The sequence below is a fragment of the Phyllobates terribilis genome, unplaced genomic scaffold (assembly GCF_046119375.1).
Source record: "Phyllobates terribilis strain yellow unplaced genomic scaffold, ASM4611937v1 Scaffold_3__8_contigs__length_932513732, whole genome shotgun sequence".
Taxonomy (NCBI): Eukaryota; Metazoa; Chordata; class Amphibia; order Anura; family Dendrobatidae; genus Phyllobates; species Phyllobates terribilis.
In genome coordinates this window covers 842159225-842231313 of record NW_027362763.1, presented here as the reverse complement: position 1 = coordinate 842231313, position 72089 = coordinate 842159225, and positions in this window count along the sequence as shown.

The following is a 72089-nucleotide window of genomic DNA, read 5'->3' as shown; positions in this document are numbered from 1 at the left end:
GACCAGAATGGGAGACCACAGAATCCACTGACAATTCTGAACCCATTTCAGATCCAGCAGATGCCTAACAGGACATGATGCTGCTTCAGCCAAGTTCCAAGTAGAAATGAGTATAACTGGCAACACCCACCTTGACACACCAGGTATATATACACTCAGACTAAAGGGAGGTAGTCGCTGGGTCCTAAACACAGCCTCCTATCTAGGCAGCCGTCTGTATTGACAAATGTGGAGACCTCCTGAAAACCACTGCACGGCGACTGTCTGTCACCTCTGACACACCCGTGACATAGCTAGAAGACATGACTGAGCTTTCAGCTGGCATGGTGTTTTTTTTCAGTGGGCACTATACCATGTTAAATAAAAATTAACAACATAAATCACTTCCTAACAGTTCTATAATTGGATATTCACAATGCAATTTCAAGGCTGAAAGGGTTATCCAGGACTACAATATTGATTACCACAGTCATGTACACTGTGTAGTGACTGTTCTCAAGTATTACAGCTACCATTGAAGTGATTGGGAATTGAGAAGTAGAGAATGGCTGTAGAGTTGTGATGTTCCGGCTCTGTACATTGTATACTTTCCATTGGTGGGATAGGTTCTTGGAGATGGGAATACCCCTTTAAAGATATGGAAAATGGGGAAAAGGGGAGAAGAGAGCCAGCTCACCAAATCTGGCAGCACTTGGAGTAACAATAGGAAACCACCGCATGGACACAACCAGATCGGGGCTGCAAGCCAACATGCAGAAAAAGAAAAATCCTCCAATGATGAAAAAACAGATATAAAACTTCACATTTATTAGTTCCTTTTAAAAAAAAATGGTGATAACAACAAACAACATGGAGTTTTGAATTCCATGTGGTTTGCCATTTAAACCATTTTTTAAAAGGAACTAATAAATGTGAAGTTTTCTATCTGTTTTTTCATCATAGGAGGATTTTGCTTTTTCTATTTTAAGGATAGGTCTTTGATTTAATAGTCCTGGACAGCACTGTTCACTTGAACAGGTAAAGTCTTAAAGAACCAGACAACTACTATAGATATTAGAGTTAAGCAAAAAATTTGCAGGACCCTGGATCAGTGGCCATGTCGGTAGTCCATAGCCACCAGACCAGAGGCCTGCGAAACTCCTCCCTACCTGTTGGCATCCCTGGATCCTGGAACTCATTAGTAGGCCCGGCACAATATCAATGCTGTAGTGCAATACACACATGACGTTATGCCGGGCCTACTAATGCATATGTGATGAAAGAGTTTGAGGCTTTAAGAAAATCTTACACTTAGATTTGATGAAAAACCTTTGCTACTAAAAACAACACAAAGAAGTTGATACATCAAAGTGTTTGCGGCAGAAAACTGGCGTAAAACACTTCAAATAGCTCCAAACTTTTTGTGCAATGTGGAGTTGCGCATTTTCATGTCAGTTTCAAGAAGCTCTGCCAAAATGGCATCAAATTGATGGAAAGTGGTGACATTTCTTACACCAGAAATGTTAGTCTAGACCGTGACTTGAGTAACAGTTCTGGTGAGGTGCACAGGGGCGCACACCTCTTATCAGATGCACCGAATTCATTAAGTGGGTGCTCCTTATTCCTGCGTGCCTCGTAAGAAATACCAGTCTTAATGAATCGCACTAAGAACAGGAAACATGATGTCAGAAGCATCTGAACATAAAACAAGTCTTGTACATTCAGCGTGGATTTTATTTGTGGATGCTGCCAAGAACCTGGAAAGCTGGAGTCATTCTTTGTATATTAGCACTGGATGGATACATTATTCATTTCACAATGCCTGCCAGGATTTTTTTTTTTTTTTTACAGTAAATCATTCTGTTTGCTTAGCTTTGTTTTCTATGTTGCTGCAACCGGTTTATTTTGGAAATGCCCCATGAACATGCAAACATTGCTTCCCTGCTGCCATCCATTCTCTGCACATCCTGTTTGCATTGGTCTTCTCAGCAGCAGAAGTAAACTGTACTGGAGAGCAGCTGGTAGAGCTGCTGACGTGTGCAGGTATAAGCTCAGCTCTACACAACATTGTTTTAAAGTTCTGCACACTACAATTGCATCCAGAATTAACATGCTGTGATTTGAGGGTATGTTCACATTTATAAAATATACTGAAGATTTTTCTGCAGCATATTTGCAGCAAAATCTGCTTTTGTTACATTCATTTTTTCCTGAAGATTTGCAGCAGATGTCACTCTTTCAATTTTTATTGTTGAGGATTTGTCGAGATCTCATCCATATTAGCTTCTTCTGTATTTTCCTGTTGATTCTCCATAGGCAAATCCAAAAATAAAATCTGAAGCAAATGTGCAACGCTTGAAAATATCCCAAAGTAAGTTCAAATATTGTGTATTTGGTGCTGATATTTCTGCATCATATCTACAGTTTATCTACAGAAAAAATCCTCATGTGTTATTTTTGGATTTTGTTGCAGATTTGATACAGATTTTACCTTTTTCATTGGAAAAAGTTAAATACATGCTGAATTCTACACAAAAAATCAGCACAATGCAAATTTTGAAATCTACACCTCCGGCCAATTTGTTTGCAGAACTTTTCAGCAACAAAATGATGAAATTTGTTGACATCTTATCTAGTTAGTTGGCATTATATTATGCTTTAAAAATCCTGCATTAAAATCTGCATAGAAAATCCACACCAAATACACAACATGGTTACATATCTTAGAGGGGTCATCCAGCCTTTTGTAGTGGGGGTCCCACTACTTCCACACGCTTCTATATTTACAGGCTGATTCATACTTGCTGCATTATATATTTTTTGGGCTGAAAAACCTTGAATAGCCAGTAAGAAAATAAGAACCAACCGAAGAGGCTGCGGCGCTTGCATGAGCACTTCAGCTTTCCTCTTCAAACAGCTGATCGGTGGGTGTGCTTGTAGGGATGTGGACTGTCTTATCCTGTTCCTGCCCCTGAAGACAACAATGGCGCTATGTGTATAGTGTCATGTGGTTTTACATGTAATGTGAATAGTGATGTGTGTCTTATATAATGTGCTATGGTAATGTAAAGTGTTAATGTATAATGTATATTGCATAGTGAGGGTAAGCACAGGATTAGATTAGGGATAAGGTAAATACTGTTTATATAGTGAGTGGTTTGGCAAATGTATAGGACATATGTTAAGGACAATAGGTTTAGTCTATAGGCAAGGACACAGTTAATAATAGTACTAGCCAAGTGGGTGGGCACTAGTGTTAATAAAAGGTGGGCATTTTCTGGTAGTGACAGGAAATAGAGAAGTGCAGTGTTAAGGTCAAGTTCGGGTGCTGTGGGCTGCTAGGGGCAGCATGTTACAATCATTCGAGGCAGTGGGAGGCCGTACTGACATCCCTTATGGACAGTCCTGTAATGTCTGGAACCTAGTGCTTAATCCAGGTAGCAAGGAGAGGGCCTGGTCTTCTGACATCTTGAGGTCAGTGGACTAGGAGCAGGTGTCTGGTCCCGAGTGCACTGCTGAAGTGAACAGAAAATCCCTGAGGCTGACGTAGTCAGTGGACTTGAGGATAGTCCAGGACGAATGAGTGGTTGGGCTGAAGAGGTACTGTACTATGGAAGGAAGAAACATAAAATGCTGTACCGTATCCCACATATCACCACCTGATGAACTTGAACTCACCAGTAAACGCTTGCCTGTTGTAAAGAAGTTGGTGTCCCTTGAATTGTGTGCGCGACTCCTGAGGATGGAAGCCCAGAGGCCTGGGCCTACAAGTGGGTGTGATGCACCCCAAACCTGAAAGCACACTGAGACTGGGACACCGTTTGTCTGTAAAGTTCCAGAGCGCAACCGGACAGCAAGTCGGTGATGATTACCGCTCTCGCGCACTTTTCATGCTTATAGTCGGACCCCCACGAAAACTAATATTGATGGCTTACACTAATTACTTATTTTAAAGTCTGGATATCTCCTTTAAAATCTTCACTGCAGATCAATTTCCGCTGCAGATTTTCTCCACTGCATGTGAATAGGATTAGGTCAAATCTCTTCCATTTTGCTGCTTCTGTAATTTTCCATCTTTAAGTTAAGGCAGAAAATCCACAGCGTATGTACTTTATGTGAATTTACTCTAAATCTTTAAAGTTATTTTGCCCTGGCCATTCTGAATGATAAACCAAACTTGTCAAAGTGGTCTGAATTACCGACCGAGTAGACACTTTCCGTTTCCCATAGCAGTTTCACCCATGTTTCTACTATTTAATGACAGCTTTCATTGTGAAGAAGACGATCCCAGGAATTTATAGATGTCTCAAATCTCAGTATTCATTGCAGTTGTAGCATATAAACATATGGTTCTCATTTTGGAGAGGGGGATGGCGAGTGATATAAATTCTATTCACATCTTGAAATACACCCAAATTACATTATTCCATTCAATGTATGTGAAGGACTAATAACTCCCAGATCTGTCTTGGAAAGAAACTATATTGTTGTGAAAGAATAAATAGCTTAAGAGATCAAGCCGCTCATATGAATGATCACATACATTATTTAACACATTTTAGTTAAAAGGTATTCACAATCACACCATGTGATAATATATCACTAAAATATAAGTAACTGTAAAGTACAAAAAAGTGAAAATTAAAATACATAATTCAAGAAAAGAACAACAATTCTTTACAAAGTCCTGAATGTCCATTAAAGTTAACATATATAAAGTGTAACGGGTCTGGGAGGCGGAACCTCTGAGCAACTTATACAAGGGGGCGGTCCTTGTAAGGAAGCGGGTGGCGACCAGGGAAGACAGGCAGGTAGTCACAGCAGGTGACCGGGACAGTCTCTGGGTAAACGGGCAGGAGGTCACGGCAAGTGACCGGGACAGTCTCTGGGTAAACGGGCAGGAGGTCACGGCAAGTGACCGGGACAGTCTCTGGGTAAAGGGTAGGTACGACCTGTGACGGCTGAGCCTCCAGGTAGGCTAGCAGGCAGATGGCAGATGTGTGCTCCCAGGTGAGCAGGCGAGAGTCTCTGGATAAGCAGGTGGTCACAACACGTGACGGCGGAGCCTCCAGGTAGGCTAACAGGCAGGTAGCAGATGAGCGCTCCCAGGTGAGCGGGCAAGAGTCTCTGGACTGGCAGGTGGTCACAGCACGTGACGGCGGAGCCTCCAGGTAGGCTAACAGGCAGGTAGCAGATGAGCGCTCCCAGGTGAGCGGGCAAGAGTCTCTGGACTGGCAGGTGGTCACAGCACGTGACGGCGGAGCCTCCAGGTAGGCTAACAGGCAGGTAGCAGATGAGCGCTCCCAGGTGAGCGGGCAAGAGTCTCTGGACTGGCAGGTGGTCACAGCACGTGACGGCGGAGCCTCCAGGTAGGCTAGCAGACAGGTAGCAGGTGAGCGCTCCCAGGTGAGCGGGCAAGCTGGTCCATAGACAGACTGACAGATGTCGGAAGGCAGACCGTCGGACCTCAGGCTAGCAAGCAGGTAAGCGGATAACAGGCAGGAATCAGACAGCAAACTGGCAGGAAACTGGCAGGTAACTGGCAGGTAACTGGAAACGGGACCTGAGGGCTGAAGCAGAGTAGTGAACAGTGCAACAACATTGCTCGGGCACCTCCATTTTGGAGGAGGTGCCTTATATATGGTGAAGTCCTCCGGCCATTGGCCGGGGACTCCTTAGGACGGCGCACGCGGCCCCTTTAAGAGGGGGGGAGCGCGCGCGCGCCCTAAGCACCGTGGCCGGTAAGGAGTGCGTGCTGCCAGTAGAGCGGGAGGAAGACGCCGGGCTCGGAGCGAAGAGGTGAGGGGAACAGCGTCCCTGCCTAGCAGGAGGCTGGGACGCCAACGCTACAGTACCCCCCCCTTTAGGCCCCCCCTTTTTTAGGCCAGACAGAAATTTAGCAAGGATGAGAGGGGCATGGATGTTCTCCCGGGGCTCCCACGTTCTCTCCTCAGGACCAAACCCCTTCCAATCTACAAGAAAAAAGGTCTTTCCTCTTACCCTTTTGGTGGCCAGAATGTTCTCTACCTCAAACTTGTTTTCAGCGGAAACCGGAGCAGGAGGCGTACCTGTAGACTTGGAAAAAGAGTTAAGTACCACGAGTTTGAGGAGAGATACATGGAAGGAGTTAGGGATCCGCAAGTTGGCCGGGAGTTTCAATTTATAGGCCACCGGGTTGATCTGACTGATGACCTCCAGAGGACCGATGAACCGAGGCCCTAACTTATAGGAAGGAATCTTGAGCCGGACATACTTGGACGAGAGCCAGACTTTATCCCCAGGACGGAATTGAGGAGGATCCAGACGTTTTTTGTCAGCGTGTCTTTTCATACGCTCGGACGACTGAAGGAGTGCGGACCAGGTACTCTCCCACATGGAGGAAAATTTGTTAACAAGAGATTCCGCAGCCGGATTATCCACCGAGGTGGAGACGGGAAATGGGATCCGAGGATGCTGACCGAAGACTACAAAAAACGGGGATTTGGAGGAAGATTCGCTCTCGTGATTGTTGTAAGAGAATTCGGCCCATGGCAGGAGATCCACCCAGTCAGAATGGTGGACATTAACAAAGTGCCGGAGGTAACTGGTCAGGATCTGATTGATCCGCTCCACTTGACCATTAGACTGAGGGTGGTAAGCGGAGGAGAAGTCCAGGGTGACGTCTAGCAGTTTACAAGTGGCTCTCCAGAAGCGTGAGGTGAACTGTAGTGTTGAGCCACCCCCGTAGTGTTCGAGTTCGGTTCGGTTCGTCGAACACCCGTGTGTTCGCCGAACTGTTCGTCGAACTGTTCGTCGAACACCGTTAAAACCAATGGCAGGCAAACAAAAACACATAGAAACACATAGAAAACACCGAGTCGCCACCGCACGCCCGAATCCACCTGCGTGGAGGGGTCAGGCCAAAGGGGGAGACCGGTCCCCGAACTAGTGGAGGCAGGAAACGACCCTCAGCTAGAAACCGGAGGCTCTGACATTTTATGTGGCGCAGCCCCTTGCTCCACCCGCTAGGAAGGCACCACATAGGGTCAGGGAAACTGGCGCCAAGTTTACCAAGAGGAGGCCCGAGGCAGCCGGACAGAAGTGTTGGTAAGAAAGGCCAGACAAAGGACACACAAAGGGGGTCCTGTGAAGCGCTCCAAAGTTATCTGGGAGTTGTCTGAGCCCCTCACCTGGTGAGCACAGTACGACGTGGGCAGCCGTTACCTGCAGACGTGGTCTGGATAATAAGAACTGTGAGTAAAGGCCCTGAACTGCATCACTGACTCCGTGTCGTTACTGCTGCTGCCCTGCACCATCACCCCCATCCTCCGCATACACTGCCCTGAGGCTATACTCCTCCCGTGGGGAGTTATGCTACGCTCTGCTGCACCCACAACACCAGCCTTAGCGGTCTGCCCTGTAGCGGCGGTTCACTCTGACCGCAATCCACGGGTGGCGTAGTCGGACATTTAAACATCAAAACCACATAAATAGTTCCGCCACTGGTTTGACCGCCCTGATCCCCTCTCTTATACATCCTAGTGACGGAGCACCTGCTCTCATCAATTCGCCATAACCCCAATATTAGGTGGATTGAGGTGGGAGGCACCGAGTACAAGTGCTCTCTATTTGCTGATGATGTCCTAGTATATATCACTCAATCACATATATCCATCCCTGCTGTTATGGCTGAAATAGATCACTTTGTTACATGGTAAAATTTTAAAATCAATGCAGCGAAGTCTGAGGCCCTCGATGTCTCCCTCCCTAAATCCATATAGGATTCCATCCAGTCCAACTTTCCCTTTGCCTGGCCCTCACAGGGTATCAAATACTTAGGAATTCCTATTCATAGAGACCTCTCCCATCTATGTTATCTTAATTTTGGGCCCTTTATTGAACAATTCCATACAGACCACGGTTGGCAAGTTAGAACTGTAAGATTCACTACGTGAACCACTGGTGTTTTGTGGAAAAGCACATGTACACCGCGTTCCAAATTATTATGCAAAAAGTGTTTAGGAGTGATAAGGGAAGAATTTGTTTGTTTGTCAGTTAAACTCATTGATGGTGATGTGTGTCAGGGCTCTTTATATCACTGTAAGCAATTGCAGACACCTGTGCTAATTAGTTTGGCAGGTGTGTCCAATGAAAGGCAAGACTACTTAAGAAGGCTCTCTCACATTATTAAGCAGCCTACATTTTCTGCCAAAATGGGAAAGAAAAAGGATGTGTCGGCTGCTGAGAAGCAACAAATTGTGGAGTGTTTAGGTCAAGGCATGACTACAATCAACATTGTGCGATGATCAGGATGAAGTGTCTTGGCAATCAAGAAGTATGTAGCTGATTCACAGTACACACGTGTGCGTGCTGATAAGGGCAAATTGAGGACTCTTTCCTACAGGCAATTACGTCAGGTTGAAAGAGCAGCGGCAAAAAAGCCTTGTCATAGCAGCAGACAAGTTTTTGAAGCTGCTTGTGCCTCCAACGTCCCCCGAACAACAAGATGCAGGGTCCTTCAGAGGTTTGCAGCTGTGCATACGCCATCCTGTCGACCTCCTCTATCCACTTCACACAAGCAGAAACGGCTCCAGTGGGCCAAACATTACATGAAGACTGATTTCAAAACAGTTTTGTTCACGGATGAGTGCCGTGCAGCGCTCGATGGTCCAGATGGATGGAGTGGAGGATGGCTGGTTGATGGACACCCCACGCAAACACGGCTACAGCGCCAACAAGGAGGAGGTGGAGTAATGTTTTGGGCTGGAATCATGGGGAGAGAGATTGTCGGCCCCTTTAGGATCCCTGAAGGCGCTAAAGATGAACTCCATAATGTATGTGGATTTTCTCAAACAGCACTTCCTGCCATGGTTCAAGAAGAAGAACCGTGTATTTCACAGCAAGATCATTTTTCTGCATGATAATGCACCATCTCATGCTGCACATAAAACATCTGCATCTCTGGCTGATATGGGCATAAAAGGGGACAAACTTATGGTGTGACCCCCATGCTCCCCTGACCTCTACCCCATTCAGAACCTTTGGAGCATCATTAAAAGGAGTGTCTATGATGGCGGGAGGCAGTTCACATCTAAGCAACAGCTCTGGGAGGGTATTCTGTCCTCATGCAAAACAATTGAAGCAGAAACCATCCAAAACCTGACAAATTCAATGGACGAGAGAGTTCAGAAGCTCCTTTCGAACAAGGGGTCCTATGTGAAAATGTAACATCACCTAGAATAAAGTTTTGAGTTGAAAACTGTTTGATTTCAGTTTCTAACAACCTGCTAATGCTTATAATTTCAAAAATGACCATTTTTTTGGTCTTTATTAAAATGAAAAGGTTGATCGAAAAGTTTGGGGGATCTAAGAGTGTGGCAACCCAGTAGTCATGATTACTTCGAATTCTGACAATATGAGGGTCATGCTGCAGGTAGTGCAGCAAGAAGGCACTTATGTGTCTTGCGCATCTCGGAGCCCCAAAATTATTTTCCGGGCTAGATGCAGCTAAAAATTTTTTAATTTTAAATCTGGTGAAGCTTATTATAGATGGCCTAATAGGATCAGTGCTGCACACTGCTACAAAGCCCAAATTATTTTCCAGTCAAGATACAGATAAACATGATTAGTAATTTGAAAGCTTAAAACGGTTGGTAGGGTGATTTTAACCAATCATCAAGCTTTTACTCTCCCCAGGATGACACAGGGGTAGAAAAGTCGTTTCGGATCCATGATTTGTTCATCTTTATGAACGTGAGTCTGTCTACATTATCAGTGGAGAGCCGCGTGCGCTTATCTGTCAGCACACCACCAGCAGCGCTGAACACACGTTCAGACAGAACGCTGGCTGCGGGGCATGACAAGATCTCCAAGGCGTAAGTGGCTAGCTCCGGCCATTTATCCAGATTGGAAGCCCAAAAAGAGCAAGGGTCCAGTGACACAGTCGTGGCTTCAGTGTTTACTTGGAGATACTCCTGTACCATCGTCTCTAGGCGTTGACTATGTGTCAGACTTCTTGTCTCCTGTGGCCTTGCAAAGGATGGGCTAAAAAAGTGGTGAAATGATTCCGCAAAATTGATGTTACCAGCAGATACTGTGGTTCTGTTACGGTTTGAGTGCTGAACACTTGACGGTCCCACGGTTGGCAAGTTGGAACTGTGAGATTCACTACGTGCACCACTGGTATTTTGTGGAAAAGCACATGTAAGATTCTGCAACAGTCTCTGCTGATACTCCTGCATGCGTGCATCCCTTTCTATGGCAGGAATAATTTCTGCAAATTTACTTTTGTACCGGGGATCTAACAGTGTGGCAACCCAGTAGTCAGGATTATTTCTAATTCTCACAATTCGAGGGTCATGTTGCAGGTAGTGCAGCAAGAAGGCACTCATGTGTGTTGCGCATCCAGGAGCACCAAGTCCCTGTTGTGTTGGTGGCGAGGTAACAATCATGCTTCCTTCCTCTGTCCTCTCCCCCCAACCTCGCACAACAGAAATGTGATCAAGGTCTCCCTCATCTGATGAGTCTTCCATCAGTTCGTCCTCCACTTCTTCCTGGGCTCCTGCACCTTCCTCACTAGTTTGGCTGCTACCATGCGCCCTGGTAAAATCATCTCCCCCACCCTCACATGCCTGCCGCCTTGGTGCTGCCGACCGTCTGGACCTTGCAGATGTTAGCCCTTCCGCATACAACTCCTCCTCCTCTACTTCCTCCACCTCCTCTTGTGCCACCACCTGACTCCGAATTCTGTTTAACATGTGCTCCAGCATGTAAATCACCGGAATAGTCATGCTGATAATGGCATCGTCAGCACTAAACATCTTCGTCGCCATTTCAAAACTGTGCAGAAGGGTGCATAGGTCCCTGATCTGAGACCACTCCTCCAGCGTGATTTGCCCCACCTCTGAATCTCGTTGGCCCAGGCTATACGTCAGAACGTATTGCACCAGGGCTTGTCGGTGCTGCCACAGTCGCTGCAACATGTGCAGAGTTGAATTCCACCGGGTAGGCACATCGCATTTTAGCCGGTGAAGTGGCAGGCCCAACGACTTCTGTAGAGATGTAAGTCGCTGAGCTGCGGGATGCGAACGGCGGAAGTGAGCACACAGCGACCGTGCCCTCTGCAGAAGGCCATCTAGTCTGGGATAGTGGGCTAAAAATTGCTGGACAACCAGGTTCAACACGTGAGCCATACAAGGCACGTGTGTGACATTGCCCCGGCGAAGGGCCGCACCCAGGTTTGCAGCATTGTCGCACACGGCCTTCCCTGGTTTCAGGTCCAGTGGAGACAACCATTCATGAAATTGGTTCTCCAGAGCTGACCACAACTCCTCAGCTGTGTGACTCACATTTCCCAGACATTTCAATGTAAAAACCGCCTGATGACGTTGAGCCCTACTGCCAGCATAGTAAGGAGGTGTGCAGGATCCCTTCTGCGCAGTTAGAAAGCTTGTGGCATGACCAGACAGGCTTTGGGTGCAGGTGGAAGACCGAGAGGAGGTTGAGGAGGCAGAAGCAGTGGAGGAAAAATGACATAAAGAGGATTGACGCACAACTCGTGGGGACGGCAAGACTTGGACAGCAGCCCCTTGTCCTGCTGTCACCATAGTTACCCAGTGCCCAGTCAGCGACATGTAACGCCCCTGTCCATGCCTACTCGTCCAAGTGTCTGTGGTGAAATGCACCCTGTCACACACAGAGTTTCTCAAAGAAGCGGTGATGTTGTGTGCGACATGCTGGTGGAGCGCAGGCACACCTTTCTTTGAGAAGTAGTGCCGACTGGGCATCTGGTACTGGGGCACTGCGACGGACATAAGGTCTCGAAAATCCTCTGTGTCCACCAGGCGGAAAGGCAGCATTTCTGTAGCCAAGAGCTTGCAGATGGTGAAATTCAACCTCTTAGCTTTCTCATGGCTAGGAGGAAATGGTCTTTTACTTGTCCACATCTGAGGGACCGAGGGCTGGCTATTGTGCTTAGACGGGGTTGATAAGGGTGTCCCCGGCAAACTGCCGGTCTGTGAGGAAGATGCAGGCGGACATGTTAGGTTGCCTTGATCCAAAGGTGGTGCTATCGATGTCGGACAGCGCTCAAGACCAGCTGGTGTTACCACCTCCAAAGAAAATGATGACCTGCCAATCACGCTGGCTGTTGCGGGTAAAGAGGTGGCAGGTCTGCGCCCCAAAACAGGTGTGACTGCTGTCCCCCCAGTCACAGAGGATGAAGAGGCCGCGGATGCACAAGATATGGCAGACGGTGGTTGGCCCGGCCGGCTAGACCGCATTGTAGCACACTGAGCTTCCCACTGCAACTTATGCTTCATGTCCATGTGCCGGTTCATGCATGAAGTACTCAAACTATGTATTTTTTGGCCTCTACTTAGCTTTTGCTGACAAATGTTACAGATAACACGAGTTGGGTCATCTTTATCGATCTGAAAAAATGCCCAGGCTATGCAAGGCTTAGCACCCATGCGACCTGAAGAGCCACCACGACTTGTGGTGAGAGGCAGAGTTGTGTTTGAGGATGCAGTTGTTGACGTGCTTCCAGTACTACGTCTCTGTCCAGGAAGGCGCAACCTGACCTCGTCGTCACTAGCATCTTCCTCCACCTCCTCTGCTGACCTCATCTCTTGGCTGACTGTGGGTTGACAGTAAGTGGGATCTCCCACCTCATCATCATCACCCTGTGCGTTATCACACCCGTCGTCCTCAGAGCCAACCTGTTCCTGCCCTGACAAAAAACTAAAGTTGTCGCTCCAATCAGGTATTTGAGTCTTATCATCGTCTTCCTCATTGTCTCCACCAACAGGAGTTACAGTTTGGGAATGAGGGTCTACATTATGGTCAGAACCTTCTGCGTCTGGTCCTGGATCCGACTCATAAAGATTCTGGGCATCAGTGCAGATCATTTCCTCGTCTGGATTCACAGAAGCGCTGGAGTCGACCTCTGATTCCCAGGCTATAGTATGAGTAAACAGCTCTGCAGACTCAACCATCTGTTCTACCTCATACTCAGACGGGCAGCTGGAGATTTGGGAGCTGTGAGGAAGCAAGTGCGATTTGGGTGACACCTTTGAGGACTGGAGTATTTGTGATGTTGAAGTTGATGTGGAGGAGAGCCCACTTAAAGGAGCACTTGATATCCGTTGAAGCACCTGCTGTTTTTGTGCCTCATCTGGAATTTGTAGCGATTGGCGTGGCCGTAAGAAAGGGATCTTATCACATTGTCCGCTAAAAGAAGTAGACATTTTAGTTTGGCTGGAAGATGGTCTTTCTTCTGCACCTACCCCACGGACACAACCTTTTTTCCCCTTCCCAACACGCCTATTCCCCTTTCCACCAGCAGCAGGCCTTTTTCCACTCATTTTGGTGGTTAACTAATTCACAACTCTGGAGTTGTTTGCACAAAAAAACAATGGATGGTAACCGAGCAGAGCTGAGTGGCCAAACTGTGGTATTAGGCCAAAACTATTGGCTGGGTTAGATGCAGAAAAAAATTATTTTTAATTTGCAACCTGATGGAGGTCAGTATAGATGGACTAATAGACCAAGTCCCACACACCGCTAGAAGCCCAAATATTTTTTCAGAGCTAGATGCAGAAAATTTTTTTATTCAATTTGCAACCTGATGGAGGTCAGTATAGATGGACTAATAGACCAAGTCCCACACACTGCTAGAAGCCCAAATATTTTTTCAGAGCTAAATGAAGAAAAAAATTATTTTTAATTTGCAACCTGATGGAGGTCAGTATAGATGGACTAATAGACCAAGTCCCACACACTGCTAGAAGCCCAAATATTTTTTCAGAGCTAGATGCAGAAAAAAATTATATTCAGTTTGCAACCTGATGGAGGTCAGTATAGATGGACTAATAGAATGATGCTATGCCCAAAAGATTTTACTTCACTAGGTGCAGTAAAAAAATTGGTATTCTATACACAGGTGGTATATCTTGCAACACAGATAGGCTACTCCACTGACTAACACACTCTGCAATAGGCCAAAAAGGATTAGCTTTGCTAGATTCAGCCAAATGCTGTGAAAAAAACTTGCACAGCACTGGCACAGACCTGCCTGGCAAAAACTGATAGGAACTGATGTAACCTAGTCCTGAAAAGGACTCCAATTACAATTAGTCTTTACTCCCACAATCTATCTATTTAAGAGCACAGACCTGCCTGATAAAAGTCGTATGAAATGCTGTAACCTAGTCCTTAAAAGGACTGCAATCACAACTATTCCCTACTCCCAAGCTATCTGTATATTTGTGCGAAAATTGGCTTGAAATTAACAAGGTATAGCGCACACAGCAACAGCGGTGCCGTCTAACACGCAGCTGCAGCAGTGAGAAAATGGTGGCGACGGGGAAAATGGCTTGGTCTTATAGGGCAAGGACATGTGACATACACTGCCAATGACACATGCCCTTGCTTGTGTGAAAAAAAGCACTTCGCTCCGTGTGTGCGCTGCTGATAGGCTGACAGATTGCACCTCCCCACTGCAAATGCGGGAAAGAGAAAAAAAAATGGAGATCTTCATTGTTCCTGCAGAGATCCATCCCCTGCCCCTCCCCCCGCCCCGCTGTACACTCAAACTGCGTATTAACATTAATTTTCATCATTACTGAGAAAAAATCCAGTTATGATTTTGGTGCACGAACAGTTATCGAACATAACCTCGAACAGCCGAATTTTTCTCAAATTGTTCGTGTTCGCCGACCGGCTCGAACACCGCCCAAAACAGCTCGAATTTGAGATTGGCGAACAGTTCGAGTAGAACAACGCTCATCTCTAGTGAACTGTACCCCACGATCCGACACGATGTGGAGGGGCAGGCCATGAAGGCGGAAGATGTGGTGGATAAAGTCTTTAGCCAACTCGGGTGCAGACGGGAGGCCTGGCAGGGGAACAAAATGAGCCATCTTGGAAAAGCGTTCAGCGACCACACAAATGACCGTACAACCGGCAGAGACGGGGAGATCGGTTATGAAGTCCATAGCTATATGCTGCCAGGGGGCAGCAGGTACTGGCAGAGGAAGGAGGCGACCGGCTGGCAGGTGTCTCGGAACCTTGTTGCGGGCGCAGAACACACAGGCAGAAACAAAGTCTATTACGTCCTTGTGCAGGGTAGGGCACCAGTAGTGCCGGGTAATAAGCTGGAGGGTCTTTTTCTGACCGGCGTGGCCAGCTAGTTTAGACGAGTGACCCCAGTGTAGGATCTTCTCCCGATCAGGTACCGATACGAACGTCTTACCGGGAGGGAGACGATTTAGACTCACAGGAGCCACCTGCATTACTCTGGCAGGATCGATGATATGTTTAGGTTCTTCCTCGAGATCGGACACCAGAAAGGATCGGGACAAGGCGTCCGCTTTGATGTTTTTGTCAGCCGGGCGAAAATGAAGAACAAAATCAAAGCGAGCAAAAAACAAGGACCACCGGGCTTGGCGCGGGTTAAGTCTCTGGGCATGCTGGAGGTAAGCCAAGTTCTTGTGGTCAGTGTAAATTATTACCGGGTGAAGAGCCCCCTCGAGCAGGTAACGCCACTCCTCCAATGCCAGCTTGATGGCCAATAACTCTCGGTCTCCTATGGAATAGTTGCGCTCGGAAGAGGAGAAGAGTTTGGAGAAGAAGCCACAAGTTACCATTCTCCCGGAAGATGATTTTTGGGTAAGTACCGCTCCGGCTCCAGAGGAGGAGGCGTCAACTTCCAGGAAGAACTGCTTGTTGCCGTCCGGGCGATGCAGCACCGGGGCGGAAGAGAAGGCCTGTTTTAAGGAAAGAAAGGCCTCCTCTGCTTCGGGCGGCCACTCTCTAGGATTAGTGCCCTTACGGGTGAGCGCGGAAATTGGGGCAGTCCGGGAAGAGAAGTGCGGTATGAAGAGACGGTAGTAGTTGGCGAAGCCCAGGAACCGCTGAATAGCCTTCAACCCCTCCGGTCGAGGCCACTTCTCGATGGCAGACAGTTTCTCAGGATCCATTCGTAGGCCGGTCTGAGAAATTATGTAGCCCAAAAACGGAAGCGAGGTCTGCTCAAAGAGGCACTTCTCATATTTAGCGAAGAGATGGTACTGCCTGAGCCTGAGCAGGACCTGACGAACATCCCTCCGGTGAGTCTGGAGATCCGGAGAGAAGACCAAGATGTCGTCCAGGTACACCACTACGCAGGAGTAGAGAAGGTCCCGGAAGAGGTCATTGACCAACTCTTGAAAGACGGCGGGAGCGTTACAAAGACCAAAGGGCATTACCAGATATTCATAGTGGCCGTCCCGGGTGTTGAATGCAGTCTTCCATTCATCCCCCTGACGGATACGGACCAGGTTGTACGCCCCACGGAGGTCCAGTTTGGTGAAGATTCTAGCCCCCCTCAGACGATCAAATAACTCCGGAATGAGCGGAAGGGGGTACTTATTCTTCACCGTGATCTGGTTAAGGCCTCTATAGTCTATACAGGGACGGAGAGAGCCATCCTTCTTTTTAACGAAAAAGAAGCCTGCTCCCGCCGGGGAGGTAGATTTCCGGATAAATCCCCGGGCCAGATTCTCCTCAATATATTCGGACATAGACCGGGTCTCAGCAGCGGACAACGGGTAAATACGCCCACGGGGAGGAGTAGTACCGGGTAACAGGTCGATAGGACAGTCGTATGGTCTATGAGGGGGTAATGTCTCTGCCTCCTTTTTATTAAAGACATCAGCATATGACCAATAGGGAATCGGAAGTCCAGGTAGATTAGTTGGGGTAGGAGAAGGACGGACGGGATGAACGGGAACCAAACAAGTCTTATGGCAGTCCTGTCCCCAGCGAAGGACTTCTCCGGTCTGCCAGTCAAGCACGGGTGCATGTTTCTGGAGCCAAGGTAGGCCTAGTAAGAGGGCGTGAGAGAGTCCAGGCAGAACATGAAAGGAGATGCTCTCAGAATGCAGCATTCCCACCTGCAGAGTAATGGATTCGGTGATGAGTTGGATGGGACGTGGTAAGAGGCCCCTATCCACGACAGCGACAGATAAGGGTACAGCCAGAGGTTTGGTGGGAATGCGGTATTTTTCTACCAGGGACAGTGAAATAAGATTCCCGGCTGCTCCAGAGTCAAGTTGGGCTAGTTCAAAATAACGGTTCTCCCCGCAGATGATTGAGACTGACAGCAGCAGAGATGGAGAGGGTTTATTCTTGTCTAGGACGACCTCTCTGAGCGATCCTAGACACAGGCGTTTCCCGACCTCTCCGGGCAGGTACGGATCCGGTGCTCCTTACTGCCACAGTAGAAGCAGCTCCCCTCGGCACGGCGTAAGTCTTGACGGGTTTTGACCATCTTGGTCTGGTCGACCTGCATAGGCTCAGGAGAGTGTGCCTGGGGAGTAATGGAGGGAGTGACAGGTTTCTGGAAGGTAGGAGCTAGACATGGAAACCTCCTCTCACGGGTGACCTCTTTGGCGCGCTCCTGGAACCGTAGGTCAATCCGGGTGGCAAGAGTTATTAAGTCGTCAAGAGTGGTAGGAACGCCCCGACCGGCGAGTTCATCTTTAATACGGCCGGACAGACCCTCCCAGAAGACAGATACCAGAGCGTCGTTATCCCAGGCCAGCTCCGAGGCAAGGGTACGAAACCGTATGGCATATTGGCCCACGGTGAGACTTCTCTGACGGAGGCGTAGCAGAGACGAAGCGGATGAGGTCTTCCGTCCGGGTTCATCGAAGACTTTCCGGAAAGCCGTGAGAAAGGCTGACAAGTCGGCCACCAGGGGGTCTCCTCTCTCCCATAGAGGATTTAGCCAAGCCAGAGCCTCCCCCGTAAGGTGAGACATGATGAAGGCCACTTTGGACCGGTCGGAGATAAACTGGTGGGACAAGAGTTCAAAGTGCAGGGTGCACTGGTTTATGAAGCCCCGAGCTTGGGCGGAGTCACCTCCGAAGCGAGGAGGTGTGGAAAGCCGGGGTCCAGGACAGGATACCATGGTGTTGGTGGGCAGCGGTGCAGGTAGCAGATGAGCGCTCCCAGGTGAGCGGGCAAGAGTCTCTGGACTGGCAGGTGGTCACAGCACGTGACGGCGGAGCCTCCTGGTAGGCTAACAGGCAGGTAGCAGATGAGCGCTCCCAGGTGAGCGGGCAAGAGTCTCTGGACTGGCAGGTGGTCACAGCACGTGACGGCGGAGCCTCCAGGTAGGCTAGCAGACAGGTAGCAGGTGAGCGCTCCCAGGTGAGCGGGCAAGCTGGTCCATAGACAGACTGACAGATGTCGGAAGGCAGACCGTCGGACCTCAGGCTAGCAAGCAGGTAAGCGGATAACAGGCAGGAATCAGACAGCAAACTGGCAGGTAACTGGCAGGTAACTGGAAACGGGACCTGAGGGCTGAAGCAGAGTAGTGAACAGTGCAACAACATTGCTCGGGCACCTCCATTTTGGAGGAGGTGCCTTATATATGGTGAAGTCCTCCGGCCATTGGCCGGGGACTCCTTAGGACGGCGCGCGCGGCCCCTTTAAGAGGGGGGGAGCGCGCGCGCCCTAAGCACCGTGGCCGGGAAGGAGCGCGTGCTGCCAGCAGAGCGGGAGGAAGACGCCGGGCTCGGAGCGGAGAGGTGAGGGGAACAGCGTCCCTGCCTAGCAGGAGGCAGGGACGCCGACGCTACATAAAGCAAATGTAACAGACCTTAATTTCCTATTATAGTACATGCCTTTAATCTCCCAAGTACCTAACAAAAGGTCCATCAATAGTGCACATATGCAAAGCTAATGCTGCAAAGATGAATCTGTCACCGCAATTGCAAATACTGTGATATGACATTAGGGAGTAATGTGTAATGCTCCAGTGGAATAAATACTATCTCTTTTTTGCAACATAAATTGGAGGCTGAACAACCCACTTTTTGTCTATAAACCAGACAATTGACCTGGATATGATTTATTTAGACAGGTCAGTGCGCACTACTATTTAAACCACCATCAAAGAAACCTAGGCCATATGCGCCTTGGTTTAAATGGAAGAAAAATAGAAAGACACATAAAATTAATTATTATTTATTTCAACAGTTTAAAATAGAAACAGGATTAAAAAACAAGTGCCCTCAGAATACATAACAAACATATTCCCTTAGCTAAACAAATACAGTGGTGGGGGGCCCTATATCAAAAAGGGTCAAAAAGGTATATTACAACTGTAATAAATATTGTGCACAATTCCTATAAAAAGGGGGCTAATAATGATATAATAATTTGATAATTTAATATCGGTAAATAGTACAACCTGCAGATAAGTAAAGTGCAAATGTGCCTGAAACAGTATCAAAATATGTAAATTAACATATATATATATATATATATATATATATATATATATATACACCCTAAGTTTATAAATAAATATATAAAGTGAAAAAGTGCATAAAGAGATTAGTGCATACAAAAATACACTTGCAGGTGTACCAGAAGAACAAAGGTAGTGCAATGATTGTAATTACATCTTATGCATCCCATTTAGCAAGTGCTAACAACAAGACCTGTCAGGTGGATGCATAGAAATAAAAGCACAGAAGTAATGTGTACACCTCAAAAGAGATTACTTACATAATGACCACCAAGGGAATAGCAAGGGGCGATATGCTGTCCTAAACCTCGACGACACCGTTTCGCCTGTAGCTTTTTCAAAGGGGCGTGTACTGATGTGAGTCCAGGTGCAACTATATATCCGTGGACAACAGCTGTGTTTAATTAACATAGTGAGCCCATGGGATTGGAGTACTAACGGCGCATGTGTAGGTTACTAGGTAACTCATTCATAAACGGGAGCTTCCGTTGTCTAGCGCGTGACACGCAAGCGTGGAACGCATGCTGTGTCTATTGCGCAAGACCAGAAGTTCAATGAGCCCTTTCGCACACAAGCGCACTCTCCAATTATAAGATCTCCATATAGTAGTGGCGGTGTTCAAAGAAGGCGTGGTGTACTGAAGAAAGATACGTTGTCACAGCAAGTGAATACAATCAAAAGATACAAGATCCCCATATAGTAGTGGCGGTGTTCAAAGAAGGCGTGGTGTACTGAAGAAAGATACGTTGTCACAGCAAGTGAATACAATCAAAAGATAATATATATAAAAAAAAATAAAAAAAATAAATAAATAAATAGAATGTGCATAGTGAAATAATATTAATAGTAATAAATGATTTGATATAATAATATAATATAATAATGATGATAATAAAAATTATACACAAACACAATAATATAAGGTCCCAATTTAAGACTGAACGATTCGTCAGATATTCATTAATGTTCTTTCTTGTATATGGACCTCCAGGTCTGCATCCACTCTCCAAGCGAAGAACCCCGAAGACACCACGCACAAAAAAGGAGACCACCAGCACCCAGGCCAACCAAGAACCAGCAACAAATCCACACGGCACAAGGACCAGCACCAAGGTAAGAACTATATAACAATAAAGGTTTAAAATCAATAACAATAAAAGACGGAAATAAAAAACGCTTCAATATGATAAGGAAATTTATAAGGACCAAAATGTCTTCAATAATTCCATACAGGAAAAGAAAAGGCAAAAAAGCCACAATCTATATAAACTAATAGAAATATATATATATATATATATATATATACTAGTGGGATTAAAGGGACAATTAATAATACGTATTATATATATATTAATGGGATTAAAGGAACAATTGATAATACATATGACAGAGGTCAATCAAGTCAATCACTTGATAGGAAAATGAGATGATTTATAATAAAGATAATTGGAATAAAGGGCCTATAAGTGTATTATAATTTAGTATAAAAAATATACAAATACCTAAATATTATTAGTATAAATTCATAAAAATAAAATAAAATAAGCAGATATACAAATACCTAAATATTATTATTAGTATAAATTTATAAAAAGGCCCCAAAGCCAAACTGCTCATTCAGTCCCTGGGGAGACAGTGTCCCAAGCCTAAGGCTATGTGCCCACGTTGCATTTATGAAGCAGAAAATTTCTGCTGCATAAATGCAAGTCCTCTCCCGGAAAAACGCATGCGGAATTCCGCACGCGTTTATCGCGCGTTTTTCGCGCGTTTATCACGCGTTTTCCACATGCGGAATTGCCTTGCGTTTTTTATGCATTGGACTATGGCAATTCTGCTTGCGGAAACGCAAAATTAATTGACATGCTGCGGATTTTTGAACGCAGCATAAACGCTGCGGAAAAAACCGCAGCATGTGCATAGAACTTGCGGAATCCCATTGGGGACCATGGGGTGCGGGTTACCAAGCGTTTTACAAGCGTTTCCGCTGCGGAAATTCCGCATCAAAAACGCTTGAAAAACGCTACGTGGGCACACAGCCTAAAAATCCATCTGCTCTCAAGCCTGGCCAGGGCTTGACCAAGGTCGCCTCCCCTAATACCCAATTCAATTTGATCAATAGCTTTAATTTTTAGGCCACTAGGATCGCTATTATGACACAATTTAAAATGCCTGGGGAGAGTACGAAGACCAACTATTTCCTCACTCAGAGCGGATTTCTCTATGTCCAAAACATGTTCACGTGTTCTTACCTTTAACTCACGAGTAGTGAGGCCGACATAGATTTTCTCACAGGGGCATAAGGCATAATATATGACCCCTTTAGAGTTGCATGACAATTGTTTCCTAATTTCAAAGGTCCTAGTGTTGTCAGAGTTGGTGAACTCTCTGCCATCAACCATATTTTTGCAGGCTTTGCACTTACTGCATTTGAAAAAGCCAAGCTTAGTCTTTGATCGGGGACGGGGCCCTTTTTCATAGTGGCTATGGACTAAGATATCCTTCAAATTTTTGGATCTTCTTGCAACCATAGATGGCATAGGGGGCAAAATTTTATGTAATACAGGATCTGTCATTAATACCTGCCAATGTTTTTTAATGATCCCAAATAGTTCACACCACTGTGTATTGTAGTCGGTTATGAATCTTATTTGACCCTGATCCGGGCTAGGCGTATTCATCCCTCGATAGCCATAAAGAAGCTGTTCCCTACTAGTACCAACTGCTCTTTTATAACCAGCTTTGATGTTTCTGTTACTGTAACCCCGATTTTTAAATCGTCTCGTCAGCTCCTGTGATTGTTTTTGAAAAGATTCTTTAGTAGTACAAATCCTCCTCAACCTAAGGAACTGTCCAATTGGAATTCCCCTAATAGTTGAGGGGGGATGAGAAGAAGTACTGTGTAGGATCGAATTAGTGGCAGTTGCCTTTCTGTATATATCAGTCATGATATGACCATGAAGGGAGCTGGTAATATGAAGATCCAAAAAATTAACTTCTCTACCGTATTGATAGGTGAGTTTGATGTTAAGGTTATTCCTGTTAAGTTGCTCCATGAATACTTCCAACTGGGGAATGGTACCTTCCCAGATGAACAAAATATCATCAATATAACGCATCCACCCCTGGACCAGGTGAATGCCATCGACTTCATCATTGTGAAAAAGGTACCTTTCCCATAACCCCAGAAACAGGTTTGCATAGGAGGGGGCACAAGAAGACCCCATTGCAGTACCCTGTTTCTGGAGATATATCTTCTTGTTAAAAGTAAACACATTATGTTCTAGTACAAATTGGAGTAAAATTAGGATTAGGGCCGACATAGATTTGTCTATGTTGCTCTCATTCAAAAACACTGATACTGCCTTCAAGCCATCCACATGCTTAATTGAAGAGTACAAGGCCTCAACGTCAGTCGTCACCATAACAGACCCTGATTCTAATTGTATGGAGTTCAATCTTTTGAGGGCTTCTGTAGAATCTTTAATATATGATGGGAGAGTATGCACCAACGGCTGAAGGTAATAATCCAAAATGGTACATATACTGTCACACAGGCTGCCATTTCCAGAAATAATAGGTCTCCCAGGTGGATCCAACTGATCTTTGTGGAGCTTAGGTAAAAGATAAAAGGTGGATAATGAGAAAATCTATGTCGGCCTCACTACTCGTGAGTTAAAGGTAAGAACACGTGAACATGTTTTGGACATAGAGAAATCCGCTCTGAGTGAGGAAATAGTTGGTCTTCGTACTCTCCCCAGACATTTTAAATTGTGTCATAATAGCGATCCTAGTGGCCTAAAAATTAAAGCTATTGATCAAATTGAATTGGGTATTAGGGGAGGCGACCTTGGTCAAGCCCTGGCCAGGCTTGAGAGCAGATGGATTTTTAGGCTTGGGACACTGTCTCCCCAGGGACTGAATGAGCAGTTTGGCTTTGGGGCCTTTTTATAAATTTATACTAATAATAATATTTAGGTATTTGTATATCTGCTTATTTTATTTTATTTTTATGAATTTATACTAATAATATTTAGGTATTTGTATATTTTTTATACTAAATTATAATACACTTATAGGCCCTTTATTCCAATTATCTTTATTATAAATCATCTCATTTTTCTATCAAGTGATTGACTTGATTGACCTCTGTCATATGTATTATCAATTGTTCCTTTAATCCCATTAATATATATATAATACGTATTATTAATTGTCCCTTTAATCCCACTAGTATATATATATATATTTCTATTAGTTTATATAGATTGTGGCTTTTTTGCCTTTTCTTTTCCTGTATGGAATTATTGAAGACATTTTGGTCCTTATAAATTTCCTTATCATATTGAAGCGTTTTTTATTTCCGTCTTTTATTGTTATTGATTTTAAACCTTTATTGTTATATAGTTCTTACCTTGGTGCTGGTCCTTGTGCCGTGTGGATTTGTTGCTGGTTCTTGGTTGGCCTGGGTGCTGGTGGTCTCCTTTTTTGTGCGTGGTGTCTTCGGGGTTCTTCGCTTGGAGAGTGGATGCAGACCTGGAGGTCCATATACAAGAAAGAACATTAATGAATATCTGACGAATCGTTCAGTCTTAAATTGGGACCTTATATTATTGTGTTTGTGTATAATTTTTATTATCATCATTATTATATTATATTATTATATCAAATCATTTATTACTATTAATATTATTTCACTATGCACATTCTATTTATTTATTTATTTTATATATATTATCTTTTGATTGTATTCACTTGCTGTGACAACGTATCTTTCTTCAGTACACCACGCCTTCTTTGAACACCGCCACTACTATATGGGGATCTTGTATCTTTTGATTGTATTCACTTGCTGTGACAACGTATCTTTCTTCAGTACACCACGCCTTCTTTGAACACCGCCACTACTATATGGGGATCTTGTATCTTTTGATTGTATTCACTTGCTGTGACAACGTATCTTTCTTCAGTACACCACGCCTTCTTTGAACACCGCCACTACTATATGGGGATCTTGTATCTTTTGATTGTATTCACTTGCTGTGACAACGTATCTTTCTTCAGTACACCACGCCTTCTTTGAACACCGCCACTACTATATGGAGATCTTATAATTGGAGAGTGCGCTTGTGTGCGAAAGGGCTCATTGAACTTCTGGTCTTGCGCAATAGACACAGCATGCGTTCCACGCTTGCGTGTCACGCGCTAGACAACGGAAGCTCCCGTTTATGAATGAGTTACCTAGTAAACTACACATGCGCCGTTAGTACTCCAATCCCATGGGCTCACTATGTTAATTAAACACAGCTGTTGTCCACGGATATATAGTTGCACCTGGACTCACATCAGTACACGCCCCTTTGAAAAAGCTACAGGCGAAACGGCGTCGTCGAGGTTTAGGACGGCATATCGCCCCTTGCTATTCCCTTGGTAGTCATTATGTAAGTAATCTCTTTTGAGGTGTACACATTACTTCTGTGCTTTTATTTCTATGCATCCACCTGACAGGTCTTGTTGTTAGCACTTGCTAAATGGGATGCATAAGATGTAATTACAATCATTGCACTACCTTTGTTCTTCTGGTACACCTGCAAGTGTATTTTTGTATGCACTAATCTCTTTATGCACTTTTTCACTTTATATATTTATTTATAAACTTAGGGTGTATGTATATATATATGTTAATTTACATATTTTGATACTGTTTCAGGCACATTTGCACTTTACTTATCTGCAGGTTGTACTATTTACCGATATTAAATTATCAAATTATTATATCATTATTAGCCCCCTTTTTATAGGAATTGTGCACAATATTTATTACAGTTGTAATATACCTTTTTGACCCTTTTTGATATAGGGCCCCCCACCACTGTATTTGTTTAGCTAAGGGAATATGTTTGTTATGTATTCTGAGGGCACTTGTTTTTTAATCCTGTTTCTATTTTAAACTGTTGAAATAAATAATAATTAATTTTATGTGTCTTTCTATTTTTCTTCCATTTAAACCAAGGCGCATATGGCCTAGGTTTCTTTGATGGTGATATATTTATTGGAAGCATATAAGTTTGTGACCTTTTGTGGTATACTATTTAAACCAGCGGTTAACCCCTTTATGCAATTTTCAGTTTTTGCGCTTTTTCCCTCCCTTATTCCAAGCCATAACTTTTTTTATATTTCCATAGCGTAAAAATATGAGGGCTTGTCTTTTGCTGGATGAGTTGTACTTTTGAATGACACCATTCATTTTATCATGTGAGGCACTGGAAAGCAGGAAAAAAATCTAATTATGTTGAAATTGCAAAAAAAGTTTCATTCTGCAATTGTTTTTTTTCAGTTTTTAACTTACCATGTTTACTACATGGTAAAACCAACCTGACAATATGATTCTCCAGGTCACTATGAGAACGCAGATACCAAACATGTATAGTTTTTTTTTTTTATTTAAGTGGTGAAAACAATTCAGAAGTTTGAAAGAAAATATTTTTTTGCTCATGTCGCCATTCTCCGAGACCCATAACATTTACATTTTTGGGAGATCTGGGGCTAGATGAAGGCTTATGTTTTGCGCCCTGAGCTGATGGTTTTGCTGATACCATTTTGGGGCAGATATGATGTTTTGAACGCCTCTTATTGCACTTTACCGTAATGCTGCGGCAGCCAAAAAAAAGGAATTCTGGCGTTGTGATTTTTTTTCTCGTTACGCCGTGTACCGATCAGATTAATTTATTTTCTATTTTGATAGATTGGACATTTCTGAATGCAGCGATACCAAATATGTTTATTTTTTATATAATTATTTTATTTATCATGGGGCAAAATGGGGGAGATTTGAACTTTGTGTTTTTTTTATTTTTTTCATATTTTTAAAAACTTTTTTGTTTTCACTTTTTATTGTATTTAATAGTCCTCTTAGAAGACTTGAAGCTGCGATCATCCGATTGCTTCTGCTATGCATAGCAAGGCATCAGCACTTCATAGCAGAAATCATCTCCTATGAATGCTGACCATGGGCTGGCGTTCACAGGAGGAACGTAATGACAGGCAGGGGGGTGCAGATCCCCAGCCATCATGACAGCCCATCGGCGCAAGGCGATCACATGACAAGGGCCCCATTAGACAGGATGAAAGACGCTCTTCAAATCACTGACAGATTGAAACAGGTTTTGCGCAAGAATATCCCTGTATTTTGCACCATCCATCTTCCCCTCAACTCTGACTATTTTCCCTGTCCCTGGTGCCAGAAAACATTCCCACAGCATGATGCTACCACCTCCATGTTACACTGTGGGGATGGTGTTCATGGGGTGATGAGTGGAGTTGGTTCAATTTTGGTTTCATCTGACCACAGCACCTTTCTCCATACATTTGGGGAGTCTCCCACATGTCTTTTGGGAAAATCAAAACAAGCCTTACAATTTTTGTGTGTAAGTAAAGGCTTTTTTTCTGCCTACTCTTCCATAAAGGCCAGCTCTATGGAGTATATGCCTTATTGTGGTCGTATGGATAGATACTCCAGTCTCTGCTTGACAACTCTGCACCTCCTTCAGGGTTAACTTTGGTCTCTGTGCTGCCTCTCCGTTTAATGCCCTCTTTGCCAGGGCTGAAAGTTTTGGTGGGCGGCTGGTTTGTTGTGATACCATGTTCTTTCCATTTAATGATAATGGATTTGATGGTGCTCCAGAGGATGAGATTGGGATTTTTTTTATAACCCAACCCTGACTTGTACTTCTCAACCACTTGCTTAATGGTGCTGCAGCCTCTGTGGACTTTCAGAAAAGGTGTGTATATATTGACAAACCATGTGACACTTAGATTGCACACAGGTGGACTGCCTTTCACTAAGCATGTGACTTATGAAGGTAATTGCTTGCCCCAGAAATTTTTAAGGGCTTCATAGCAAAAGAGGTGAATACACATGCACATGCCAATTTTTAGTTACTTGATCCTGTAAATTTAATTTATGCCTATATTTTTTCTCACTTTACTTCTCCATCTTAAACTCTTTAGTGCTGATGCATCACACAAAAATCGTATTACAACAATATTTAAACAAATTAGGTAAAAAGCCAAGGGCTGAATATTTTCGTAAGCTACTGTATGCAATGAAACATCTTCTGAAAATTGAAATTCAAAATAAACACTATAAATTCGATCCTGGCTATCCTCAAGCCAGATGATGCAATGAGCCTCTGGATTCATTTAACATACAGTACAGACCAAAAGTTTGGACACACCTTCTCATTTAAAGATTTTTCTGTATTTTCATGACTATGAAAATTGTACATTCACACTGAAGGCATCAAAACTATGAATTAACACATGTGGAATTATATACTTAACAAAAAAGTGTGAAACAACTGAAAATATGTCTTATATTCTAGGTTCTTCAAAGTAGCCACCTTTTGCTTTGATGACTGCTTTGCACACTCTTGGCATTCTCTTGATGAGCTTCAAGAGGTAGTCACCGGAAATGGTCTTCCAACAATCTTGAAGGAGTTCCCAGAGATGCTTAGCACTTGTTGGCCCTTTTGCCTTCACTCTGCGGTCCAGCTCACCCCAAATCATCTCGATTGGGTTCAGGTCTGGTGACTGTGGAGGCCAGGTCATCTGGCGTAGCACCCCATCACTCTCCTTATTGGTCAAATAGCCATTACACAGCCTGGAGGTGTGTTTGGGGTCATTGTCCTGTTGAAAAATAAATGATGGTCCAACTAAACGCAAACCGGATGGAATAGCATGCCGCTGCAAGATGCTGTGGTAGCCATGCTGGTTCAGTATGCCTTCAATTTTGAATAAATCCCCAACAGTGTCACCAGCAAAGCACCCCCACACCATCACACCTCCTCCTCCATGCTTCACGGTGGGAACCAGGCATGTAGAGTCCATCCGTTCACCTTTTCTGCGTCGCACAAAGACACTGTGGTTGGAACCAAAGATCTCAAATTTGGACTCATCAGACCAAAGCTCAGATTTCCACTGGTCTAATGTCCATTCCTTGTGTTCTTTAGCCCAAACTTGTCTCTTCTGCTTGTTGCCTGTCCTTAGCAGTGGTTTCCTAGCAGCTATTTTACCATGTGCCTGCTGCACAAAGTCTCCTCTTAACAGTTGTTGAAGAGATGTGTCTGCTGCTAGAACTCTGTGTGGCATTGACCTGGTCTCTAATCTGAGCTGCGGTTAACCTGCGATTTCTGAGGCTGGTGACTCGGATAAACTTATCCTCAGAAGCAGAGGTGACTCTTGGTCTTCCTTTCCTGGAGCGGTCCTCATGTGAGCCAGTTTCTTTATAGTGCTTGATGGTTTTTGCAACTGAACTTAGGGACACTTTCAAAGTTTTCCCAATTTTTCGGACTGACTGACCTTTATTTCTTAAAGTAATGATGGCCACTCGTTTTTCTTTACTTAGCTGCTTTTTTCTTGCCATAATACAAATTCTAACAGTCTATTCAGTAGGACTATCAGCTGTGCATCCACCTGACTTCTGCACAACACAACTGATGGCCCAATCCCATTTATAAGGCAAGAAATCCCACTTGTTAAACCTGACAGGGCACACCTGTGAAGTGAAAACCATTTCCTGTGACTACCTCTTGAAGCTCATCAAGAGAATGCCAAGAGTGTGCAAAGCAGTCATCAAAGGAAAAGGTGGCTACTTTGAAGAACCTAGAATATAAGGCATATTTTCAGTTGTTTCACACTTTTTTGTTAAGTATATAATTCCACATGTGTTAATTCATAGTTTTGATGCCTTCAGTGTGAATGTACAATTTTCATAGTCATGAAAATACAGAAAAATCTTTAAATGAGAAGGTGTGTCCAAACTTTTGGTCTGTGCTGTATACCTGCATGTATCAATAGATATAGATGTTCTAAGGAGGGGGTCCCCAATTTGTACCTCGGTTGCCACATGTGGCTCGTGGGCCTATGATTAGTGACTTGTGACTGCCAGCTTGGTGCATTATCACCATGTCTAGGAAACGGTTATGAAGAGAAGGACTCTAGATAGTGATTTTTGTAAGTAGCTTCACACAGAAGAGCAGATCTGGATGCACATATATGTGGCCTGGAGATGGAGAAATAAATCAAGAATGGTAAGCTGTAGATATGATGATACTGTGAGTTGGAGGAGGTGAATGCGATAGTGTGGTGGGAGTGCTTGATGTGAGGACACTGAATGGGGGTAATGTGGTAACCCCTGGATGTAAGTATACTGTCTCATTGTGATTTCTGTGAGAAAGTTTTGGCTGTCATTATACCGGTAATGGGGTGTCTGAGTGTTGATATTTTGAGGGGGCGGGAGCAGGATGTTACTACTTCGGTGAGGGAGAGGGGTGAGGCCAATGTGTCTCGTGACCCTCTCTTACAGCTAAATGTGGTTCTCCGGGTGAGAAAGATTGGAAACCACTGTTCTAAGGTATTTAAGAATGACCATGCTTTAACATAGAATTGTTCTTCATTATCAGTTCTGGACAGTAATGTTTATCCTTCTTGGGTTAATCCTCTTTGTCTTCAGAGGGTCTAAATCATGCCCTACTAGACAGCTGGCTGCTCATAACCCACTCAGAAATCCTTCTTTTTTGCCTCTGAACCTGATTATCCATTTGCTTCTAGAGCTTGATTTTCTGTCAAAATTAGAAAAATCTGACTTATTTCCAAGCCCAAGAAAATTCTTTCTAGGCTACATCATAGATTTAGAAGTTATGAAGCAGTTCATCCGAGGAAGTAATTTTAGTTTATCCAGTCAGCAATAAAACAAGTGAGAGTTCAGACCATTCATTCCATTCATTCTCCAGTGAAAGGTTTAGGTTACATTAAGAGGCAGTACCCTTGGGCAGAAGCTCATATTTGAGACTTCCAAAATGACTTCTTGAAAGTATGTGCAGTAAGCGTAATCCATTTGAGTCTGCACCCTCCAATCTGTATGAGTCATTAAAGGGGTTAGGGTTCATTTTGAGTCAAATCTCATCACAGTAAAGAATCTTCTTCCTAAGGAGCAGACGGCCGGCACAACAAATACCTTCAGGTCCTAAATTTAAAGCTAATTTATTCTCCCCCTCCAACCTCCATTTTGAGAGAATTAAAGGTGGTCAAACTAACTCTTCACTTCTCTCATGTGATTATAACAAGCAGTTACTGTAAAATCCGACAATGCGGCTACAGAAGAAGGCACCAGAAGTCAATTCCGATAAAGAAGTGCAAGATTCTCTTCTTTTGTCTCTATAATAAAATGGATTGTCATCTTGCGACCAACAAATTCTCTATCAGCTGGAAGAACTGACTTGTTTACTTCTTTCCTCCAGTGTCAGTCTTTCAATTAGTTCTGAACAAGGGTGTCAAACTTCTACAATCTTATATTGATGACCTATCCAATGAATATGTCATCAATGTAAAAGTGTGGGAATCAGAGCGCACACTCGGGTGATAGTCTATGGAGGGAGAGTGCTGGTTATGCTCATCTGGTGGAGTTGAGACTGGCACAACTCCTTTGTAGGCATGAAAAAAAACAGCTGCTGCTGCCCCGTAGCTGGTGGATAAATCCTCCAGAAGATATTGGATCCAGTTGGATGAACACATAGATGGGCTGCGCTGCTGGAGTAAATCAATTCTTCAGAATGATGATAAGGAAAAAGCTTTTTTTTCATAACGCGTTTCAACACAGTACCATTTTTCAAGTGAAAAAAAACGAAATGACTTTTTTTTTTCACTTGAAAAAGATGCCAGTACGGTGTTGAAACGTGTTGTGAATTAAAAGCCTTTTCCTTATCATCATTTCTGAAGAATTGATTTACTCCAGCAGCGCAGACCATCTATGTGTTTATCCAACTGGATCCATCAATGTAAAAGTAGTGGACATCCCCTTTAAAGTTCCTGTTTCTGGAATCCATTACTTCTGCTTGTGGCATGTCTGAAAACTATGACAAATTTCTTGTCCACGTTTTCTTCCTAATTTAAACATTAAAGGGTTAGCCTACCTTTCAGTATTCTCTACCAAGTCAGCTCATTAAACCAAGTGGAGACAGCACACATTACACATAAAAAGAGTTATTGAAGTTCATTGAAATCTCAAAGACCAAAGACTTCGGGGAAAAATCTAGATGTGACTTGTTGAAAAAAAACTGTTTCTTCAATATTCAGGTCAAAGGAAAGGTCATAAGGCCTATAAAGAAACTTTGGATAGGTGGGTTAAGTCTTTTTTTTTAATACATATTCTTCTAAAGGTCATCCTTTTTTTCCCCTCTCAAGTCCCATTCTACTTGTATAATGTCTGCATCTCAGGTTGAAAATATGCACATTCTACTTCTGGACATCTGCAGCACAGCTTTTTGGTCCTCTACAGTGACTTTCCTAAGGCATTATAGGCTTGACATCAAGGCTTCTAAAAGTTCAGCCATTGGGTCAGGGGTGTTTAGCTCAGCTCTTTAATTTCCTCCCTTTTATTTCGTTTGTTATCCAGATCCCTTTACTGCTGCCCTAGGACGAAGGCCTGCACAGACTCCCTTCCAATAAAATTATTTGCATCCAAAAAATTGTAACTAACTTTTTGCAGCGTCCTTGGTGTCTGTAGGTGTTTTAAAATTATTAAAATTATATTATTGAATGAATTAATTGAGATATTGTTATATATTAATACCATACGGTAATAAATGTCCAGTTTATTCATTATGCTTGGTTGGCATGTCTTTTTATTAAGATAGATGATATGATCATTTGATGAGGAAGAAAGGTAAATTTTAATTTCAGGTATGGCAAATTTCAACTATTTCAAGATTTTTTTACATGGATAATAATAACTTAAAAAAACACCCAAAATTAAAAAATATGTTTATGATAATGTCTGATTTATTCAATATACCATTTTAAATATTTATTCCTTTGAAAATGCTATAAAAAAGCAACAAGGCCATGCATGAGTTAGACTTAGCACATGTGTCATGCATAGCTTATATTCATTCATTCATTCATTCAGTGAGACAATGATATATTTAAAAAAAATTCTATAGTCGTCTTGCTCTTCTCGTCTAAATTCAAAATTCGTCTGGTTTCTTGTTACTAGAGAACAGTGTATTTTGGGAGCTCAGATGACAGTTACATAGTACTAAGCTGCTTGGCCACATGAATGTCTGCAGAATGCAGATAAACCACATACAAATTCAACACGGTGATCATTAGACTTTTTGTTTTTTTTTCTGTTAGAAGAGAACAACTTAAGGCACAAATTCTGTTCAATTTAATTAAAAGCATGTCGACATTTAGTGGAGCGTTCAGGGTATGTTCACACTGTGTTTTTGCAGCATTTTTTCTGTGCTAAAAATGCATTGCTTGGCAGGAGAAACGTAGCATACAATACACGCACTTTTAGTTGCCTTATTTTAGACAGTCTTTTGAATGGGTTAAAAACTCTGCAAAAACGCTGAAAAAATGAACATGCACTGGTTTAAAAAAAACGCACCTCAGCTCTTAAAAGGCAACGGAAAAAACGCACCGCGGGTGAGTTTACGCAGCGTTAAAAACAAGCACAGTGGGCATGGGATTTCTATAAATCCATCCACTGTGCTTGTACTGTAGAAGGCAGCGTTTTGGACGCAGTGCAGGTGAGCTGTGTCCAAAACGCTGCTATCCTGGTTGTGGGCACACAGCATAAAATATATGGCCTGGCAGAATCCTTTCCTGTCACAAGATAGGGTCCACAATAAAGTTAGAAATAAAACTATTTTATATCAACGAATGTCTACATTTTTCGGTTTTGGGTGTAATTTGATATAATTTAATACTTGTTTGTGAGGTGTAAACACCAATACTGTGCTATAGTGGTGTTCATTCACTTTGCTCCATCAAAGATTAGGATTCTGTTGCATCTGTGGAAAAAAATAATGCTGTATGCAGTTTTATTTTTGGGATAAAATAACAGAACCCATTGGGTGCTGCTGGAGGCCATTTCCTACGATGAAACAAAAACTGGAAATATTAATGCAGATGTGAACTCAATCTAACGTCTGCAGAAATTATTTTGTTTCTTTTAGACTGAGATCATCTCCAACACAATCTGTGGTCTAAAGCAGAGGTCCCCAACCGCCGGTCCGCGGACCAGGACCGGGCCGTTGGGGTTTTTCAGCCGGTCCGCGGGGAGAGGGGGCCCCTCCAGCCTCCAGCAGGGCCGCCATCAGGGCATGACTGCCCTGACTCCAGTATGGGGCCCGGCCGGTAGGAGCCCCCTCGGAGCCCCCCTCTTGTGCGTCTCTCTCCTCATGGGGCCCCCGGCCGCATGCTAAGCGCCGGGTCCGAGACATCTTAGCGCTGCGCTGCTGCGGCAGCACCTTCATGATTCCCCTGACTTCCGGTCATGTGACGGCGCCGTCACATGGCCGGAAGTCAGGAGAACCTGGTGTCAGCGATTTGGACGAGCGCCAGGATTCTGCAGGGATCGCATGGGGGTAAGTATAACAAGTTTTATTTTTTTTTAAATACAATTAACTAGGAGTGGGGGGAATGGGAGATGCACATGGGGGGAGGGGAGAGATGAGAGATGCACATGGGGGAGGGGAGAGATGAGAGATCCACATGGGGGGGAGGGGAGAGATGAGAGATGCACATGGGGGAGGGGAGAGATGAGAGATCCACATGGGGGGGAGGGGAGAGATGAGAGATGCACATGGGGGAGGGGAGAGATGAGAGATCCACATGGGGGGGAGGGGAGAGATGAGAGATGCACATGGGAGGGAGGGGAGAGATGAGAGATGCACATGGGGGGAGGGGAGAGATGAGAGATGCACATGGGATGGAGGGGAGAGATGAGAAATGCACGGGGGGGTGAGAGATGCACGGGGGGTGAGAGATGCACGGGGGGGATGAGAGATGCACGGGGGGTGGATGAGAGATGCACGGGGGGGTGAGAGATGCACGGGGGGATGAGAGATGCACGGGGGGTGGATGAGAGATGCACGGGGGGGTGAGAGATGCACGGGGGGGATGAGAGATGCACGGAGGGGATGAGAGATGCACGGAGGGGATGAGAGATGCACGGGGGGTGGATGAGAGATGCACGGAGGGGGATGAGAGATGCACGGAGGGGGATGAGAGATGCACGGGGGTGAGCTGCACATGGGGGGGTGAGAGATGCACATGGGGGGGTTATGTTTACATAACTTTGTTGCCTTATGAAGGGCGGGGGGGGCCCCCAAAAATTTCTTGCACAGGGGCCCACTACAGTCTGTGTCCGCCCCTGGGATGAAGTAAATGCAGCTGAACAGCAGCTGTCAGGACAGCTGCCCTGTCCTGCTGCAGGGCGTGATGGGGCCTCAGTGATGCGGCTCCTGGCACAGCACATTATGTGGGGCTCCTGGCATAGCTCCTGGCGGGGACCTGGTCTACACTATATGATAAGTATGCACTAAACTCCAAATCCCTCCATTACCCCGCCCCCATATGACCAAAGCCCCGCCCACCCCACCCCCTCCTTGCTGGGCCATGGAAAAATGATCTTGCTTCAAGCCGGTCCCTGGTGCAAAAAAGGTTGGGGACCACTGGTCTAAAGCATAATAAGCACAATGTTTCTTTAGTGCTTGATCTCCATATGTGTCTCTAAATTAGAAACAGATTTCATGCATATATGCTTTCATACTTCTGCATTTAACAAGTTGAGCTACAGCATTCTTTCCCGGTTTTATATCACTGAAGCTACCTGTGACATGCCGAAGTAGTGCTATTGCTTCAAAAGCATCCAGTAACTGTTACAAATAACACAAGCACAGGGGACAGGAAGTGTTGTGCTTCAGAAGTATCCAGCAACTAGAGGGGTTAACACAGTCACAGGAGACAGGGAGTTTTTTAGCAGAGCCCCAGGGAGATTGTGGGGAACTTATTATTGTAGTCTGTCTGAAGCAGAAGAGAAAGGTAGTGTGTTATCTGGATCTGACAGAAGGCAACTCAACAGGGTTCAGATCAGGAGAGAAACTAAACACAGGTCAGATAAACTCCCTGAACTAACAGTGCAAAGTATTATCAGGCAGGAAGATAAGGACTGTAAGGAATTGTGTCACAGGGATCATCTCTCTCATCAAACCCTCCCCCCCCTTCATCTCCATGCAGGATAAAGAATGCTATGTACTATTGTGTCTTTGTGAAGGAAAAGCCTGTGGTTGTGTATGCATAGAATGTGCTGCTCAGAGATCTAATCTATGCTGAATTATGCTACTGAAGATGTGGCGCCTCTGAGGGTTCAGTCGCCACAGGGGTACTGCACCTCAGAATGAGGTGTGGTATCTCCTCTCCAAGGTAAGGATGGAGCACCACACAGGACCCCAACCAACACACTCAACACTACACCACTCCAGTTCTGCAGGGGGCCTAAAAGCGCCATAGTGCTGCCCCGTTCCGGAATGGAGGAGTTGGGGGGAACCAAAGTTAGGGGGAACCAAGTAGTGAGTGAGGGTGGAGGAAGCACTTTACTTTAGCACTTAATAGAATCATATATAACTGGAGGCCATCTTAATAGCCGGGTCTTTAGTCATGGGTCTTTGGGACGGCACATCAGCAGTAAGCTGCAACCGGCTGAGGGTTCCACGATTCCCAGTCTCAGGCCTCGAGACGGGGGATTGGGGCGGAGTCATACTCGGCTCTGTCCCCGGTCAGAGTCCAACCAAGAAAGCCCAGGAGGGGAGCAAAGGAGTTAAGCTCCACAGGCAAACGGATCTCAGGGGGTGCGGACGGAGCGGAGTCGCCACCTGCATACCTTATTCTGGCCCTGCCAGAGAGACCCTGCCGCAAGAGGGGGTACCGGTCCCCGATTATCTGACTTTGCACTTCACGTCTCTGTCGGAAAATTCCGGAGGCTTATGTGGATCCCAGGGGGATATGGACTGAGCGAAGTCGCCACCTGTATTCCTTAATCTGAGTTCATCCAGAGGGACCCGGCCTTATGCCATGTTCTCACCACTAGTAACCAAGAAGGGCACCCAGTCGGTCTGGGAGCTACAAGCTACCCATCAAGGACATCGCAGTACCTGTACGGGAACAGTGGGGGACACAAGGCGGGAAAAGCTTCACAAGGAGAGGAACACTTTACAAGCGGGGGTCCTGTCAAGCGCTCCTGAACTACCTGGAGTGTGCTGAACCCCACCCTGGCGGCCGCAGCTCGCCGTGTGACAGCAGAGAGAAACTCTGGGCTGAGAAAGCACTACCATGAGTAAAGACCTGGATGACTTCAAATCCTGCCTCTGTCTGTTCTTTCTTCCGCAGCTCTGCACCTGCCAGTGCTCTGTTCTGCATCCCTTCTCCTACCATGCCCTGAGGCCCCGCTCCACCTGTGGGGAGCCGCACCAACTAAGCTGCCTGATCACCAGCCTCAGTGGACTGTAGCCGCGCTGGTGATCCTCACCAGACACCATGGGTGGCGTCACGAACTTTCCCCTTTCCCATACACCTTTCCCCCCATTATTCCTTGCTTTTAAGAGTGACCCCAGGGTACGGGCCCGAGAGCCGGCCACCGCGGCATCCCCCAAAACCAAACAGTAAGGCCCGGGCGCCGAGTCCCCATCCCTTGGGTGCGTCAAAGAGACCGTAATACTGTGCCTTTTGAAGAAACTACTGTATTGTTACTGGAGCCGGTTGCTCAAGAAACTCAGACTGTACTGTAATGAAGATTGTTGCTGTAATATCCCTGAATTGCACTGACCGGGATTCAGATTAAATTCCACTGTTAAATTGTTTAAAAAGACTCTTGTCAGATGTAACATAGTAACATAGTTTTTAAGGATGAAGGAAGACTAAGTCCATCTAGTTCAACCCATAGCCTAACATGTTGATCCAGAGGAAGGCAAAAAAAAAAAAAACATGTGGCAAACAATAGGCTCCACTTTGCGGAAAAAAATTCCTTCCTGACTCCACATGCGGCAATCAGACTAGTTCCCTGGATCAACGCCCTATCAAGTAATCTAGTATATATAACCTGTAATATTATACTTTTCAAGAAAGGCATCCAGGCCCTTTTTAAATTTTAGTAGTGAATCACTCATTACAACATCATACGGCAGAGAGTTCCATAGTCTCACTGCTCTTACAGTAGAGAATCCGCATCTGTGATTATGATTAAATCTTCTTTCCTCCAGACGTAGAAGATGCCCCCTTTGTCCCCGTCTCAGGCCTCAGAGTAAAAAGATCAGTAGAAAGGTCTTTGTAGTGTCCCCTCATATATTTGTATATAGTAATAAGATCACCCCTAAGCCTTCGTTTTTCCAAACTAAATAACCTCAAGTGTAATAACCTGTCTTGGTATTGCAGACCCCCCAGTCCTCTAATAACCTTGGTCGCTCTTCTCTGCACCCGCTCCAGTTCAGCTATGTCTTTCTTATACACCGGAGACCAGAACTGTACACAGTATTCTAAGTGTGGTCGCACTAGTGACTTGTATAGAGGTAAAATTATGTTCTCCTCATGAGCATCTATGCCTCTTTTAATGCATCCCATTATTTTATTTGCCTTTGCAGCAGCTGCTTGACACTGGCCACTAAACGTGAGCTTGTCGTCCACCAATACACCCAGGTCTTTTTCAGTGACAGTTTTGCCCAGTGTTTTACAATTAAGCATATAATTATACATTTTATTTCCTCTGCCCAAGTGTATTACCTTACATGTATCCCCATTAAAGCTCAATTGCCATTTATCAGCCCAAGCTGACATAGATCCTCCTGTAATATAAAATTGTCCTCCTCTGTATTGATTACCCTGCAGAGTTTAGTGTCATCTGCAAATATTGAAATACTACTCTGTATGTCCCCTACAAGGTCATTAATAAATATGTTAAAAAGAAGCGGACCCAATACTGACCCCTGTGGAACCCCACTGTTAACTGAGACCTAGTCTGAGTGTGTTCCATTAATAACCATCCTTTGTTTCCTATCACTGAGCCAGTTGTTAACCCACTTACATATATTTTCACCTATCCCCATTGTTCTCATTTTATGTATCAACCTTTTGTGTGGAACCGTATCAAAAGCTTTTGAAAAGTCCATATACACAACATCCACTGCATTTCCTTGGTCCAGACCAGAACTTGCCTCCTCATAAAAACTGATCAGATTAGTTTGACAGGAACGGTCCCTCGTAAACCCATGTTGATATTGAGTCATGAGGTTATTCTTCTTCAGATACTCTAGTATACCATCTCTTAGGAAACCCTCCAGGATTTTACCCACAGTAGAGGTTAAGCTTACTGGCCTATAATTTCCAAGTTCAGTTTTTGTCCCCTTTTTGAATATTGGCACCACATTTGCTAAACGCCAGTCCTGTGGTACAGACCCTGTTATGGAATCTTTAAAGATTAAAAATAATGGTCTATCTATGACTTTACTTAATTCCTGCAGTACTCGCGGGTGTATCCCATCCGGGCCCGGGGATTTGTCAACTTTAGTGATTTTTAGACGCCGCCGTACTTCCTGCTGGGTTAAGCAAGTGACATTTAATGGAGAATTTTTGTTATCACTGATCATGTTTTCTGTCATGCGATTTTCTTGTGTAAATACTGTTGAAAAAAAATCATTTAGCATATTGGCTTTTTCCTCAACCTCATCCACCATTTCACCCAGACTATTTTTAAGGGGGCCAACACTATCATGTTTTAGTTTCCTACTACAGTATTTATGTAGTTAAAGAATATTTTGGGATGTGTCAGGTCAGCAATTCAATCATTCGTGTGCCTGAGAGAAGCTGCAACCTATGGTCGCCCTGATTAATGGTTCCCCCAGGATTCCAAAGAATTCATTAAACCCGTCCCGCCCTATCTGAACCAAGCGGCGTGCTTGTAACATACCAACCTCAGCGATACATATCCCCCTCAAGGACATGTCCGGCGGCCATCTTACATACCCCCCCTCTGCCCAAAGCCGGGGATCTTGGCACCTTCCGCTAACATACAGTGGACCCTTGACAAAGCGACAACATTGCCATGCAGTTTCCCAGGCCTATGCTCTACCTGGAAGCTGAACTCCTGAAGAGCTAGGAACCACCTGGTCACTCGAGCATTGTTTTCCTTCTTCTCGCTCATCCACCTTAGTGGGGCATGGTATGACACCAGCCTGAACTTCCTGTCTAAGAGGTAGTATTTTAGGGTGTCTAGCGCCCACTTGATGGCCAAACATTCCTTCTCCACTATGGAGTAATTTCTCTCACAAGACGTCAGCTTCCAGCTTAAATATATTATGGGGTGCTCTTCCCCCGTTCACCTGTTGTGAATGGACCGCACCCAGCCCGACATCTGACGCGTCCGACTGGACCACAAACTCCTTTGAGAAATCCGGTGCCACTAACACCGGCTGTTTACACAAAGCTTGCTTGAGTTCCTGAAAGGCCGTCTCGGTTTCTGGAGACCACTTAGCCATAGCCGATTTTGTCCCCTTAATTAGGTCTGTCAAAGGGGCGGCTGTCATGGCGAAATTAGGGATGAACCAGCGGTAGTAGCCCACGATGCACAGGAATTCTCTGACCTGCTTTTTGGTGAAAGGTTGTGGCCAACCCCAGATTGCATCAATTTTATTTATTTGGGGCTTTATCACGCCTCTACCTACAGCATAGCCCAAATATCTGGCCTCCTCCATGCCCATGGCACATTTCTTTGGGTTGATGGAAAACCCCGCCTTCCGTAGAGCATCGAATATCACCTGGACTTTGCTCAGATGGCTGCCCCAATCCTGGCTGTAGGTCATGATATCATCCAGGTAAGCTGCTGCATACTTCTTGTGGGGAGCTAGGATTCGGTCCATGGCTCTCTGGAAGGTAGCTGGAGGTCATTGCATCCCAAACGGCATCCTGGTATATTGGAAACACCCATCTGGCATTGAAAATGCCATCTTCTCCTTGACCTCTTGGGACATAGGGATCTGCCAATACCCTTTTGTGAGGTCAAGGGTGGTAATGTACCTGGCCGGCCCTAGTCTCTCAATTAGTTCATCTACCCTGGGCATTGGGTACAAATCAAACTTAGAGACCTCATTCAGTTTCCTATAGTCATTGCAGAACCGCCATTCTCCATCTGGTTTCGGCACTAAGACTATGGGACTGGACCAGCCACTCTTTGACTCTTCGATGACCCCCAGATTCAGCAGGTGCTTCACCTCCTTCGAGATTACCTCTCGGCGGGCTTCAGGAATCCGATATGGCTTCATATTCACTCGGACATGAGGCTCCGTAAGTACCTCATGCTCTATGATCTTAGTACAGCCCAGTAAATCCGAGAACAGGTCCCTCTTCAGCTGCAGCAACTCTCTGCATTGTTGCTTCTGGGCACGAGACAGCGAGTCTGCCACCTTGACTTCCTCCACGTCAGATTCAGTCTTCGCCATCAAACATGGAGCTTCCACTGGCTCCCTGTCTTGCCACGGCTTAATGAGGTTGACATGGTACACCTGGTAGGGCTTCCTTCTCCCAGGTTGGTAGACCCTATAGTTGACGTCGCCAAGCTTTTCAACCACTTCATAGGGACCCTGCCACTTGGACAGAAACTTGCTCTCCACCGTAGGTACCAGCACTAGTACCCGATCCCCAGGGTTGAGGTTTCTCACCCTCGCTGGACAGAAACTTGCTCTCCACCGTAGGTACCAGCACTAGTACCCGATCCCCAGGGTTGAAGTTTCTCACCCTCGCTGATCTATTGTACACCCTCGACTGTGCCTATTGTGCTTTGAGGAGGTGTTCTTTCACAATGGGCATCACATCTGCAATCCTCTCTTGCATCTGGGCCACATGTTCGATTTCACTCCTGTATGGTGTAGACTCCGCCTCTAAGGTCTCCTTTGCTACATCCAGGAGTCCGCGGGGGTGTCGGCCATATAACAGCTCAAACGGGGAGAACCCAGTAGAGGCTTGTGGGACTTCTCTTGCGACACAGATACTTTAGATACAGTGACACAGAAACACAGAGCAGCCAGTACAGGGTTAATAAACAACAGGGGGGGAATTATTGTAACAGGGTCAATCTCCACGCAGGGAGTAACAGGGGAAATATGGGGACAACATGGGAAGTAGCAGGTAACAGGCTATAACCGACAATCCACAGTTTCGCTAGGAGTCGAAACGGTTGTAATCGGCAGTTTTACACTTAGCTGACTCTTGTTCCCCACAAGGCAGTTGCCGGCTGATGTCAGTGTTGTTTTCTTCTGGCTTCCCCGCCTAAACAATGCTCCGTCTTCTGGTGGCAGCGGGCGGTCTCCGGTTTGACCCGTGGGCCCCTAGACCATAACACTGCACCTCACTTACTCGGCTCCACGGACCCTGCGTCTCTTCTCCCTCTAGTCGGGCTTGACTCCAACTGTCAACTGCCTGCTTTCTCACTCCAACCTCCTTTTTCTCCCACTTCCTAGACATGCCCCCAGCTCCCCAGTCACCTGACTCCAGAGCTCTTGCTCTGGACATGCCCCCAGCTTCCCGGTTACCTGACTCCTGTGCTCGCAGTCTGTCTTCCCCCTGCAACCAGAGGCACGGCCCCGGTAGTTCCGGATCCCTTGTTCTGAAAGTACTTACACCCCTGTCTTCCCCCTTACACTCTAATGGAGACCAGAAGGTATGGCAGTAGACAGTCCCAGTCCCGGCTGTCTTTCTCTACGACCTTCTTTAACATGGCCTTCAAGGTTTTATTAAACCTCTCAATTAAGCCATTGTCTGGAGGTGATAGACTGAGGTCCTGAGTTGTGTGATTTTCAGGGTTTTGCACAACTCCCTCATCACCATTGACATAAATGGGGTGCCTTGTTCCGTTAAGATCTCTTTAGGCAACCCCGTTCTAGAGAAGATGTGGACCAACTCCCGAGCTATACATTTGGCAGAGGAGTTACGTAGTGAGACAGCCTCCGGATACCGTATACCATAGTCTACTACCACCAGGATATACTGATGTCCTCTAGCGGACTTGACCAGGGGTCCAACTAGATCCATGGCTATGCGATCAAATGGCACTTCAATGACTGGCAACGGCACTAAGGGGCTACGGAAGTGGGCTACTGGAGAGGTCAGCTGGCAGGTGAGACATGACCTACAGTAATTTACAATTTCTCGGTGACAACCGGGCCAGTGGAACCTCTGGAGGATCCTTTCTTGGGTTTTTTCTACCCCCAGGTGACCACCTAAGACATCTGCATGAGCCATATCTAACACCCTGCGTCTGTACGGCCCTGGAACTAGTAACTGCTCGATTACCTCCCCTCTGAGCTTGGTGACCCAATATAGTAACTCCCCATTTATGGCAAAGTACGGATATCGGGTGTCGGCCCCCGGCTCTTGAGCAACACCATTCAGGACAGTGACATTATCAAATGCCCTTTTTAGAGTCAAGTCTCTGAGCTGGGCGGTTCCAAAGTATCCCCTGGACACCTCCAGCTCAGGGATGTTGACCTGTGGGGATGCTGCCTCATCCTCATCCCCAGCAAGCACACAAAACGGAAACCCGGCTGCGGCCTGTGATGAGGTTTCTTCAGGAGTGACCTGGTTGTTGTCCGGACATCCTGGTTTCCTCCCTTTCTCCTACAAGTCCCAAAACAAGGCAAAGTCCGGCCCTATTATAACAGGGTGCAACAGATCCTTGACTACGCCCACCTCATGAGACTCGGTGCCACAGTTTGTGTCTATGACCACTCGGGCCACAGGGTAGTCCTTAGCGTCCCTATGGATACAACGGACGCTGATCTTTTTCCCTGGAACCAGCCGATGAGGAATTGTGGCCCTTACTAGGGTTACCAAACTCCCTGAGTCTAACAGAGCATTCACTTGCACTCCATTCACTGATACGAGGCATGCCTGTGGCCCCTTGCCTGGTTGAGGAACAGCACTGCAGGCTGGATAAGCAAAGTATGAACAGCATCTTCCTGCGCTGCAGTCCATTGGCTCGTTGGTCATAAGGCAACGAGTGGTTATGTGACCTAGGGTTTGACATCTCCAACATACTATGTTATGGGGTGGGACCTTGGGCAGCAACTCAGATCCCTCCTGGGCTCTAGGACACCCACCAGATGTGGCTCTACCACTTGAGCTAATCCCCATCTTTTGGGTGTCCGCCCCCTTTTGGGAACCGCGGTATGGAGACGCTACAACCCCTGGTTTCCCCAATTATCTCAATACCGCCTGGTACCTATCCACAAACCCCACCAGGTCATCGGCATTGCAGGGATTCCCCTGGGCAACCCAGGATTGCACCGACCTCAAAAGGGAGTGTATGAACCTGTCTATGACGACCCTCTCCATCATCTGTGCTGGGGAGGAAGATTCAGGTTGCAACCACTTTTGGACCAGGTGTAAGAGGTCGAACATTTGTGACCGGAGAGGTTTGTAACTGCAATAGGCCCAGTGGTCCACCCGTTGCGCCCTGACAGTCAGAGTCACTCCCAAGCACGCCATGATCTCCATTTTTAATATGGGATACTCTTTTGCGTCCTGTAAGGCCAGGTCATAATAAGCTTTCTGCGGCTTACCCATTAAATATGGCGCCAAAACCTCCGCCCACTGCTCTGGAGGTAATTTCTCCCGTTCTGCCACCCTCTCAAAGACTGTCAGGAACGCCTCAACGTCATTACCCAGGGTCCTCTTTTGCAATGCTCTCCTTACTGTCTTCCTCACCTGAGAGTCATCACCTGGAGTACGGAGTGGGGCGGCTGCCCTGCCACGGATCACCTCAGCCAGGAGCTCCATTTGCTGCTTGTGCTGTAGTTGCTGCATTTGATGCTGCGGTTGCCACTGCTGCTGCTGTTAATGCTTCTGCTGCTGTGGCTTCTGCTGCTGTTGCCACTGCTGCTGCTGCTGTTGATGCTGCTGGAGGTTAGCATGCACCAGTTGCTTAATCAGCTCCTCCATGCTGCCGGACGTCCCTTGCTGGCTGGCGGCCTTCACCCAGGACATAAACGGTTTCCTGTAGCAGTCACACTGCCCCTTGGGATTCATGCCCGTGCTTCTAGCACCAATTGTAGGGTTTGGTACTCACTCGGCTGTGGTTGAGGTAGGCACAGAAGCGTTTTCAGGGAAATCCAGGCTGGTTTATTAAATAGCATAAACTGCTCAGGAAGTAAAACAAAACCACAGCCTTTCCTGGCACAAAGTGTAAACACAAAGTAAAATGTCCATACAAGGTTGCGGGTTCGCCCGCTGAGGTTACAGTCCAGTTCTTAGGTCCTAACACAGAGCAACACTCTGGAGATCCACACATCTCCAGACACAGCCACTGAATGAGACACTCGGACTCCATTTTACACACACACCCTGGGATGAGGATATGTGAGCAGCCAATCCCACCCGTCTCTTATGACTGCTCGTAAAAACCGGCCCTGATACGCCCTATTAACCCTCTCAGCACTATGTGTGCTGGAGCATGCTTTCCCGGTTTTACATCACTGCAGCTACCAACCTCAGCGATACATATCTCCCCTCAAAGACATGTCCGGGGGCCATCTTACAATATATACATATACAGTACAGACCAAAAGTTTGGACACACCTTCTCATTTAAAGATTTTTCTGTATTTTCATGACTATGAAAATTGTACATTCACACAGAAGGAATCAAAACTATGAATTAACACATGTGGAATTATATACTTAACAAAAAAGTGTGAAACAACTGAAAATATGTCTTATATTCTAGGTTCTTCAAAGTAGCCACCTTTTGCTTTGATGACTGCTTTGCACACTCTTGGCATTCTCTTGATGAGCTTCAAGAAGTAGTCACCGGAAATGGTCTTCCAACAATCTTGAAGGGGTTCCCAGAGATGCTTAGCACTTGTTGGCCCTTTTGCCTTCACTCTGCGGTCCAGCTCACCCCAAACCATCTCGATTGGGCTCAGGTCTGGTGACTGTGGAGGTCAGGTCATCTGGCGTAGCACCCCATCACTCTCCTTCTTGGTCAAATAGCCCTTACACAGCCTGGAGGTGTGTTTGGGGTCATTGTCCTGTTGAAAAATAAATGTTGGTCCAACTAAACGCAAACCGGATGGAATAGCATGCCGCTGCAAGATGCTGTGGTAGTCATGCTGGTTCAGTATGCCTTCAATTTTGAATAAATCCCCAACCGTGTCACCAGCAAAGCACCGCCACACCATCACACCTACTCCTCCATGCTTCACGGTGGGAACCAGGCATGTAGAGTCCATCCGTTCACCTTTTCTGCGTCGCACAAAGACACGGTGGTTGGAACCAAAGATCTCAAATTTGGACTCATCAGACCAAAGCACAGATTTCCACTGGTATAATGTCCGTTCCTTGTGTTCTTTAGCCCAAACAAGTCTCTTCTGCTTGTTGCCTGTCCTTAGCAGTGGTTTCCTAGCAGCTATTTCACCATGAAGGCCTGCTGCACAAAGTCTCCTCTTAACAGTTGTTGTAGAGATTTGTCTGCTTCTAGAGCTCTGTGTGGCATTGACCTGGTCTCTAATCTGAGCTGCTCTTAACCTGCGATTTCTGAGGCTGGTGACTCAGATAAACTTATCCTCAGAAGCAGAGGTGACTCTTGGTCTTCCTTTCCTGGGGCGGTCCTCACTTGAGCCAGTTTCTTTGTAGTGCTTGATGGTTTTTGCAACTGCACTTGGGGACACTTTCAAAGTTTGCCCAATTTTTCGGACTGACTGACCTTCATTTCTTAAAGTAATGATGGCCACTCGTTTTCCTTTACTTAGCTGCTTTTTTCTTGCCATAATACAAATTCTAACAGTCTATTCAGTAGGACTATCAGCTGTGTATCCACCAGACTTCTGCACAACACAACTGATGGTCCCAACCCCATTTATAAGGCAAGAAATCCCACTTATTAAACCTGACAGGGCACACCTGTGAAGTGAAGACCATTTCCGGTGACTACCTCTTGAAGCTCATCAAGAGAATGCCAAGAATGTGCAAAACAGTCATCAAAGCAAAAGGTGGCTACTTTGAAGAACCTAGAATATAAGACATATTTTCAGTTGTTTCACACTTTTTTGTTAAGTATATAATTCTACATGCGTTAATTCATAGTTTTGATGCCATCAGTGTGAATGTACAATTTTCAAAGTCATGAAAATACAGAAAAATCTTTAAATGAGAAGGTGTGTCCAAACTTTTGGTCTGTACTGTATATATACAGTTAGGTCCATATATATTTGGACAGAGACAACATTTTTCTAATTTTGGTTCTAGACATTACCACAATGAATTTTAAACAAAACAATTCAGATCCAGTTGAAGTTCAGACTTTCAGCTTTCATTTGAGGGTATCCACATTAAAATTGGATGAAGGGTTTAGGAGTTTCAGCTCCTTAACATGTGCCACCCTGTTTTTAAAGGGACCAAAAGTAATTGTACAGATTAAATAATAGTAAATAAAATGTTCATTTCTAGCACTTGGTTGAAAACCCTTTGTTGGCAATGACTGCCTGAAGTCTTGAACTCATGGACATCACCAGATGCTGTGTTTCCTCCTTTTTGATGCTCTGCCAGGCCTTCACTGCGGTGGTTTTAGTTGCTGTTTGTTTGTGGGCCTTTCTGTCTGAAGTTTAGTCTTTAACAAGTGAAATGCATGCTCAATTGGGTTGAGATCAGGTGACTGACTTGTCCATTCAAGAATATTCCACTTCTTTGCTTTAATAAACTCCTGGGTTGCTTTGGCTTTATGTTTTGGGTCATTGTCCATCTGTAGTATGAAACGACGACCAATCAGTTTGGCTGCATTTGGCTGGATCTGAGCACACAGTATGGCTCTGAATACATCAGAATTCATTCGGCTGCTTCTGTCCTGTGTCACATCATCAATAAACACTAGTGACCCAGTGCCACTGGCAGCCATGCATGCCCAAGCCATCACACTGCCTCCGCCGTGTTTTACAGATGATGTGGTATGCTTTGGATCATGAGCTGTACCACGCCTTCGCCATACTTTTCTCTTTCCATCATTCTGGTAGAGGTTGATCTTGGTTTCATCTGTCCAAAGAATGTTCTTCCAGAACTGTGCTGGCTTTTTTAGATGTTTTTTAGCAAAGTCCAGTCAAGCCTTTTTATTCTTGATGCTTATGAGTGGCTTGCACCGTGCAGTGAACCCTCTGTATTTACTTTCATGCAGTCTTCTCTTTATGGTAGATTTGGATATTGATACGCCTACCTCCTGGAGAGTGTTGTTCACTTGGTTGGCTGTTGTGAAGGGGTTTCTCTTCACCATGGAGATTATTCTGCGATCATCCACCACTGTTGTCTTCCGTGGGCACCCAGGTCTTTTTGCATTGATGACTTCAACAGTGCTTTCTTTCTTTCTCAGGATGTACCAAACTGTAGATTTTGCCACTCCTAATATTGTAGCAATTTCTCGGATGGGTTTTTTCTGTTTTTGCAGCTTAAAGATGGCTTGTTTCACCTGTATGGAGAGCTCCTTTGAACGCATGTTTACTTCACAGCAAAACCTTCCAAATGCAAGCACCACACTTCAAATCAACTCCAGGCCTTTTATCTGCTTAATTGAGAATGACATAACGAAGGGATTGCCCACACCTGTCCATGAAATAGCCTTGGAGTCAATTGTCCAATTACTTTTGGTCCCTTTAAAAACAGGGTGGCACATGTTAAGGAGCTGAAACTGCTAAACCCTTCATCCAATTTTAATGTGGATACCCTCAAATGAAAGCTGAAAGTCTGAACTTGAACTGCATCTGAATTGTTTTGTTTAAAATTCATTGTGGTAATGTCTAGAACCAAAATTAGAAAAATGTTGTCTCTGTCCAAATATATATGGACCTAACTGTATGTGAGTGTGTGTGTGTGTACATATAATACTGTGATATATAATTCAAACATATATTATAGGCAAGCGATTTCACCCACGTAGTTTACAAACATAGTAGTGGTGATTTACGTAGATCTTAATGAAAGAAGTCCCAACCTCAAGAAATTAAAATCTGTTCCAGAAATATACACCAGATCCTTAGTAGACACAATGACCCAGTCTATCAAAGATTTTATGCAGGAAAACTGTCATAAAACGGTTTGAAAATGCAAGGAAAAAGAAGTGTGTAAAGTAGTCAGGATCACCAGATATACTAAATAACTGAAAAATCTTTATTTATACTACAAAGACATACATAATAAAATCATTTAAAAAGTCAAAAAAAAAGTTACATACAACCACAGGTGTATCCATGTAAGGAAAAAAAAACCCTCCTCTAATGTAAACTCTGAGGTAATACAAAATATTGCACTGATATGAAAACCTGGAAAACGATGAAAATAGTCTAATCTGCAAAGGAAAACTATGTGATGTCCTCAAATATATTATATATATGTGTATATATATATAGATAGATAGATAGATAGATATATGTAGCACCCCGAGGGCTCGGCTGCTACAGGGGTATTGCACCTCAGACCAGAGGTGTGATATTCCACTCCCGGGTAAGGATGGAGTGTGGACCGGGACTCGTTTAGCTGCATGCACCACACACACCCCATTTCCGAGGGACAGCTCAACGGTGCTCCCACAGAACTGCAGGCACGACAGCTTCTGTCCCTGGCTGGAATGGGGCGGGGAAAGGAATACCCAGTGGTGTAGGAGCAGATAGGGGTGGGTCTCTGGGCATAGGCAGGAGCCCATTGGTTGCTAGTCACCTGGGCTCGGGTGTCAGAAGGAGGTATAAAAGGTGGGCACCATCTTAGAACAGAGTTCAGTCCAGTTCAGTTCAGTGGAGACAGTCTGAGGAGAAGACAGGAAGCAGAGCCCCTGCATGGGCTCTGCTCTGCAGGCAGGCCTTGTCAGGAGGCTGGAGCCTGAGAGAGAGAGAGAGAAGAAGGAACTGGAACAGAGGAGAAAGGAAGCAAGGAACACAGAGAAAGGCCCAGAGACACGAGGAGAGAAGGAACCCCATATGTCCAGAGGAGATACAGGGTGAAGGGTTGGCAGAACAGGGTACCGGAACCCAAATTGGTGGAGGCAACAGATTCCTCAGCCAAAGACCGGAGGTTGTTACCACATCTTGGTGCGACCCCTCACTACATCCACCAGAAAGGCATACCGTATAGGGTCAGGGAAACCGGAGAGAGGTTTCGCCAACAGAAGGCCCGAGGAAGCTGGACAAAGGTGGGTCACTGGTGGGGACGGCCAGAGAAAGGAAAGAGAAGGGAGCTCTGAACCACACTCCGGAATTGCCTGGGAGTTGACCGAGTCCCTCACCTGGTGGACGCAGCATGACTCGGGCGGTCCTAACTGCGCACAAGTGACCTGATAAAGAACTGTGAGTAAAGCATTGAAAACTGCAACTGCACGTCTCTGTGGTTCCTCGCCGCACCAGCACCATCAGTACTGGGACACCCACACCATCACCACCATCATCCACATTAGCTGCCCTGAGGCAATACTTCTCCCGTGGGGAGTCATCCCATACTCAGCTGCGCAAACAACATCAGCCTCAGCGGTCTGCAGCGCAGCGGCGGTCCCCACTGACCGCAATCCACGGGTGGCGTAGTCGGACATTTGCTATACATTAAGACTGCCACTGGTTTGACCACCCTGGGCACGGACCGGGTCACCGCCACACGGAGACTACAACCCCCAGCATCCTACAACAGGCCCGGTTCCGGGTTCCCCTGCACAGCACAGGCCCAGGGGGCGCGTCAACTTTGGCGTAGTCGGCAGGATCATTACCAACCCGCCACATGCGGGTATTGCGTGCCTGAAGAAAACTGCACATGTACCTTAAAAAGAAGTCTCCCGCCATTTCAAGACGTTTCCCGCCGTCCGGAGTCGTTTCCCGCCATCCGGAGCCGATTCCCGCCATCGGACGCCATCTTGGATCGTTTCCCGCCATCCGCAGCCGCTTCCCGCCATTGGACGCCATCTTCGGGATGCCACGCAGGAAGAAGAGAGGCGTGGACGCCGAAAGCGCACGAGATCCGAAGCTCCGCCCCACGCACTGACGCTGCGTAAGGTCCTGGAAGGGAGAGGGAGCGACGCTGATGTCACAGGAGCGCGACGCAAGGTCCTCAACCCCGACGATCGACTGCGGAGCCGCGGCCTACGGAGGAAGATCAACGCAAGGTAGGCCACGGTCCACCAGGGGGGAGGAGGACACCAGGAACGGAGAGCAAGATGGTGGACCGGCAGCAGACCAAGCTGCCCAGCATCGGCAGTGCCCCAGCCGTCGCGGGCCCCGACCAGCGCCAGGAGAAGACGCTTGATGCAGGAGCTGTCGCGGGAGCAGGTAAGAGGAGTCTCCCTGTCCCGGACGCTGCCAGCATCAGCCTGCTCCCGGGCCCCCTGGTGGAGCCGCCGATCCTGGGCGCTGCAAACACCGACCTGCTCCAGACCCCGCAACAAGCCCTGCTGCCGAGCCCTCCAGCCCTGGTCACTGCTGCCACCAGCCCGCGCCCAGGCCCAAAGTCGCACCCTCTGACCCCGGGCGTCATTAACAGCGACCTTCTCCAGGCCCGGTCGCAAGGCCTGCTACACAAGGGCGCAAAGGGACTGTATGCCCTCCATGTCCACCATCTAACAGAGGAGGAACTACAGTACCGCCCAGAAACTGAGTACACCGAGGGTCCGGACGAACCAGAAGATTACCCGGAAGAGCGAGGAGGACACCGTTACCAGTGAACGATAAAGTGGAACTGTATATAATTACCCGTCAGGGTACAAGAACTGTTGCTGATTGAAGTGTGGTCCCCGTTGGGACTAGTATGGAACTGTTAAAGAACTGTTACCTGTGTGCCCCTAATCCCTAACCAGGCTGAGGACTGTGAGCAGCCATTCCCCTATCCCCACTGGCCGAGGACTGAGAGCGGCCATCCCTTGTATATAGTTGCGCTTCTTAAAGCGCCCCCTACTGGTTTTATACAAAAACTGCAACGCCTACCTCGGAATTAAATGGACTGTTGCACCTTTACCTGGTCGCAAGTTGCACAGTGGCCAGTGAAGAAGAGAATCTACTAAAATGTTTTACCAGAAAAAGTTTGATATGCTGAATAGTTTTATATGCTGCTAGAAAATGTTAGATGACAAAAGAGTTCCAGTAATATTAAAAGTGCAGTATAATGTCTAGTAAAGAGAAAGTGTTTCCCATAAAGGGAAGTTGAATAATGCCGGCCGGTTTCTAATGTGAAAAGTTTTGAAAAAGTATTGCATGTTTTTGTATTGTCTTTGCTCTTTTCCAGCCCGAGGACATGCTGTGATTTACCAGGGGGGAATGTAGCACCCCGAGGGCTCGGCTGCTACAGGGGTATTGCACCTCAGACCAGAGGTGTGATATTCCACTCCCGGGTAAGGATGGAGTGTGGACCGGGACTCGTTTAGCTGCATGCACCACACACACCCCATTTCCGAGGGACAGCTCAACGGTGCTCCCACAGAAGTGCAGGCACGACAGCTTCTGTCCCTGGCTGGAATGGGGCGGGGAAAGGAATACCCAGTGGTGTGGGAGCAGATAGGGGTGGGTCTCTGGGCATAGGCAGGAGCCCATTGGTTGCTAGTCACCTGGGCTCAGGTGTCAGAAGGAGGTATAAAAGGTGGGCACCATCTTAGAACAGAGTTCAGTCCAGTTCAGTTCAGTGGAGACAGTCTGAGGAGAAGACAGGAAGCAGAGCCCCTGCATGGGCTCTGCTCTGCAGGCAGGCCTTGTCAGGAGGCTGGAGCCTGAGAGAGAGAGAGAGAAGAAGGAACTGGAACAGAGGAGAAAGGAAGCAAGGAACACAGAGAAAGGCCCAGAGACACGAGGAGAGAAGGAACCCCATATGCCCAGAGGAGATACATATTGAAGGGTTGGCAGAACAGGGTACCGGAACCAAAATTGGTGGAGGCAACAGATTCCTCAGCCAAAGACCGGAGGTTGTTACCACATCTTGGTGCGACCCCTCACTACATCCACCAGAAAGGCATACCGTATAGGGTCAGGGAAACCGGAGAGAGGTTTCGCCAACAGAAGGCCCGAGGAAGCTGGACAAAGGTGGGTCACTGGTGCGGACGGCCAGAGAAAGGAAAGAGAAGGGAGCTCTGAACCACACTCCGGAATTGCCTGGGAGTTGGCCGAGTCCCTCACCTGGTGGACGCAGCATGACTCGGGCGGTCCTAACTGCGCACAAGTGACCTGATAAAGAACTGTGAGTAAAGCATTGAAAACTGCAACTGCACGTCTCTGTGGTTCCTCGCCGCACCAGCACCATCAGTACTGGGACACCCACACCATCACCACCATCATCCACATTAGCTGCCCTGAGGCAATACTTCTCCCGTGGGGAGTCATCCCATACTCAGCTGCGCAAACAACATCAGCCTCAGCGGTCTGCAGCGCAGCAGCGGTCCCCACTGACCGCAATCCACGGGTGGCGTAGTCGGACATTTGCTATACATTAAGACTGCCACTGGTTTGACCACCCTGGGCACGGACCGGGTCACCGCCACACGGAGACTACAACCCCCAGCATCCTACAACAGGCCCGGTTCCGGGTTCCCCTGCACAGCACAGGCCCAGGGGGCGCGTCATATACAGTACAGACCAAAAGTTTGGACACACCTTCTCATTTAAAGATTTTTCTGTATTTTCATATTTTCATGGCTATGAAAATTGTACATTCACACCGAAGGCATCAAAACTATGAATTAACACATGTGGAATTATATACTTAACAAAAAAGTGTGAAACAGCTGAAAATATGTCTTATATTCTAGGTTCTTCAAAGTAGCCATCCTTTGCTTTGATGACTGCTTTGCACATTCTTGGCATTCTCTTGATGAGCTTCAAGAGGTAGTCACCGGAAATGGTCTTCCAACAATCATGAAGGAGTTCCCAGAGATGCTTAGCACTTGTTAGCCCTTTTGCCTTCACTCTGTGGTCCAGCTCACCCCAAACCATCTCGACTGGGTTCAGGTCTGGTGACTGTGGAGGTCAGGTCACCTGGCGTAGCACCCCATCACTCTCCTTCTTGGTCAAATAGCCCTTACACAGCCTGGAGGTGTATTTGGGATCATTGTCCTGTTGAAAACTAAATGATGGTCCAACTAAACGCAAACCGGAAGGAATAGCATGCCACTGCAAGATGCTGTGGTAGCCATGCTGGTTTAGTATGCCTTCAATTTTGAATAAATCCCCAACAGTGTCACCAGCAAAGCACCCCCACACCATCACACCTCCTCCTCCATGCTTCACGGTGGGAACCAGGCATGTAGAGTCCATCAGTTCACCTGTTCTGCGTCGCACAAAGACACGGTGGTTGGAACCAAAGATCTCAAATTTGGACTCATCAGACCAAAGCACAGATTTCCACTGGTCTAATGTCCATTGCTTGTGTTCTTTAGCCCAAACAAGTCTCTTCTGCTTGTTGCCTGTCCTTAGCAGTGGTTTTCTAGCAGCTATTTTACCATGAAGGCCTGCTGCACAAAGTCTCCTCTTAACAGTTGTTGAAGAGATGTGTCTGCTGCTAGAACTCTGTGTGGCATTGACCTGGTTTCTAATCTGAGCTGCTGTTGACCTGCGATTTCTCAGGCAGGTGACTCGGATAAACTTATCCTCAGAAGCAGAGTGTAATGCACACGCCCGGACTGACTGGCGTGTGTGTGTTTAGTGGTTCCACTGTGCCATGAACCGGAGAGTGCCTGGAGGGGCGTAACTAAGTATCTGCCCGATCCGACCAAGGTCGCACGACGGCATAGGACGCCAGTGCACCAGGGAGGAACCGAGCAGAGGGACCAGGGTCTACTCCAGGTCAGACTCCGGACACGGCTGTTGACCCACACCGGGGAATACAGAAACAGGCAGACTAGAGCGCAGGCTGGGTAGGGTCCAGTACAGACTGGGAGACAAATTCAGAGCCACAGATACGGTAAACAAACAGAGTAAAGCGAAACCGCAGGTGCGGTAGACAAGGCTGAGCAGAGCAGAACCGCAGACGCGGTAGACAAGGCTGAGCAGAGCAAAACCGCAGACGCGGTAGACAAGGCTGAGCAGAGCAAAACCACAGACGCGGTAGACAAGGCTGAGCAAAGCGAAACCGCAGACGCAGTGGACAGGGCTGAGCAAAGCAAAACCGCAGACGCGGTGGACAGGGCTGAGCAAAGCGAAACCGCAGACGCGGTGGACAGGGCTGAGCAAAGCGGAACCGCAGACGCGGTGGACAGGGCTGAGCAAAGCGAAACCGCAGATGCGGTGGGCAGGGCTGAGCAAAGCGAAACCGCAGACGCGGTGGACAGGGCTGAGCAAAGCGAAACCGCAGACGCGGTAGACAGGGCTGAGCAAAGCGAAACCGCAGACGCGGTAGACAGGGCTGAGCAAAGCGAAACCGCAGACGCGGTAGACAGGGCTGAGCAAAGCGAAACCGCAGACGCGGTGGACAGGGCTGAGCAAAGCGAAACCGCAGACACGGTGGACAGGGCTGAGCAAAGCGAAACCGCAGACGCGGTGGACAGGGCTGAGCAAAGCGAAACCGCAGACGCGGTGGACAGGGCAGAGCGGGCAAGAACCGCCGGAGCGGTAAGCAAGGCAGAGCAGAGGGGACAGGGCTCTGTTCACACGGAACAGACTGGAAGGGAAAGGCAAAACCAGGTGCACACAGGATACTTGCAATGAAGTAGCGAGTGGACTCTAAACTCACAAATGGGAGTACAGAGACAACGAGTAGGAGATAGGTACGGGATCAGATTCTGCAGGAAAAGGGAAGGTACGGACATAGAGAAAAACAGGTAACAGGCTAGGAGAGTATACAGACAAGAACAGACACAGCAGCAAGATACAGGAGCGAGTCTAGGTATGCGGCCCCAAGAAGGCGGAACGAAAAGGCTAGGAGCATGTTCAGACAGGAACAGGCAAGATACAGGAATGGGTCTAGGTATGCGGCCCCTAGAAGGCGGAAAGAACAGGCTAGGAGCGTGTTCACACTGGCCTGGAAATACAGCCTCCAGGATAGGCAGAAGACAACAGGCTAGAAGATAGTTCAGACAGGACACAGTTCAGACACGGGAACTGATACCGCAAGGCAGGAAACATAGACAGGACCTTGCACATCAGTGACCGAAGCCAACTGACAGAACACAATGCTCAGGCAGGTTTTCTTGGGAGGAGCTGGGTTAAATACCAGGTGATAGACAGCAATAGGCTGAGGACGCATCAGGGGTGTGTCTGCAGCAGGTACAAGAAACAGGAAGTGATAGGGCGCCGCCCTTAAGCAGCAGAAACAGAGGCAAGCAGACAGCATGGAGGGAAGCCAGGCTAGCAGACTGGACTGGAGATCAAGTGCGCGCTCTTGCACAGTGAGAGATGGACCACTATGCAAGGACGCCGCCAGGTATGTTACAGTACCCCCCCCCCTTACGCCCCCTCTTCTTCAGGACTGCCAGAATGTTCCGCAGGGAATTCGAGGGCCAATCCTTCACTTCTAGGAGATCACTTCCACTGTCCACAGGAAAAACTGGTCTCATCTGGTTAGCTAAGATGCTACCTCATATCCAGCCATCCTCAGCAACAGACGAAACGGGTGGAGTACCAGGAACAGCACACAAGGAAGTCTCTCTCCACTTATTATCAGGTAGCACCCCAGAGGGTTCAGGAGACAACTGGAAGTCCTCCGCCGGGTTGGAGGCGTGCAGAGACTCGGGGGTAACCTCTGCTTCGGGGTACATCTTGTCAAGCTCACAGGATGAAATGGGCGAGGTATCAGGTACAAGGTGTAGAAAAGTCACTGTCTCTTTGTTATCTGGTGGTACCCCGGAGGATTCAGGAAACAACTGGGGGTCCTCCGCTTGGTCGGAAGAGTGCAGAGACTCGGGGGTAACCTCTGCTTCGGAGTACACTAGGTCGGACTCGCTGGAAGAAGCGGACGAGGTATCAGGTACCGAATATAGGAGTGTCCCTGCCCATTCGTTATCAGGTAGCACCCCGAAGGGTTCAGGAGACAACTGGAGGTCCTCCACCTGGTCGGAGGGGTGTAGAGACTCGGGGATAACCTCTGCTTCGGAGTACACTAGGTCGGACTCACTGGACGAAGCGGGCGAGGTATCAAGTACAGAGTATAGGGAAGACTCTGTCCATTCGCTACCAGGTAGCACCCCAAAGGGTTCTGGAGACAACTGAAGGTCCTCCGCGTGGTCGGAAGGGTGTAGAGACTCGGGGTTAACTACCGCTTAGAGGTACCCATTGTCATGCTCACAGGACGGAGCGGACGAAGTATCGGGTACCGGGTGTAGGGAAGTCTCTCTCCATTTGTCATCAGGTGGTATCCCGGAGGATTCAGGAGGCAACAGGGAGTCCTCCGCCAGGTAGTAGATATGCACAGACTCGGAGGTAATCACTGCTTCGGAGCACCCCTGGACAGGCTCACCGGCCAAAGTGGGCGAAGCATCAGACACCGGGTGCAGGAAGTCCTCCTGTGTGGATTCTAGGTGGGCAGAAGTCTCTTCGGGCAGGAGAACTGGTGCGCTACCCACGCACATTACCCGTCGGGGCTGCTCCAGGATACAGGGAAGTGAAGCTTCAGCAGGGACTTCAAAGTTGGGGTCAGGAGGTCTTTGGGAGGACAGACCCTGGCGTGACAGCTTGCCTCTACACCTAGCACGTCTGGACTGCCTCTTGAGGTTGGGAGAAGTATTCCGGAGAGCGTAGTCATCCTGTGTGGATTCTGGGTGGGCAGTAGTCTCTTCGGGCAGGAGGACTAGTGCGCTACCCACACATATTACCCAACGGGGCTGCTCCAGGTTTTTGGGAAGTGAAGCTTCAGCAGGAGCCTCCGGATTAGGGTAATTGAAGACCATTATAAAGGCCACCAGGAAGGCCATTATGTCCAGGACGATAAGATCCTGTGCGTCCCATAGGGGGTGATCCATTTCAAGGCATCACCCGCTAGGTAAGACATCATGAATCCCACCTTAGCCCGATCGGTGGGAAAACAAAGAGGGTAGAACTTGAAGTGTAGCATGCATTGCTCCACAAATGCACGACTCAGTCTTAGATCCCCATAGTACCGTGGCGGATCCGCAGGAACGAGTGCTGATAGATCCATCTGGACGGATGCGTAATTCGCCTGAAACTCAGCTGGTAGCAAAAATAAATAAATAAATTTCTTCTAGAAGCACGTATTCGCTGGAAAAAGTCATCAGAGAGCGAAGGCCGTGGGGCTCAACGGGAACCATGGCCTAAGCATGCTGTAATGCACACGCCCGGACTGACTGGCGTGTGCGTGTTTAGTGGTTCCACTGTGCCATGAACCGGAGAGTGCCTGGAGGGGCGTAACTAAGTATCTGCCCGATCCGACCAAGATCGCACGACGGCATACGACGCCAGTGCACCAGGGAGGAACCGAGCAGAGGAACCAGGGTCTACTCCAGGTCAGACTCCGGACACGGCTGTTCACCCACACCGGGGAATACAGAAACAGGCAGACTAGAGCGCAGGCTGGATAGGGTCCAGTACAGACTGGGAGACAAATTCAGAGCCACAGATGCAGTAAACAAACAGAGTTAAGTGAAACCGCAGGTGCGGTAGACAAGGCTGAGCAGAGCAGAACCGCAGACGCGGTAGACAAGGCTGAGCAGAGCAAAACCGCAGACGCGGTAGACAAGGTTGAGCAGAGCAAAACCTCAGACGCGGTAGACAAGGCTGAGCAAAGCGAAACCGCAGACGCGGTGGACAAGGCTGAGCAAAGCGAAACCGCAGACGCGGTGGACAGGGCTGAGCAAAGCGAAACCGCAGACGCGGTGGACAGGGCTGAGCAGAGCAAAACCTCAGACGCGGTAGACAAGGCTGAGCAAAGCGAAACCGCAGACGCGGTGGACAGGGCTGAGCAAAGCGAAACCGCAGAAGCGGTGGACAGGGCTGAGCAAAGCGAAACCGCAGAAGCGGTGGACAGGGCTGAGCAAAGCGAAACCGCAGATGCGGTGGACAGGGCTGAGCAAAGCGAAACCGCAGACGCGGTGGACAGGGCTGAGCAAAGCGAAACCGCAGACGCGGTGGACAGGGCTGAGCAAAGCGAAACCGTAGACGCAGTGGACAGGGCTGAGCAAATCGAAACCGCAGACGTGGTGGACAGGGCTGAGCAAAGCGAAACCGCAGACACGGTGGATAGGGCTGAGCAAAGCGAAACCGCAGACGCGGTGGACAGGGCTGAGCAAAGCGAAACCGCCGACGCGGTGGACAGGGCTGAGCAAAGCGAAACCGCAGACGCGGTGGACAGGGCTGAGCAAAGCGAAACCGCAGACGCGGTGGATAGGGCTGAGCAAAGCGAAACCGCAGACGCGGTGGACAGGGCTGAGCAAAGCGAAACCGCAGACGCGGTGGACAGGGCTGAGCAAAGCGAAACCGCAGACGCGGTGGACAGGGCTGAGCAAAGCGAAACCGCAGACGCGGTGGACAGGGCTGAGCAAAGCGAAACCGCAGACGCGGTGGACAGGGCTGAGCGAAGCGAAACCGCAGACGCGGTGGACAGGTCTGAGCGAAGCGAAACCGCAGACACGGTGGACAGGGCTGAGCGAAGCGAAACCGCTGACGCGGTGGACAGGGCTGAGCGAAGCGAAACCGCAGACGCGGTGGACAGGGCTGAGCGAAGCGAAACCGCAGACGTGGTGGACAGGGCTGAGCAAAGCGAAACCGCAGACGCGATGGACAGGGCAGAGCGGGCAAGAACCGCCAGAGCGGTAAGCAAGGCAGAGCAGAGGGGACAGGGCTCTGTTCACACGGAACAGACTGGAAGGGAAAGGCAGAACCAGGTACACACAGGATACTTGGAATGAAGTAGCGAGTGGACTCTAAACTCACAAACGGGAGTACAGAGACAACGAGTAGGAGATAGGTACCGGATCAGATTCTGCAGGAAAAGGGAAGGTACGGACATAGAGAAAAACAGGTAACAGGCTAGGAGAGTATACAGACAAGAACAGACACAGCAGCAAGATACAGGAGCGAGTCTAGGTATGCGGCCCAAAGAAGGCGGAACGAAAAGGCTAGGAGCGTGTTCAGACAGGAAAAGGCAAGATACAGGAATTGGTCTAGGTATGCGGCCCCTAGAAGGCGGAAAGAACAGGCTAGGAGCGTGTTCACACTGGCCTGGAAATACAGCCTCCAGGATAAGCAGAAGACAACAGGCTAGAAGATAGTTCGGACAGGACACAGTTCAGACACGGGAACTGATACCGCAAGGCAGGAAACATAGACAGGACCTGGCACATCAGTGACCGAAGCCAACTGACAGAACACAATGCTCAGGCTGGTTTTCTTGGGAGGAGCTGGGTTAAATACCAGGTGACAGACAGCAATAGGCTGAGGACGCATCAGGGGTGTGTCTGCAGCAGGTACAAGAAACAGGAAGTGATCGGGTGCTGCCCTTAAGCAGCAGAAACAGAGGCAAGCAGACAGCATGGAGGGAAGCCAGGCTAGCAGACTGGACTGGAGATGAAGTGCGCGCTCTTGCACAGTGGAAGATGGACCACTATGCAAGGACGCCGCCAGGTAGGTTACACAAAGGTAACTCTTGGTCTTCCTTTCCTGGGGCGGTCCTCATGTGAGCCAGTTTCTTTGTAGCGCTTGATGGTTTTTGCAACTGCACTTGGGGACACTTTCAAAGTTTTCCAAATTTTTCGGACTGACTAACCTTAATTTCTTAAAGTAATGATGATCACTCGTTTTTCTTTACTTAGCTGCTTTTTTCTTGCCATAATACAAATTCTAACAGTCTATTCAGTAGGACTATCAGCTGTGTATCCCCCAGACTTCTGCACAACACAACTGATGGACCCAACCCCATTTATAAGGCAAGAAATCCCACTTATTAAATCTGACAGGGCACACCTGTGAAGTGAAAACCATTTCTGGTGACTACCTCTTGAAGCTCATCAAGAGAATGCCAAGAGTGTGCAAAGCAGTCATCAAAGCAAAAGGTGGCTACTTTGAAGAACCTAGAATATAAGACATATTTTCAGTTGTTTCACACTTTTTTGTTAAGTATATAATTCCACATGTGTTAATTCATAGTTTTGATGCCTTCAGTGAAAGTCATGAAAATACAGAAAAATCTTTAAATGAGAAGGTGTGTCCAACTTTTGGTATGTACTGTATATATAATGTAAGATAGCTCACGGAAACATAGTTGATGAGAGGCATGTATCACAGAGATGGTTGTCAGCTGTGATGTAATCCTGGAATCCTGGAATATTGCTCTAGTGCATGTAAGCACTAGGAGGATTGTTTGGTGCTCTGGGCCAGCTTTTACGGGTAGCCGGAGAGATGGGCGGGTCTGGCTGCCCACATACCTCATCTCTGGATGTGGTTACCAAGTTAAAATGGAGACCGTTGTTTTGGCAAATTGTCTGTGTATGGAGGGAGAAGGCCTCTTGTGTGTTGTTGTCTCGAGACTGAGCCCGTGTACTGGACGCTATCCAGCCTGTGTGCCCACCGGACTGGCTAACCAGAGACTTTGCCTAAAGGACTGTTTACTTTGTTTTGCCTGCACTGAAGGCTGTTTGTTTTCCTTTTGCTTATGACCGGTTTATGAAGCATTAAACCGATATGGACATTTAAATGAAAATGCTTCCGGTTTCCATCCCGACGCACCCAAGTGAGTAGAAACCCCACAATATATAAAATAAACACCAGATATCATAATAAAACATAATAGTGGTAAATCAAACATACCGGAGTAGAATTAGAAAAGAGTCCAGGGTAAAGAGTCAAAAAAATGACTATCAACCAAATAGGTGAAGTCATGCAAAATGGGACCTGTATGTAGCAGCCGTGACATGGGGAGCAGAGACTCCACGCAAATCACCACAGAATGTGGCTTCTTCAGGGGTAGCCACATTCTGTGGTCCCGTTTTGCATGACTTCACCTATTTGGTTGATAGTCATTTTTTGACTCTATACCCTGGACTCTTTTCTAATTCTACTCTTGAATATTGGATATACATGTATTACTACTTATCAGTTAAGGATTTACCACTACTATGTTTTATTATGAGCTAGATGAGCTCACCGTTGTAGGCATCCACCATTGCATAGGTTTCGGAGATCCAGCAAGCCCCTCAGCAAATGAATCCAATATACCAAACAAAAGCTGGCATCTCTGATAAAATCTTGGCAACTTTATTACATTTACATTAAAATGTTTGGATTATCATGTTTTGATATTTGAATTTGTTTATCCACTACACATGTGTTTGTATATAATTAATCAATTCTAGTGACGGCAATGTTTTAATGGTTTTAAATGAGGAAGCAACATTCAAGGGACGTGTTACGATTAACACTGCTAAAGTCGAAATGCGTCAACTCCAGAGCACTGTCCTGTTTGTGACCTGATTTTAATGTTAATGTAATAAAACTGCCAAGATTTTACTGGAGACGCCAGCCTTTTTCTGGTATATTGGATTTTTTTTATATAATATATATATATATATATATATATATATATATATATATATATATATATAGTGCCTACAAGTAGTATTCAACCCACTGCAGATTTAGCTGGTTTGATAAGATGCAAATAAGTTAGAGCCTTCAAACTGCAAACGAGAGTAGGTTTTATGAACAGAGGCATAAATCTTACAAACCAAAAAGTTATGTTGCTCAGTTGAATTTTATTAAATTTTAAACATAAAAGTGTGGGTCAATTATTATTCAACCCCTATGTTTAATATTTTGTGGAATAACCCTTGTTTGCAATTACAGCTAATAATCGTCTTTTATAAGACCTGATCAGGCCGGCACAGGTCTGTGGAGTTATCTTGGCCCACTCCTCCATGCAGATCTTCTCCAAGTTATCTAGGTTCTTTGGGTGTCTCATGTGGACTTTATTCTTGAGCTCCTTCCACAAGTTTTCAATTGGGTTAAGGTCAGGAGACTGACTAGGCCACTCCAACACCTTGACTTTTTCCCTCTTGAACCAGGCCTTGGTTTTCTTGGCTGTGTGCTTTGGGTCGTTGTCTTGTTGGAAGATGAAATTACGACCCATCTTAAGATCCTTGATGGAGGAGCGGAGGTTCTTGGCCAAAATCTCCAGGTAGGCCGTGCTATCCATCTTCCCATGGATGCGGACCAGATGGCCAGGCCCCTTGGCAGAGAAACAGCCCCACAGCATGATGCTGCCACCACCATGCTTGACTGTAGGGATGGTATTCTTGGGGTCGTATGCAGTGCCATCCAGTCTCCAAACGTCACGTGTGTGGTTGGCACCAAAGATCTCGATCTTGGTCTCATCAGACCATAGAACCTTGAACCAGTCTGTCTCAGAGTCCTCCAAGTGATCATGAGCAAACTGTAGACGAGCCTTGACATGACGCTTTGAAAGTAAAGGTACCTTACGGGCTCGTCTGGAACGGAGACCATTGCAGTGGAGTACGTTACTTATGGTATTGACTGAAACCAATGTCCCCACTGCCATGAGATCTTCCCGGAGCTCCTTCCTTGTTGCCCTTGGGTTAGCCTTGACTCTTCGGACAAGCCTGGCCTCGGCACGGGAGGACACTTTCAAAGGCTGTCCTGGCCGTGGAAGGCTAACAGTAGTTCCATAAGCCTTCCACTTACGGATGATGCTCCCAACAGTGGAGACAGGTAGGCCCAACTCCTTGGAAAGGGTTTTGTACCCCTTGCCAGCCTTGTGACCCTCCACGATCTTGTCTCTGATGGCCTTGGAATGCTCCTTTGTCTTTCCCATGTTGACCTTTTCTGAGTGCTGTTCACAAGTTTGGGGAGGGTCTTAAATAGTCAGAAAAGGCTGGCAAAAGAGATCTTTAATCCACACATGTGAAGCTCATTATTCTTGGTGCCTGAACTACTTCTTAATACTTTTGGGGGACCAAACAGAATTCTTGTGGTTTGAGGGGTTGAATAATAAATGACACTCTGAATTAACTTTTAACGTTTTTAAAAAAAAAACAAAAACAAAACAAAAACAAAATTTGCTGCAGTGCATTTCCCACTTCCAGACTGATCTACAGTACAAATGTCACAATGCCAAGTTAATTCCGCATGTGTCAACCAGCTAAATCTGCAGGGGGTTGAATACTACTTGTAGGCACTGTATATATAGATAGATATATAAATATACCGTACTTATTTTTTCTTGACAAATTAGACTATTCTCATCTTTTTCCAGGTTTTTCATTCAGATCAATATCTTGGGTTATCTCAGTGTGTACATTGGAGCAAGGGTGTTTTTCCTTACATGGATACACCCATTATGTATGTCTTTGTTGTATAAATAAAGATTTTTTTGGTTACTTAGTATATTTGATGATCTTGTTTTTCCTTGCATGTGCTTATTCTAAGTGTGTAGTTGGTGATCCTATTATATTAGTAGTGCTATCAGTTTCTCTTCTTCAAAATAGTTTGAAAAGTCACACATTTTTTGTGCAGCATGAGATTGTGCATAAATTTTGCAAATTTTGCCTTTTCTATGCAAGTTTTGACCAGCTCCGCTAAATTTGACAGAGTTCGATGGATCGTGTCATAGCAACCCTGCTTGTCTAATTCATGATGAGCTGTGGGGTACCTTAGTCACTGCCTGGAGTAAGATTTGTGGTGGAATACACAGAGGCACACACCATTTTTAAGAAGCGCCTACTTCAGTAAGAGCTTGATGATTCTTAATAAATAAGGTGAATCTGACTCCACCACGGCCCATCATCAAGACCAGCATGAAGAACGCCGGTAATGATGAATCCATGGGGTCAAGGTTCTCAATGTTTATGAGCAGGAATAAGAAAGATTAGATACCAGTCATTAAGATGTAGACATATGTCAACGAATAATAAGGAACTCAGTTTTCACTGTAATTTCTATGCTCTGGGCAGTGATCCATGCAAGGCAGTGAGCCAGAGTTTCTTATGTCAATGAAGTACAGATCATTCAGTATGAATTTAGATTGCCATTTTTGCTTTTCAAGAGGACTTTTCACCGAAATTTTCACGTTGAACTGGACACAGCAGGTAATAGTAGCTGCAGAGTAGAATAAAAAGTTGTTTTTTTTTTAATTTTGCTTCTCTGTTGCAGAGATATTAGCATTAAAATATTTGTCACCGAAGTTAATTTTAGTTAAGTCAAGTGGGTGTTATTAGATAGTTTTCAGTGGGGGCTTGTACTTCTGACTCCTGTATGACACTGACCAATCATAAGAAGGCAGCAACATAGACATGCAGAAGGACCTGAGATGATGCCATAACCTGAGTCCACAGGTTCAGCCAGCTTGAGTGTGCAGCCTAAATAAGCACTGAAGAGATATTACACAGCACCAACATGTGAAGCTATTGGTGAAGATTTTCTGCAGCATTTCTGCACCAATTAGGTAAATTATGTTTCTTGTGTTTTTTTATTGCGTTTTCAAATGCTTTTTTACATGCTGTTTTATTGCATTTTTTCAGCTGCACTTTTTGTGTTCTTTTAATATGTTGTGTTTTAGATAAAACTGCATTCTTTTGGATACTTCTTGTTCCTTAGTTTAATAAAACTTTATTGATAAAGTCATGTGCGGATTACATGTGTTTTTACTGCTTTAATACACTTAAAACAAATATGCAAATTTTTCTCATCTCATTCAAATCTATGGGAAAATACGCAAATAAAACGCATATTTTCGACAAGAGAAATTGACATGCTGCAGATTTCAAAAACATTCTGCAGGTCACTTTACACTGTGTAAAAAAAAAAAAAAAAAGCACAGCGTGCATGAGATTTCTATAAATCCCATCCACTTTGCTGGAACAGTAAGACTGTGTTCTTTGCACAGCGAAATACGCACTGTCAAAAACTCATTATGGGAACTTAGCCCTAAACAGCAGAAACGCCTCATTACTAACATAATGTAACGCCTACATCCATGTAGACAATTTTTTCCACCCTACATTCTGTCCAGGTTTGCCAATCTGAAATTTTCTATTTTCTGGATATCTTTTCCTAAAATAATGGATGCCCAACATTTTGTACAGACAAATTGGAAAACTATAACTTATCAGAAATATTAAAGGGGTTGTCTGGTCTACATTGATAGGTCTGCAGTCACTCTGTGTGATTGCAGACTTTTGAATCCTCCCAGAGCACACACTGTGCGATGCAAGGATTTGCGGGTTTATGAGCTGGGAACAGCAATGATGTATGCGATATGCATATTCCCGGGCAGAAGCTGTCTAGTGAGCGTGGCCTCGCTCCATACAAGTGTATGGAGCGAGGGCGCAGCTGTTCAGTGGGTATTGCCGTTCAGTGGGTGCAGCAGTCTAGTGAGCACGGCCTCGCTCAATACACTTATAGAGTTTCTGGAATTTCACTTTTTGTTTTTTTGAGGGTTTGCATTAGTACATGTAAAGAACATGCCTACAACTGCGAAAATTTGGTTTTCTTTTTATTGTGAAGCAAACAAATAGGAAAAAATAACTGTAAACTTCAGTGTGCGTAATTATTCACCCCCTAAAGTCATTACTTGGTAGAACCTCCTTTTGCGGCAAATACAGCTACAAGTCGTTTTAGATAAGTCTCTATGAGTTTTCCACATCTTGCCACTGAGATTTTTGCCCATTCCTCAAGGCAAAACCGCTCCAGCTCCTTCAAGTTAGATGGTTTCCTCTGGTGAACGTCAATCTTCCAGTCTGACCACAGATTCTTAATTGGATAAAGGTGTGGGCTTTCACTAGGCCACTCCAAAACATTTACACATTTCTCCTTAAACCACTCGAGTGTTGCTTTAGCATTATGCTTTGGGTCATTGTCTTGTTGGAAGGTGAACCTTTGTTCCAGTCTCAAATCACTGACAGACTGAAACAGGTTTTGCTCAAGAATATCCCTGTATTTCACACCATCCATCTTTCCCTCTACTCGGACCATTTTCCCTGCTGCTGAAAAACATCCCTACAGCATGATGTTGCCACCATCATGTTTCACTGTGGGAATGGTGTTCTTGGGGTGATCAGCTGTATTGGTTTGTTGTCAGACATAGCGTTTACCTTGATGGCCAAAAAGTTCAATTTTGGTCTCATCTGACCACAGTACCTTCCTCAATACATTTGGGGAGTCTCCTATGTCTTTTGGCAAACTCAAAAACGAGCCTTACATTTTTTGTGTGTAAGTAAAGGCTTTTTTCTGCCCACTCTTCCATAAAGGCCACCTCTATTGATTGTGCGGCTTATTGTGGTCATATGGACAGATACTCCAGTCTCTGCTTGGGAACTCTGCAGCTACTTCGGGGTTACCTTTGGTCTCTCTGCTGCGTCTCTGATTAATGCCCTCCTTGCCCGGGTTGAGAGTTTTGGTGGGCGGTCCTGCCTTGGCAGATTTATTGTGGTACCATATTCTTTCCATTTGACAATAATGGATCCGGGGGATCATCAGAGACTGGGATATGTTTTATAACCCAACCCTGACTTGTACTTCTCAACAACTTTGTCCCTGACTTGTTTGGAAATCTCCTTGGTCTTCATGGTGTTGTTTGGTTAGTGGTGCCTCTTGCTTAATGGTGTTGCATCCTCTGAGAAAAAGGTGTGTATATACTAACAAACTATGTGACACTTAGGCTTCTGCAGAAATGCAGCAGAAACGCATTGCACATCTTATCCCATGACTTCTTATGACATTTTGCAAGTTCTGAGCACATGGTCAGGACTTTTTCTGCGCGAATTTTAGGTGCGGAAAAAAACGCAGCATGACCATTTCTTGTGCGTTTCCACATGCAGATTTGCCTATACAATGCTTTGGAAAAATGCAAGTAAAAACGCTTTAAAAACGCGTGTAAAATCCGCATGCATTTTTTATGCCTAGGACATGCAGAAATGCTCCAGAAAATTTCTGCTTCATTTCTGCATTGTGGGCACATAGCGTTAGACTGCACACAGGTGGACTTCCTTTCACTAAGCATGTGACTTATAAAGGCAATTGCTTTCACCAGAAATTTTGAGGGGCTTCATCGCAAAAGTTGTGAATACATATGCACATGCCAATTTTTATTTTTCTCAGTTCACTTCACCAACTTAGACTATTTAGTGCTGATGCATCACATACAAATTGGATTACAAAAATATTTAAACACAGGTTGTAATGTAACATAATAGGTGAAAAGCCAAGGGGAAAGAAGTGCAAGCCACTGTACATTTAGAGATGTGTTTTACATGAGAAGCAATAGATTGACTCTGACTCATTGACTCCTACAGGGGAGCTCTGTGGGCATGCTCTGATCGGGGCAAAGGTAATTGTGAATGGAGGGGTGAACTATTATAAATGGGGGGGTCTTGTGTTACATTATCTGATTGGACTTTGTGTGATCTGGATGGAAGCATATGTGCTCTGCACATTTCGATATTTAGAATTAACCTCCGTTCTCCAAGTTACAACATCTTAACTTTGCATATGAATGGAACCAGCTACACAAGGAACATGCTAATGTTGGTTGTTCAGTCAGCTGCTATGAGAAAGGATATGTCAAGCACTTAGTAATCATAACACTCAAACTTTTGTCTCCAAGTTTCAAACGTTAACATTGCTTGGCAGAGTTTGGACATATTAGCTCTGATTTCAGATTTGACAATGTTAGTAAGCATGTACAGTTGTTTTATTGGCATACTTCCATATTCCTAATATTATCATTTTTGTAACTTAGGATTTCCCTTGGTCCACTTTCACATGGCAGATTTTAGATTTTGGTTTACAAACACTGATGTCTAGCAGTGCAGTGTGAAAGTGGCCTTTGTGTTTTTTCATAGTCACATTTTAAAGTATATTGTGACATTAAAAGTAAAAGAGGTAAATAAATATATAATGACATTTTGGAAAATATAATTCACTAATATAATTAAAACTAGAAATATTTTAGGTTTATTTGGCAGCACTCACCTCCACATTGAAGCTGAGCGGTGCTGATGACTTTATGACTACACATATCTGCCGAGACACATGTTCTTCACGTTGTCGCGGTGGGATGGCTTTTAAGCTCTTTTGATCAAAATAGTGTCAACTGAGTAACCTATGTTATTCACATGTACTAATGTACTATTTATTTATGTACTTACCGCAGGATATTTCCCCATTTTGTTTTTATTCTAGGTTTAGATCTGATAAAGAAGGGGAGGTACCGTATTTTCCGGCGTATAAGACGACTTTTTAACGCCTGAAAATCTTCTCAAAAGTCAGGAGTCGTCTTATACGCTGGGTGTCATCTTATAGGGCGTATACCCTTATAGTCCGAATGTTGGGGGAGGAGGGGGTATATACATATGCTGTGTGGGGTGTGGGGGGAGCTTTAGCAGCGGAGGAGCGGGGCACAGGAGGCAGCAGCCGCCTGCTGCAGCCTACACTGTCCCCGCTGCTAAAGAAAATGAATATTCAGTGCTCCCAACGCCCATGGGGCATGGGGTGCACTGAATATTCATGCTCTTTAATAGCGGCACACAGTGTAGCCGCAGCGCGGCTCCTGCTGCTGCCGGAATCGCCTGTGCCCGCTGTAAAGGGCATGAATATTCAACCTCTCTCCACGCCCATGGCACACGCGATCGCCCGGCAGCAGAAGGAGCCGTACTATTAAGGAGCATGAAGTCACTGCTCCCTGCGCACACAGTCCCGGCGTGGGGAGCAGTGACTTCCAGCAGCTGATCTCTCATTGTGAGCCGCGCATAGTAGTGATGCCATGCGCGGCTCACATGGCGAGATCAGTGCGGGCAGACAGGACGCAGCACTGGAGGAGACAAGAAGGCTGCATGCCCACTATGCATTTTTCAAGCGTTTTTACCGCAGAATTTCCGCAGCGAAAATGCTTAAAAAACGCTTGGTATCTTAGAGGCAGAGAAGGTGGTAATACAAGGGCAGGCCAGACGAGTGAAAGAGGCTTGTTTTTCTGGGCACAGCACTGCTCTTTTTCATCACTTTAAAATTACCATATTGAAATCAAATCTGATTTTTTTAAAATTTTTACCGTATGTGCGTTAGAAGAGGGGTAGTCTTATACGGCAAGTATATCCCAAAATCTATATTTTAACTGGAAAAGTTGGGGGTCGTCTTATACACCCAGTCGTCTTATACTCTGGAAAATACGGTATATAATAATTAGTTGCAGTTCTAAAATTACCCTGACTCACACTATGTATGCTATCTGTATGTATCATATGCAGAATTTCCAGGGTATCCTATGAGATACAGCTTCAAACTGCTCTCTCTGTCTCCTATGTGTAAGAGCTGAGAGGTAGAAACTATCACAAATGGGAGGCACGTCAGTACAAAGCCATAATACCAGCACTAGGTGTTGGGGCAGTGAATGACTCTGTTATGGGTCTGGTTATTTTTTCCTGTGCATGATTATTGCTGCACATTCTCTACAGCGTATTATTGCTATTGGTTGGTTCCCTAACTGATCCTGAAGAACCAAGTATTGTGTCAGGGAAATGCGTTGAGACACTTGTAAATTTAGTGAAGGTGTATAAATTCAAGTGGTGGTTAAATTGAACTGTGTTCTTTTTTATAGTGGTTAATGGTTTGTCTGAAATTTGTGACTAATATAAAATGCCTTGTTATTGCCTCAGTCTCTGTCTACATGCATTGGCGTCCACCTGCTGCATCACTAATTGTGAGTATTTATGCTGTGTTCTCATTGGACATTGCTATTACCAATCTATTTTGAATTATGTTGATAATCATTATGTTTTAAACTGGTATGATTCAGTAGTAGGCTTATTATTGGACATACTTAGGTTTTACAGTTACTGCTAGGTTGGGATCTTAGAATGTTAGAGTTGGAAGGGGCCTCCAGGGTCATCGTGTCCAACCACTTGATCAATGCAGGATTCACTAAACCATCTCAGATAGATGTCTGTCCAGCCTCTGTTTGAAGACTTCCATTGAAGGAGAACTCACCACCTCTCGTGGCAGCCTGTTCCACTCATTGATCACCTTCACTGTCAAAAGTTTTTTTCTAATATCTAATCTGTATCTTCTCCCTTTTAGTTTCATCCTATTGCTTCTCATGTTTCCATGTGCAAATGAGAATAAGGATGATCCCTCTACAATGTGACATCCCTTCAGATATTTGTAGACAGCTATTAAGTCTCCTCTTAGCCTTCTTTTTTGCAGTTTAAAAATACCAAGGTCCTTTAACCGTTCCTCGTAGGACATAGTTTGCAGTCTGCTCACCATCCTCGTAGCTCTTCTCTGAACTTGCTCCAGTTTTTCGATGTTGCATGGCAAAGCTCCACCATCTAATTCATTAGAATGTATGCCAATTTAGTAGTGTAATTTTCTCCAGAAATGTATTCCAGTCCCTGACTGGGGTAACATTTCTGGCGGTGGCATACTCTAGTTTTAATATGTGCCTTGTTCATTAAATGGCATTCACCCCTTAATGAATTCAGTGCATTTGACGCGCCCCCTGGGCCAGTGTTGTTGGGGATACCCGGAGCCGGATCAGATGGGGGTTGTAGTCTCCGAGTGGCTGTGACCCGGTCCGTGCCCAGGGTGTCAAGCTCAGTGTGTGGCAGTCCTTACTGATGTTACTAAAGTTCTTTATGTCGACTACGCCACCCGTTGAATTGCGGTCACTACGGCCGCCGCTGCAGCAGGGTCCGCTGAGGCTGATGGTGTTGGTGCAGCTTAGGTAGTATAACCCCCAACGGGAGGGGTATAGCCTCAGGGGGTCAGGTGCAGAGGATGGTGGTTGTGGAAGTGCAGGGATGATGGTAATGAGAGTCAGAGTCGGGTTGTGCAGTTCAGGGTTCTTTACTTACTGCAGATGTTCCGGTCACTCCGGCCTTGAGTGACCACCCGAGCCGTGCTGCGTCCACCAGGTCCTGGACTCGGCCAACCCCCAAGTAGTTCTGGAGCGTGGTTCTGAGCTCCCGTTCTGTCCTGTCCTCGTCTCTGGCCTTCCCCACCAGGGATCCACCTAAGTCCGGCTCCCTCGGGCCTCTTGTTGGCGAACCCTTGCCTCTGGGTTCCCTGACCCTATGCGTGGTCTGCCTTCTGGGTGGATATGGTGGGTGGCCGTGGCAGATGCTGCCCACGGCCTCCGGTCTCTGGCTGAGGTATGCTGTAGCCCCCACCAGTTTGGGATCCGGTACCCTGTTGCCAACTCTTCACCCTGTGATTGTATTTGGGTTCTCAGAGTTCCTTCTTTCTCCCCCTCTGGGTCTTTCTTTCTCCTCTCTCACTCTTGGGCTGGGGCTGCTCTGCTCTTCTGCTCTCTTCCTCTGCAAAGACTCACAGACTGACTGACTGTGGCTGACTGACTGACTGACTGACCCTGATCTTAGATGGTGCCCACCTTATATACTCCCTCTATGTGTGAGCTCAGGTGACCAGCACCCAATGAGCTCCTATCTTTACCCAGGCTGCTCCCCCTATCTGCCCCTACACTACTGGGATGTACCACCCCCCTCCCACTCCAGCCAGGAACAGACTCGGTCGTACCTGCACATTTCTAAGTGGGAGTACCGTTGGTCTGTTCCTCGGAAATGGGATGTGTGTAGTGCATGCAGCTTTCTGAGCTCAGCTCAACACTCCATCCTTACCCGGGAGTGGAATATCACACCTCTGGGTTGAGGTGCAATACCCCTGTAGCAGCCGAATCCTCAGGGTGCTACATTCCCCCCTGGTAAATCACAGCACGTCCTCGGGCTGTAAGAACAAAACACCAAAAACATACAAATTTTTGCATAAACATATAAAACATCATATATATATATATTAATAAAACTTTTCATATAAAACTTTCTCGTCGCCTCTGGCTCCTCCTCCGGTCACTGTGCAACTTGTGACCGGGTAAAGTGCGACAGTCTCTCTAGACAAATGGTTTTCCTATAAAACCGGTAGGGGGCGCTTTAGGACGCGCAACTATATACAGGGGTAGTGGCCGCTCTCAGTCCTCGGCCAGGTATTAGGGAGGAATGACCGCTCTCAGTCCTCGGTCAGTGGGATTTAGGGAATTACGGGTAACA